This window comes from Pan paniscus, chromosome 19 (genome assembly GCF_029289425.2).
Source record: "Pan paniscus chromosome 19, NHGRI_mPanPan1-v2.0_pri, whole genome shotgun sequence".
In the NCBI taxonomy this organism is placed as follows: domain Eukaryota; kingdom Metazoa; phylum Chordata; class Mammalia; order Primates; family Hominidae; genus Pan; species Pan paniscus.
Genome location: NC_073268.2, coordinates 25,905,492 through 25,957,935, shown reverse-complemented (window position 1 = coordinate 25,957,935; position 52,444 = coordinate 25,905,492). Strand labels below are relative to the sequence as shown.

At 46.4% G+C, this 52,444-nt stretch overlaps 1 protein-coding gene and 1 pseudogene across 1 annotated transcript; both read left to right on the top strand.

Annotated features, from left to right (window-relative positions):
* Nucleotides 1–44,123: 44,123 nt before the first annotated feature.
* LOC129392998 (leucine-rich repeat-containing protein 37B-like) lies at nucleotides 44,124–50,443 on the top strand (annotated as a pseudogene).
* On the top strand, nucleotides 50,351–51,129 carry LOC100973472 (leucine-rich repeat-containing protein 37A3). The gene is given in 2 exon segments (XM_034941978.1): nucleotides 50,351–51,106; nucleotides 51,109–51,129. Coding segments are annotated over 2 exon segments (777 nt in total).
* Nucleotides 51,130–52,444: the final 1,315 nt, after the last annotated feature.

Sequence of the window (52,444 nt, the reverse complement as noted above, 5' to 3'; positions counted from 1 at the left end):
AAACCTCTTTTTAAAAATACATTATCCAGTCTCAGGTAGTTCTTTTTTTTTTTTTTTGAGACGGAGTTTTGCTCTTGTTGCCCAGGCTGGAGTGCAGTGGTGCAATCTCACCTCACTGCAACCTCCGCCTCCTGGGTTCAAGCGATTCTCTTGCCTTAGCCTCGTGAGTAGCTGGAATTATAGGCATGCACCACCATGCCTGGCTAATTTTGTATTTTCAGTAGAGACGGGGTTTCACCATGTTGGTCAGGCTGGTCACGAACTCCTGGCCTCAGGTGATCCATCTGCCTCGGCCTCCCAAAGTGCTGGGATTACAGGCATGAGCCACCTCGCCTGGCCTCAGGTAGTTCTTTATAGCAGTGTGAGAATATGGAGGGTCTTTCATATCGATATATGTAGCTAAAACTTACTCATTGTTCCTGATATATGGCATTCCAATAAATGAATGTACCATGATTTATCCATTCTACTATTGAGGAATGTCTGAGTTGTTTACATTATTTTGTTATTATAAATAATGCTTTAATGTATATATTTTTAAAAGATCTCCTGGTGCAAGTGCAGAAGCATTTATCTGGGGTGTGTAGCTAAAAACAGAATTGCTGGGTCTTAGAAACTGAACATCTTCAACTGACAAACTGTTTATCAACGTGGTTGTAACAATTTATACTCTCATTCCAGTATATATTTCCTGTTGTTCCATACCTTTGCCTAACATTTAGTAGTAAGACTTTATTTTTTGCCAATTTGATAGTTATAAATTGTTCTTTTTTTTTTTTTTTGAGACTGCGTCTTGCTCTGTCGCCCAGGCTGGAGTGCAATGGCGCGATCTCGGCTCACTGCAACCTCTGCCTCCCAGGTTCAAGCAATTCTCCTGCCTCAGCCTCCTGAGTAGCTGGGATTACAGGTGCCCGCCACCACACCCGGCTAATTTTTGTATTTTTAGTAGAGATGGGGTTTCACCATGTTGGCCAGGCTGGTCCCAAACTCCTGACCTCAGGTGAACCACCCACTCAGCCTCCCAAAGTGCTGAGATTACAGGCGTGTGCCACCGCGCCTGTCCCATAGTTGTAAATTGTATCTCATTATTATTATTATTATTTAGAGTTGCTGTCACCGATGTTGGAGTGCAGTGTTACTTTCATAACTCACTGTAACCTTGAACTCCTGGGCTCAAGCGATCCTTCTGCCTCAGCCTCCTGAGGAGCTGGGACTACAGATGCACACTGCCATGGCTGCCTAATTCTTTTTGGTAGAGACAGTGGTCTCCCTACATTACCCAAGCTGGTCTCCAACTCCTGGCCTCAAGCAATCCTCCCACCTCAGCCTCCCAAAGTGTTGGGATTACAGGCATGAGCCACTGTACCTGGCCAATGATTTTTAATTTATATTTCTCTGGTTACTACTTAGGTTGGGCATCTTTTTTGTATGCTTGGTTTGTTAGTCTTTGGATTTCCTTTTTTCTGAAGGATATACCCATGTCTTCCCATTTTCCCATTGTGTTGTCTTTTTATTGATTGTGCTTCTTTCTGTATCCTAGATAATTTTTAGTCTCTTAATGGTATCTTTTCATGAATAGATGTTCTTTAGTATGAATGTAGTAGAATGTCTCAATCTTGGCACTATTGACATTTTGGGCTGGAAAATTCCTTGTTTTTTTTGTGTGTGTGACTGTGTGTGTGTGTGTGCGCGCGTGTGTGTGTGTTGGGGGCTGTCCTGTATATTGTAGGAGGTTTACCAGCATCCCTGGCCTCTGTCCATTAGATACCAATAGCACCCTTCTGCCCAAATTATGATAACCAAAAATGTCTCCAGACATTGCTGAAAGTGCCCTGGAGAGCAACATTGCCTTTCTGCCTCCTGTTTAAGAAATCCTCCACTATTCTGGTGGGGCGTGGTGGCTCACACCTGTAATCCCTGCACGTTGGCAGACTGAGGTGGGCAGATCACTGGAGGTCAGGAGTTCAAGACCAGCCTGGCCAAGGTGAAACCCCGTCTCTACTAAAAATACAAAAATTAGCCGGGCATGGTGGCACATAGCTGTAATCCCAACTACTCAGGAAGCTGAGGTAGGAGAATCGCTTGAACCTGGGAGGTGGAGGATGCAGTGAGCCGAGATTGCATCACTACGCTCCACACTCTAGCCTGGGCGACAGAGCAAGACGATGTCTAAAAAAAAAAAAGAAAAGAAAGAAAGAAAAAGAAATCCTCCACTATTCTGAGGTCATGAAAATATTCTCTTTTATTATCTTCTAAAAGCTTTATGTTATTTTTCACTTTTCATATTTGGATTCCTGATTCACCTGGAACTGAATTTTGTATGTGGTGAAAAGTAGAGTTCGTTTTGTTTTTTTCTGTATAGATCCTCAATGTCCTAGTGCTATTTATTGCACTTATCTATCCACAAGCCCCCCTCTGTTATATATCAAGTGGCGTGGAGGCAGGTGTGTATTTCTGGGCTTTCTATTGTTTTCAGTGCTCTACTTTTCTGACCTTGCTCCAATATCACACTTCCTTAATCATTGTTGACTGTTAAAGAGGCTAGATCTGGAAAGGAAGTCCTTTTTTTTTTGTCTTGGCTATTCCTGGTCTTTTGTACTTTCATTTACATTTTAGAATAAGTTTGTCAAATTCTTCACAAAATCTGTTGGGATTTTGACTGAGATTGCATTGAATCTGTAGATCAATTTAAGGAGAACTGACATTTTTATAAATGTGTATCTTGCATTGCATGAACACAGTGCTCTATTTATTTTAGTATTCTTTAAATCTTTTAATAAAGTTTTATTATTTTTTCCTTAGAGAGCTCTGGCACATCTTTTGTTTGATTTATTACTCTGTACTTCATATATTTGATCCTATTATAAAGTATCTCTCTCTCTTTTTTTTTTTTTTCGAGACGGAGTCTCACTCTTGTCGTCCAGTCTGGAGTGCAATGGTGCGATCTTGGCTCACTGCAACCGCTGCCTGCCAGATTCAAGCGATTCTCCTGCCTCAGCCTCCCGGGCAGCTGGGATTACAAGCGTGTGCCACCATGCCTGGCTAATTTTTGTATTTTTTAGTACAGACGGGGTTTCAACATGTTGGCCAGGCTGGTCTCGAACTCCTGACTTCAGGTGATCCACCTGCCTCGGCCTCCCAAAGTGCTAAGATTACAGGCGTGAGCCACTACGCCCAGCTACTTTACTTTTTAAACTTTTTTTTTAGATTCAGTGTCTCACTGTGTTGACCAGGCTGGTCTTGAACTCCTGGCCTCGAGCAATCCTCCCACCTCAGCCTCCCAAAATGCTAGTATTATAGGCATGAGCCAATGCACCCAGCTATAACTTTTCATTACAAAAAATTGTCAGTGTATATGAAAGGTGAAAGAACAGTACAATCAGCACACAAATACCTAGTTACAACAATTGTTAACATTTTATCATTTTTGCTTTGTCTATCTACCTTTACTTTTTTTTTTTTTAATTTTAGAGACAAAGACTCACTCTGTTGCCCAGGCTGGAGTACAGTGGTGAAATCATAACTCACGGCAGCCTCAAACTCCTGGGTTCAAGGAGTGATCTTCCCACCCCAGCCTCCGGAGTAGCTGGGACTACAGGTGCATGACACTGTGCCTAGCTAATTTTAAAATATTTTGTAGAGACAGGGTTTCACTATTATCCAGGCTGGCTTCAAACTCCTGGCCTGAAGCAATCACTCCCATCTCAGCCTTTCAAAAGGCTGAGGTAACTGATGTCAGCCACCATGCCTGGCATCTGCCTGTTTATCTGTCAATCAATCATCTATCTTTTATATATACACACATACATATATACATTATATATCTATTTGGAGATGGAGTCTTGCCTTGTCACCCAGGTTGGAGTGCAATGGCATGATCTCGGCTCACTGCAACCTCCGCCTCCTGGGTTCAAGCGATTCTCCTGCCTCGGCCTCCTGAGTAGCTGGGATTATGGGCACCTGCCACCACACCCGGCTAATTTTTGTATTTTTAGTACAGACGGGGTTTCACCGTGTTGGCCAGGCTGGTCTCAAACTCCTGACCTCAGGTGATCCACCCACCTCAGCCTCCGAAAGTGCTGGGATTACAGGCATAAGCCACTCAGCTGGCCATATATATATTTAAACCATTTGAAAGTATGTGTGTGTGTGTGTGTGTGTGTTTGAAACCATTTGAAAGTTTATGTATGTGTATATATATATAAACACACTCACATTTTTATTGTCTATTTGATTCTTCCTTTTTATGCTTACTTTTTTCTTCTCTCTTCTTTTTGATCAATTACTTTTCATCACTTCATTTTTTTCTTATTTTTCCCCCTCTACTAGTTTGGAAGCTAAATATTCTATTTCTCATCTTTTAGTGGCTGACCTAAAAATTTATTGTGCATGCTTGACTTACCAAAATCCACAGTAAATCTTTATCCTTTTACCTTCTCCCATACACCACAATGGCCTTAGAACACTTGAACACCAATCGCTCACCTTCTGACTTCTATGCTATGGGCTGTGTATTTTATTCTGTCTTGGTTTATTCCATCAAGGTTTCATTATGCACAGACAGAGGAGGAGCTCAGTCCTTGTGGCAGCTGCTTTCCTAATGAAGACTGGGGCCCTGCTCAGTCCTTCCCACTCCCTCTTGCTGAAGATGTATGTCCCCACCCTTTTCTTGATGAATGTGAGGGCCAGATCTCCCGTGGATATTTGGAACAGCTCCGCGGGCAAGTTGCTGGCTTGTTTCAGGTGAAGCCCACGCTTCTCAGATCACGCCCCACAAGAACCTGGTGTGCTTGGCGCCATGCCTGCCAGGGGGCTGTGCTTTGTCTTGCTCTCCCTCTTGGTCACCTTATGACCCTTGTTGAGGCCCACAGGGAGTACCAAGCCACGGCTGGGCCTACCCTGTGGCCCTGGGGGTCCGGATGGCAGTGGACACCCTCTTGTTAGCTTTTTAGATGTTAGCTGTAGATTTTGTTGTAGTTTTATGTAGTCAGTAGCAGATCAGATAAAATACAGAGTTCACATGTGATTCACTCCTTCCTTTATCTCATTCCTTCCATCTGAGGTTACGTTCCTTCTGCCTGAAGTATTTACTTCAGGCTGAGGTAATTGATGTGAGCCACTGTGCCTGGCATCTGTCTGTTTATCTGTCATTTCCTAAGAATTTCCTAAGAAAAGGGTCTTTGGTAGCAAATGATTTTAGGTTCTATTTGTTTGATATTCCTCCTCCTCCTCTCCTCCTCTTCCTCCTTCTTCTCCCTTGTTCTTTATAGATATTTTCAGTGGGTATAGAGTTCTAGGTTGATGGTAATTTCCTCAGCACATTGAAGGTATTATTCCATCATCATCTTACTTTTATTGTTGCTCTTGAGAAATCAGCTGTCAATCAAATTGTTTCAGGCTGAAGTTTTCTGACTCTTTTGTCTGTTTCTTTTCTTTTCTTTCTTTCTTTTTTTTTTGAGATGGAGTTTCCCTCTTGTTGCCCAGGCTGGAGTGCAATGGCATGAATCTCAGCTCACTGCAACCTCCACCTCCTGGGTTCAAGCAATTCTTCTGCTTCAGCCTCCCAAGTAGCTGGGATTACAGGCGCCTGCCACCACGCTCAGCTAATTTTTTGTATTTTTAGTAGAGATGGGGTTTTGCCATGTTGTCTAGGCTGGTCTCGAACTCCTGACCTCAAGCAATCTACCCGCCTTGGCCTCCCAAAGTGTTGGGATTACAGGTATAAGCCACTGCGCCCAGCCTCTTTTGTCTGTTTCTAAGATGTAGTCTCTGTCTTCAGTGCTCTGCAATTTTATTATAATGTGTTGAAATGTGGATTTCCTTTTATTTCTGTTATGAAGTTACTGAGGTTCTTGAATCTGGGTATCTTATTTTCCATTTATTTTCTTTCTTTCCCTTCCTCTCTCTCTTTCTTTCCCTTCCTCTCTCTCTTTCTCCCTTCTTTCTCCCCTCCCTTCCCCTGCCCTCCCCTTTCTTTTTCTTTTTTTTTGACAAGGCCTTGCTCTGTTACCTAGGCTGTAGTGCAGTGGTGCAATCACAACTCACTGCAACCTCCACCTCCAGGCCTCAAGCAATCCTCCTGCCTCAGCCTCCTGAGTAGCTGGGACTACAGGCATGCACCACGACACCTGGCTAATTTTTGTGTTTTTGCAGACACTAGGTCTCACTATGTTGCCTAGGCTGGTCTCAAACTCCTGGCCTCAAGCAATCCTCCTGCCTTGGCCTCCCAAAGTGCTGGGATTACAGGTGTGAGCCCATAATCCCAGCAGTGAGATTACAGATACAGTACCCGGCTCATTTTCCATTTATTTTTCTCACTGTGCTGTCACCTGCATCATTTCTTTCGCTCTGTTTTCTCTGCTTTTTTTCACCCCTTCTTCCTCTGAACTGCCTTCTCTTTTCAGTTGTGTCTAACCTGCTATTAAATCTGTCCAATGAATTTAAAATTTTTATTACTATATTTTTCATCTCCAGAATTCTATTTTTTTTTTTTTTTAAAAAACTGCTTGGTCATTTGTATATTCTTTTATTATTAATTCCATTTCTCTGTCTTTCTTTCTTTTTCTTTTTCTTTTTTTTTTTTTGAGACAGAGTCTTGCTCTGTCACCCAGGCTGGAGTGTGGTGGCGCCATCTGGGTTCACTGCCACCTCCGCAGTCCCGGGATTAAGCGATTCTCCTGCCTCAGCCTCCCGAGTAGCTGGAACTACAGGCATGCACCACCATGCCCAGCTAATTTTTGTATTTTTAGTAGAGACAGGGTTTCACCATGTTGGCCAGGATGGTCTCCATCTCTTGACTTCGTGATCCGCCCACCTCGGCCTCCCAAAGTGTTGGGATTACAGGTGTGAGCCACCATGCCTGGCCTCATTTTTATTTCTTAAAAGCTCTAAAATAGTAATTTTATGTCATGTTTCTGATAATTTCTATATCTACAGTCTTTGTAGGTCTGATTCTGCTGTCTATATTTCTGCTTCTTTTGCTCATGGTGCCTAGTTTGTTTCGGTTTTGTGATTTTTGATTCTGTGGTTATATTTATCAAAACTATATGTGGGAATTTTTTGAGGCCTGAGATAAAGGTGGGTTGTTCTAGAGAGAATTGCATATGCTTCTTCTAGCACTTCAGGTACTTAGGACCACTTTGTTTTATTTTATTTATTTATTTATTTATTTTTGAGGTGGAGTTTCACTCTTGTTACCCAGGCTGGAGTACAGTGGTGCCATCTTGGCTCACTGCAACCTCCGTTTTTTGGGTTTAAGTGATTCTCCTGCCTCAGCCTCCCGAGTAGCTGGAATTACAGGTGCCTGCCACCAAGCCCAGCTAATTTTTGTATTTTTAGTAGAGATGGGGTTTCATCATGTTGGCCAGGCTGGTCTCAAACTGCCGACCTCAGGTGATCCACTTGCCAGGTGATCCACTTGCCTTGGCCTCCCAAAGTGCTGGGATTATAGGCGTGAGCCACCACACCTGGCCCTTAGGACCACTTTAAATTAAAATCTCTGCTGGAGGCTTTTCAGACGATTCGACCCTGTGAAACTAAACTGCAAATTGTTAGGACTAGCTTTTATATATTTTTCAGGAGTTCTTTTTCACTTTTTTTTTTTTTTTTTTTTTTTGAGATGGAGTCTTGCTCTGTCACCCAGGCTGGAATGCAGTGGCACAATCTTGGCTCACTGCAAGCTCCGCCTCCTGGGTTCACACCATTCTCCTGCCTCAGCCTCCGGAGTAGCTGGGACTACAGGCGCCTGCCACCACGCCTGGCTAATTTTTTGTATTTTTAGTAGAGATGGGGTTTCACTGTGTTAGCCAGGATGGTCTCGATCTCCCAACCTCGTGATCCACCCGCCTCGGCCTCCCAAAATGCTGGGATTACAGGCGTGAGCCACCACACCTGGCCCTTTTTCACTTTTATGTAGTACCAAGAACCAAGGCCATTTTGGCTATAGCCCCTTGTGGTCAGATTTATTTCTAGTTTAGCCTAATAGTAAGGGTATAGCTTTAGGGTCTCACCTGTGTGAGAGAATATGCAATTAGAATCTCCATCTTGGGCAGACCTTGAGTTCTGTCTTCTGTCCCTGGAGCTCCTTAAGGTCTTAAAAACTGAAAGCTACTGGTTTGGCAATTGCTCTGTTTATCTCTCTGGGTATCTGTTGTCACATGGTTTGGCTGAATATTCCTTACTTTCATTCATTTATTTAGAGGAAGATATTTTTAGTATTTGATCCAGAATTTTTAGTTGTTTTCAGCACGAGGATCAGTTAGGGCGCCTGGGTCAATTACACCATCTGAGGGGCACGTCTGGTTCCCCCTCACTTATTTTTCAATAATATCCTTAAAGTTTCTTTAGATAACTCTCAGGTCTATATGTGCATTGGTTCCAAAACCTTTGTACATAGCTTTATATTATTGTTTCCTTTCAATACCATGTCCTTTAAGTATGACACATACACAGTGAATTTTAGCATGTGAAACTGATATATTTGGCTGATGAAGAATTACATAATGTTAGGCAGAGAAAAAGATTTCAAGGGCAGCTGAGGTCTGCAATGTTCATGAAGTTTTGGATTTTTCTTTTTTGTGTGCCTCCTGTTTTCTCTTATGTTTTAAACTTTAATCTTGAAATACTCCTAAATAGCCCTGTTTATTTTCCTTGTTAACATTTCTGGTAAACAGAACAGTTTAATGTTTATCAAAGGAATGTTTTTAAGGACAGCATGATCACATTGGATAGTCTCCATTTTCAGCGAGTCTGGCTTTGAAGCACATAATAGAAACATTTTGAACATCTGATTCTCCACATTTCACCAGAGACTAGGCTTTATTTTCTGTGAATGCACCGATTATGGCAGCAAGAGTCAAGAAAACACAGCGAAGAGGAACTCAACCCTCTCCCCTTCCATTTCTCAGCTTGAAAGGGCTTTTCTTTTTCTCCGTTTTTTCTATTTCCTAAAGCCTTCTCTGACCAGCCTGGGGGAAGCCATCTCCCCTCCCCCTGAAAGCAAACGAGATGGTGCTCTTCTCACTCTCAGTACCATCCTCCCACAGGACCCCCTCAAGCTCTATGTCTTCTCCTACATCACTTTCTCTCTCCTGCCTCTCTGGCCTCTCCTCACCTCCTTTTCTTTTCTATTTTTGCCATTTTAAAAAAATTTTTTGAGACAGTCTTGCTCTGTCGCCCAGGCTGGAGTGCAGTGGTGTGATCTTGGCTTACTGCAACCTCTGCCTCCCGGGTTCAAGCTATTCTTGTGACTCAGCCACCCAAGTAGCTGGGATTACAGGAGCGTGCCACAATGCCCAGCTAATTTTTGTATCTTTATTTTTATTTATTTAATTTGTTTGTTTATTTTGAGATGGAGTCTCGCTCTGTCGCTCAGGCTGGAGTGCAGTGGCACAATCTCAGCTCACTGCAGCCTCTGCCTCCTGGGTTCAAGCGATTCTCCTGCCCCAGCCTCCTGAGTAGCTGGGATTACAGCTGCCACCACGCCCAGCTAATTTGTGTACTTTTAGTAGATATGGGGTTTCACCATGTTGGCCAGGCTGGGCTTGAACTCCTGACCTCAAGTGATCCACCTGCCTCGGCCTCCCAAAATGCTGGGGTTACAGGTGTGAGCCACCACGACCGGCCTATTTTTACAATTTTTTAAAACGTCATTTTGTTTTTAAATAGTTTTAACATTTTTTACTATCTATTGTATATCAACTGGTCATATCACAACCTCCTTTTCACCTACTTCTTTCTTCCTTTTTTTTTTTTTTTGAGACAGGGTCTTGCTCTGTCACTCCAATTGGAGTGCAGTGGTGCAATCACAGTTCACTGCAGCCCCGACCTCCCAGGCTCAAACCATCTTCCAGCCTCAGCCTCCCGAGTAGCTGGGACTACAGGCACATGCCACCACACCTAGCTAATTTTATTTTTTGTAGGATGAGGTTTTGCCATCCTGCCCATGCTGGTCTCGAACTCCTGGGCTCAAGTGATCCTCCTGCCTTGGCCTCCCAAAGTGCTGGGATTATAGGTGTGAACCACCACACCTGGCTTCTTTCACCTTCTTCTTAAATGCCAGTGCTCCTCCAGGCTGTGTGAGAGGCCCTTTTCTCTTCTCCTTCCAAACACTCATCCCCACCGGTGGCTCATGTTGGTGACTTATGTTGATGACTCACAAAGATTATCTCTAGGTCGGCCTCCCCAGGAGCTCCAGACCTCTGTCTCCAAGTGGACACCTCCACCTGGATGTCCCATAGGCTTCTCAACTCAATGTGTCCTGAACTTATTTGCTACCCAACTCCCCATCCTCACTAATATCTGCTTTTCTTCCTGCTTCTGTTCAAGCCAGAACCTGGAAATCATCCTAGACCCTTCCTTTCCCTATTTCCTCATCTCATTCTTCCTCTAAGGCTGACCAGTTCTTTCTTCACAGACAGAGAGTCATTATCTGTTCCATTACAAATGCCACTGCCCCTTCCAGGCCCTCCCCTTTTCTTGCCCAGGCCACTGTATTTGCATCTTAACTAGTCTCCCTGCCTCCCATAACATCCTCCTTGAATCCATCCTCTGCACTACCTCCAGGGGACCTCCAGAGTGAGTGTTCTAGAATGCAAATCTGATATCTTTCCCTTGATCAAAACGCCTCACTGGTTTAAAAGGAAGGAATTAGAATTCTTTAGGGTGGCTGCCATGTTCCTCCCACCCCCATCTTGGCACACTCCTCTCCTGTACCCAGCCACGCCTACCCTGTGTTCCAGCGGAGTGAATTGCTCACAGTTCCCAAAGGCCCCAGGCTCTTGCACACAAACCTCCTTCGCTGGGAGTGGACTTCCTCTTGCCGCCGCCCACTTAGCCGGGTCATTGCGGTTTTTCCTTCCAGGCTCAGCCCAAACATCGCCTCCTCTGGAAAGCCTCCCTTGAATCCCACTCCTCTCCCTTCCCGGGTCTGAAAAAGTGTCCTCCTCTGTGCACATTATGTTTTGGGGCATTTTTGCCAGTAGAAGGAAGCTCAGTCTCCTGGGCTTTGAGTTCCTTGAGGGCAGGAGCCTCTATCGGTCCCTTCTGGGCTCTCAGGCACCTCACACGGTGCTGACACAACAGGTGCTTGACCCCAAGTTCTTCTGTTGATGAGCGAGGTGATCTGGGGTAAATCATTTAACCTCCTTACATTTTAGTAGAGATAAATGTACTCTACCTCCCACCGGATTAAATAAGATAGAGTGTATAAAAATACTTTGGAGATTGCATTTCATTGCTTTTCAAATGTAAGGACTTCTTATTACCATGGATGTGCAACTTCAATTAGTGTGCTTTAGAAAAATGTACTCTGTTCATTTCCCCCTCCTTCTCCGGGGCCTTCTCCGCTCCAGCAAATGCCCTCTGCCTCCTTCCTTTTCCATCTGGCTGTTTTCTTCTTTTCCACCTACAAATCCATTCTCAGCTCACCCATTCTAAAAACAAGTCTTCCTCCCATCACTCCTCCCCCTCGAGCCACAGTCCTTCCTTTCTTCCCCCCATTGCTGCCAAAGCCCTTCAAAGAGTGTTTTACTGGCGGCTTCCGGATCTCACCACCCACTTCTTTCTTAATCGGCACAATCTGGATCCGCCCTCAGCACGTCACAGTCCGTGGATCCTCTGAGAACTCCTGTGACCTCCTATTGCTGCTGGATTGCAGGCTCTTCTCGGGCTTGATCTTGGAAGCATCTGGCCCTGCTGAAACCCTCCTCCTTGGCGATAGGGATCCTGAACTTTCCCCATTTTCCTTTTCTCTCTCCAACAGTTGCTTGTTCTCTTCCCGTAAGTGTTGGCATCCTCGAGACTCTTGCCCTTTGGCCTCTTGTTTTCTCTCCTTCCTGCTTCGTGATCTCACCCACTCCCAGGACTGCCATCAGGCCCTCTTTGTAGATGTCTTCCCAGACTGCCGTTTAGCACTGAGCTCCTTTCTGAGCTGTCGGTCCATGTATCCAGCTGCTGGCTAGACAGCTACATTTGATGGTCCTGCTGGCGCCTGAAACTCAAAATGTCCAAAATGAAAATCATCCACGGCTGGGCACCACGGCTCACGCCTGTAATCCCAGCACTTTGGGAGGCTGAGGCAGGCGGATCACTTGGGGCCAGGAGTTCACGACCAGCCTGGCCAACATGGTGAAACCTCATCTCTACTAAAAATACAAAAAAATTAGCTGGGCGTGGTGATGCATGCCTGTAGTCCCAGCTACTCGGGAGGCTGAGGCACAAGAATTCCTTGAACCCAAGAGGCGGAGGCTGCAGTGAGCCAAGATCATGCCACTGCACTCCAGCCTGGGCAACAGAGTGAGACTCTATCTCAAAAAAAAAAAAAAAAAAAAAAAAGGAAAATCATCCTCATACTGCTTTTCCCACCGACCCACTTCAGTTCCCGTTTGTCTTATTTCTATTAATGGTGCCCTCATTCTCCCGATCGTCTAGATTCCTCACTCTTGCTTTCCTCCCACATCAAGTCACTTGCCAAGTCCTATAGATCCTCTTACAGAAGTATCTGTGGTTTCCCCACCTTCGTGTTTGGAGTGCCCTCCAGAAAGGCCTTCATTACCTCTATCTAAACCATCTCCATAGCCTTACAGGTTTGGCTTTCATAATTTTTTTTCTACTTCCTTCCCTTCCCCCTCCCTCCTCCCTCCTTGTCTCTCTCTCCCTTCCTTTTCTGTCTTTCTCTCTCCTTTTCAATAAATATTTATTGAGCACCTACTATGTGCCAGGCACTGGAAAAATAAAAAGTTAATGCAGTGCAGTCCCATTCCCAAGATTTTGAAAGCCAGCAGAGCACTTATTTCAAGAGCCCCGCATTCCAGTGGGGGCCCTGGAGAAGTAAGCCACAATCACAATAGGGTGTAATTGCACTTAGGGCCTTCCAGCTGGTCTCCTGGCCCCCATTTCTTCCTCCTTCCCAATCCATGGTATTATTAATTTGTGTTAGATTAATATTCCTCAGGTCTTGTGACAATTCCGCCAGTCCCCTTCATTGGCTGTCCATTGCTATGTCTAAGTCCTCAGTACATTTTTATGGGTTTTTAAAAATTTCCCCATCCTGCTTCTCTACATGCGTCTCCAGGGTTCTCCTCTCCTGCTCTCCACCACCCATCGTTTACTGGGAATTCTCTGAAAATGCATTGTTCCTGCCCCTGTGCCTTTCTTCTTATAATTCCCTCCCCCATCACTCTGGCTGTAAAAATTCAAATTATCGCCAGGTGCGGTGGCTCACGCCTGTAATCCTAGCACTTTGGGAGGCCGAGGTAGGCGGATCACTTGAGGTCAGGAGTTTGAGACCAGTCTGACCAACATGGTGAAACCTCATCTCTACTAAAAATACAAAAAGTAGCTGGGCGTTGTGGCGCAAGCCTGTAATCCCGCTACTCGGTAGGCTGAGGCAGGAGAATGGCTTGAACCTGAGGGGCGGAGGTTGCAGTGAGCCAAGACTGCACCACTGCACTCCAGCCTGGGTGACAGTGAGACTCCAACTCAAAAAAAAAAAAAAAAAATCCTAACCATGGGTCTATTTTGAGCCGTGACTCCAGCAGGTATAACTCTCTTCCCTCCAGCAGTGCTTCCAACCCCCTCGTCATTCTCACTGTGGCACAAAACGAATGATTCAACCAGCAAACCATCTGCTAGAGTCACAGAGAGCTGCAGCAACCCCCAGCTTTGTGGGGTTAACAAGCAAACCCCGAGAGCCATCTCCACCAGCAACAAGGGTCCCGTGTTAGGGGCAGACACCCCTGAGCAGTCAGGGGAAACCTTGCACTTATCCAAGAGCACAAATAGGACCAAAGCCCCCCACACGCCATAAGGGCCATCAGCAGCATCATCGCGAGGAGGCACTGCAGAGTAGAACCCATCGTGTGGCCTCTAGAGTCCATAGTACATGGCTGGGTAGAGCAAACTGCTCACAGTTCTGGGGCACATTCTACATCTCACATGCCACCAGCTCCTCCCCTATGCTTTCCTGATTTTCTCATCACACGTTGATGCTACTGCTTTTCCGTATTGCCCCTCATGACATCTGCTGTGGTATTTGGTACCTTTTGCCTAGGAGATCTACTTTTTTTTTTTCTTAGACGGAGTCTCACTCTGTCGCCCAGGCTGGAGTGCAGTGGTGTGATCTCGACTAATTGCAGCCTCCGCCTCCCGGGTTCCAGTGATTCTCCTGCCTCAGTCTCCTGCGTGGCTGGGATTACAGTCGTGCGCCACCATGCCCAGCTAATTTTTGTATTTTTAGTAGAGACGGGGTTTCACCATGTCGGGCAGGCTGGTCTCGAACTCCTGACCTCTGACCTCAGGTGAACTGCCTGCTTCAGCCTCCCAAAATGCTGGGATTACAGGCGTGAGCCAGCGCCCCCGGCCAAGATCCACTTCTTTGTGTACCTTTTTTTTTTTTTAAGAGAGAGAATCTAGATCTGTCACCCAGGCTGGAGTGCAGTGGCATGATCACCGCTCACTGCACTCAACCTCAACCACCCCAGTTCAAGCTCTGCCTCAGCCTCCCTAGTAGCTAGGACTACACGTGCACACCACCATGCCCAGCTAATTTTTAACATTATTTTTGGTAGAGATGAGGGCTCACTATGTTTCCCAGACTGGTCTTGAACTCCTGGGCTCAAGCGAACCTCCTGCCTCAGCCTCCCAAAGTGCTAAGGTTACAGGCTTGAGCCACCGCACCTGGCTCTTTGTGTACTTTTGTCTCATCCACCCTAACTACTAAACTCCCAAGCTTGTTAGGACAGTGATCACAAGCCCTGGAGCATGGGAGAAGGAGATTACTAAGTATCCGTGGACTCCAATGCAGGGAGATTTCTTCCATGGCAGGATAGGGGAGGAACCATAGCCTAGTCTTGGTACTTTCCAGGGTGACTCTCAGGGTGGCTGACACACACACACACACACTCACCCACACTCACACACTCTTTCTCTTGCTCTCTCTTAAGAAATGCTGCTGATTGATAGGTTTAGCCTCTGAAGGGAGTATCTTCTCTTCCGTACTATTCCAGCACAGAATGGAATTTTGAACCAAATGGGAATCTGAACTACAAGAATCTAATCAAAATTTTAAAACCTGAGTGTTAGGTTCTTGGCACATCTGAAAGCACCTAGCTTAATGTCTGAGACATAGGTATGTTCAGAAATGTGAATCTTATCTCACACACACACACACACACACACACACACACCAGGGAACCATGTAACAGGTTCTGAGACAGCACAGCCGGTTACATCTGGTTTCCAGTAGGCATGCCTTTCTTTCTTTCTCTTTCCTTTCCTTTCCTTCCCTTCCCTTCCCTTCCCTTCCCTTCCCTTCCCTTCCCTCCCCTCCCGTCCCCTCCCCTCCCCTCCCCTCCCCTCCCCTCCCCTTTTTCTTGACAGAGTTTTGCCCTTGTTGCCCAGGCTGGAGTGCAATGGCGGGATCTCAGCTCAGTGCAACCTCTGCCTCCCGGGTTCAAGCGATTCTCTTGCCTCAGCCTCCCGAGTAGCTGGAATTACAGGCATGCACCACCACACCTGGCTAATTTTGTATTTTTAGTAGAGATGGGGTTTCTCCATGTTGGTCAGGCTGGTCTGGAACTCCCGACCTCAGGTGATCTGCCCGCCTCAAGTGCTGGGATTATAGGTATGAGCAGGTTTTCTTTATGGATCAATTGATGTTACTTAGGGGTAACATGCAGAAAAGCTTGTTCCACGGGGCAAGGTGGACAGATCCTTGTGATTAAGGGGCTGCCCAATGGGCATTCCTGGACTCAGCAGACAATGACTATGCCCCACCCACCACGTTATGCTAAAATGCCACAAGACATCCGAAGAAATGCTTTCTTCCTTTGGGGGTAATGCAAATATTGCCATTTTTCTGTTTCAAAGAACAACAAGACATTTTCTTGGTAATCTCTCACCTAAAGATATTATTTTGAGGGGGTTAAGAATGTCTTTATCTTTTAGAGACACATGTTGAACTGTTTATGGGTGAAATGACATGATATCTAATTTTCATTAAAAATGACTTAATTGGCCATGCGTGGTGGCTCATGCCTATAATTCCAACACTTTGGGAGGCCGAGGTGGGTGGATCACCTGAGGTCAGGAGTTCGAGACCAGCCTGGCCAACATGGTGAAACCCTGTCTCTACTAAAAAAAAAAATACAAAAAGTAGGCCGGGCATGGTGGCTCATGCCTGTAATCCCAGCACTTTGGGAGGCTGAGGAGGGCAGATCACCTGAGGTCAGGAGTTTGAGACCAGCCTGGCTAACATGGTGAAACCCTGTCTCTACTAAAAATACAAAAATTAGCCGGGCGTGGTGGTGGGCGCTATTCTGGAGGCTGAGGCGGGAGAATCACTTGAACCCAGGAGGAGGAGGTTGCAGTAAGCCGAGATCGCCTCATTGCACTCCAGCCTTGGCAACAAGAGTGAAACTCCATCTCAAAAAAAAAAAAAAAAAAAAAATTAGGGAGAAGGGGGAGATGCAACAAGAGTGGCCCTGTGTTGATGGTTATTGTAACTTGGTGGCAGATATGTGGTGATTCATGGTACTAGTTTGTGGAACTTTTGTGTATATTAGAAATTTGCCATAACAGAAATTTTGTTTTGTTTTTTTAGAGCACAGATTTTAGAGCAGAACAGACCTGGGTTCAAATTCCCTCTGGGTTCAGATTCCCTCTGGGTTCAAATTCCTGCTGTTTTGTCTGGGCAACCTTCCTATTTAAGTCTTCTGAACCCTGTTTCCGCGTTTGGAAAACACTCATAAGAATAATTCTCAGTTCACAAATTTGTTGCAAGTATACAAAGCACTTAAGGCATAGCCTGGAACATGATTGGCAATCAATAATCCTACGATAGCTTTACTTGAGCCTGACCATGCTAGCTATATAAACTGTACAGCTATGGTTTGAATGTCCCCTCCAAAACTCATGTTGAAATTTAATTGCCATTGTGATGGTTCTAAGAAGTAGGATTATTAAGAGGTGATTAGGTCATGAGGACTCCACCCTTATGAATAGGTTAATGTTGTTATTGCAGAAGTGGGTTTGCTATTGAGAGGGCAGGTTGTTATAAAAGCGAATTTGGCCCTCTCTTGCTTGCTCCTTCTCGTGCTCTCTTGCCCTTCTGCCTTTCACTATGGGATGAAGCTGCATAAAGGACCTCACCAGATGCTGGTGCCATGCTCTTGGACTTCCCAGCCTCCAGAACTGTGAGCTAAGTACACATCTATTCCTAATAAATTTTCCAGCATGTGGTATTCAGTTATAGTAGCATAAAACAGATGAAGACAACGACTTTTGGGATCAGCCTGCAATCATGGTTACTGGCAGAAGGCTGGCCTGAGGTACAAGTACAAATTATATACTTCAGACCCTTTACTGAAACTCCTGGAGGGCATTTATTTTATTATTATTACCTTATTTGTTTTTTAGAGACAGGATATCACTCTGTCACCCAGGCTGGAATGCAGTGGCACAATCATGGTTCATTACAGCCTCAACCTTCTGGGCTCAAGTGATCCTCCTGACTTAGCCTCCAAGTAGCTGGGACTTCAAGTGCATCCCACCATGCTCAGCTAATTTTTAGCTTTTGCAGAGACTGGGGGGGTGGGTCTCTCTATGTTGCTCAGGCAGGTCTTGAACTCCTGGCCTCAAGCCATTCTCTCATCTTGGCCTCCTAGTGCTGGTATTATAGCTGTTTTGAGCCACCATGTCTGGCCTCTTTTATTATTTTTCAATGTGGAAAGTAGAGATGAGAGAGGACAGGGGCAATGGTGGGGTTTGTCCCTGGGTTCACAGCTCTGCTGTCACTGTGAGGGAGCTACAGAGGTGGGGAGGGGCAGACCAGGAAAGCAGACCCCTGAAATACAATGTCATTTGCAGATCCAGCCTCTTGTTTTCCACCCTGGACATTCATCCATTACCAGGCAGCCAACACTTCCCAGGCTGTCCTGGGACTCGCGGTTCTGTCTACCTGGGCACAGTTTCAGGCTCCAGCTGGCAAGGCAGCCCCATCACTTTCTGCAGAGGAGCATGTGCTGGAATAGGAGACAGTGAGATCACAGGAATTCATTAGCATCCCATATTCATTTTCTTTTCCTTTCTAGGCCTTCTCCCCAACCCTCTACCCGACACCCGCCTCAGTCATTTTTTTTTTTTTTTCCCTTAGAGTAGCTGGGGGAATCTGTCAAAGCCAGTTCAGGAGCTTGCCTTTTCTGGTATCTTTTCTAAAACTACGGCATTTAGCCCTCACCAGATGGGAACCTATCAGCTCAGCAGGCAGATAATTATTCTTTCAAGGGTGGGAGGCCCTACCATGAATGGAAATTCAGGCATTTCTGCAGCTGAGGCCCCAAAGCCCCATCATAGAAGCAGTGCGCATACAGCAGACAAGCTTTACCTGGGCAAGTCTGCAGGAAGTGCTGGTCAGTGGAGGTGCGAGGAGTGAGATATAGGATGGATTCGTGTTCCCTTCCCCATGAAGCAGTGTGGAACCCACTGGACCCACTCCTGAAGTCTCTCCTTAGGGACCAGTGCAAGCCAGCCCAGTTTTGGTCTGGCTGAAGGGGGTCACCTCCTCTGTGAGGATCCAGAACTCAAGATCAGATATTAGGATGCACAGATTTCTCCTCATTTGATGGAGGAAAATTCTAATAACCAGCTGCCAACAGTGGAGCATGCTGCCAGGAAGGTAATGAGCTCCCTGTTGTTGGAAGTATTCAAGCAGATGCTGGCTGGCCACCTTCCAAGGATATTGCAAAAAGAAGACCTGACATGAATGAGAGTTTGCCTCTTATGTCCTCCAAAGTCTCTTTACCTTTATTGGTTCTCATGGTGTAAAGGGTGAACTTGGAGTCACCATAGGCCCAGGGTTCAAGTCCTGGCTGTACAGCTAGCTGGCTAGATGGCCTTGGGCAAGACACTTAATTTCTTTATGAAATTATATAGGTATATTTTATTTTTCTGATAATGGGTGATAATTATAAAAAAAAAATTATTGGCCAGGTGCAGTGGCTCACACCTGTAATACTAGCACTTTGGGAGGCCAAGGCAGGTGGATCACAAGGTCAGGAGACCAAGACCATCCTGATTAACACGGTGAAACCCTGTCTCTACTAAAAATACAAAAAAATTAGCTGGGCGTGGTGGCGGGCGTCTGTAGTCCCAGCTACTTGGGAGGCTGAGGCAGGAGAATGGCATGAACCTGGGAGGCGGAGTTTGCAGTAAGCCGAGATAGCGCCACTGCACTCCAGCCTGGGCGAAAGAGTGAGACTCCATCTCAAAAAAAAAAAAAATTTATTATGGACACTTTCTATCCTAATATGTACAGTTTTAATGTATCTTTTTTAATTTTTAATTTTTGTGGGTACATTTTTAAATTTTGTGGGTAATTTTCTGGGTACATATATACAGTAGGTGTATATATCGGGTACATGAGATGTTTTGATACAGGTATATAATGTGTAATAATCACATTAGGGTAAATGGGGTATCCATCACCTCAAGCATTTATTCTTTGTGTTACAAATAACCCAGATACACTCTTTTAGTTATTTTATTTTATTTTTTTTGAGACAGGATCTTTCTCTGTCACCCAGGCTAGAGGACAGCTCTCTGCAGCCTTGACCTTGCTCAAGCAATCCTCTTACCTCAGCCTCCAGAGTATCTAGGACCACAGGCGCCTGTCACCATGTCTGGCTAATTTTTCTATTTTTTGTACAGTTGAGGTTTCACCATGACGCCCAGGCTGGTCTTGAACTCCCACGTTCAAGCAATCCTCCTGCCTTGGCCTCCCAAAGTGCTGGGATTACAGGCGTGAGCCACCATGCCCAGCCTTCTTTAATTATTTTAAAATGTACAGTTAAATTATTATTGACTATAAGTCATCCTGTTGTGCTATCAAATAAAGATCTTATTCATTCTTTAACTATTTTTTTGTACCCATTAATTATCTCTGATAGGATAGGAGGCAGGGAAATTCTGGGCAGAAGAGGGCAGGTCCCTGGTGAGGGCCCCGTCCTCAAGCCTGGAACTGCAGTGCAAAGTGAGAACATGCATTCCTGTTTTCCTGCTCAAATGTTGCCTTTATAAAACCACCCATGGCCCACCCTGCCCCCTATCCTGTGGCCATAAACACCTAGGCTCTGCCAGCAGAGAAGAGGAGAAAAGAGGAGAAAAGGAGAAGCAGCGGGATGTCTGAGACTATGAGTTGGATGTTACAAAGAAGGAGCTTGACTTCAGAGGGACAGCTTGACAGCATTGCTTCGGAGACGAGTGCAGTGGGGGATGGCTGGACTCCAGGGGAAGGTTATCTTCCCACTCCATCCCCATTTCAGCTCCCCTTCCCACTGAGAGCCACTTTCATTGGCAATAAAATCCCCCCAACTTACTATCTCCAATTCTTTTGTGTGACCTCATTCCTCCTGGATGCCAGACAAGAACTCAGGTGCGGGTACAAAAGACACTGACCCCCCACTGAGCTGTTAACACTTAAGCTGTCCGTGGATGGCTAAGCTAAAAGAGCGCTGACTGTAACTCTTTCTGGGGCTTCAGGGGTCATGGGCATCTCCCTAGAGGCTACCGCAGGACTGCTCAGAGTTTTGCTTCTCCTGGCACCCAAAAGCGCTCGCCCCGACTGCTGCACTCACTCACCTGTGCTTCCCCTCCTGCAAGGCGGGGAACAAAGCAGGACTGAGTGAGTGGAGTCTGTCCTTGCCAGCACCGGCACCCTAGCGGCCGGCTAGTTCTAGTGCCCGTGCACTCCGGTTCCCACCGGTGAAGGGGTTGGGGACATTTCCTGCTTCATCCTCACTTCCCACCCACCCCTGACTGCCCTTCCCAGCCTCTGGTAACCCTCAGGCTACTTTTTATCTCCATGAGTTCAATTGTTTTAAAATTTTTAGATCCCACAAATAAGTGGGAACATGTAAAGTTTGTCTTTCCTGGCTTATTTCACTTATCCTTTTTAATAGCTATGTGCCTAAGTCCTTTAAACCAGTGGTCCCCAACCTTTTTAGCACCAGGAACTGATTTTATGGAAGACAGTTCTTCCAAGAACTGGATTGCTGTGGATGGCTTTGGGATGAAACTGTTCCACCTTAGATCATCAGGCATTAGATTCTCATAAGGAGTGTGCAACCTGGATCCCTGGCATGCACAGTTCACAATAGGGTTTGTGCTCCTATGAGAATCCAATGCTGCCACTGATCTGACAGGAGGCAGAGCTCAGGCAGTAATGCTCCCTTGGCTGCCACTCACCTCCTGCTGTGTGGCTCGGTTCCTAACAGGCCGTGAACTCGTGCAGGTCTGTGGTCCAGCAGTTGGTGATCTCTGCTTTAAACCATGGCTTCCTCACCTGTAAAATGAAATAATAATGAAATTGTGAAGATTACATAAATATTAAATAATGAAACACACATAACACGCTTAGCGTTTAGTTAAGCATCTAAAACATGTTGATAGGCCGGGTGCGGGGGCTCATGCCTGTAATCCCAGAACTTTGGGAGGCCGAGGCAGGCAAATCAGTTGAGGTTAGGAATTCAAGATCAGCCTGGTCAGCATGGTGAAACCTCACCTCTACTACAAAATACAAAAATTAGCCAGGCCTGGTGGTACATGCCTGTAATCTCAGCTACTCGGGAGGCTGAGGCAGGAGAATTGCTTGAACCTAGAAGGTGGAGGTTGCCGTGAGCCAAGATCGCACCACTGTATTCCAGCCTGGGTGACAGAGTGAGACCCTGTCTCAAAAAAAAAAAAAAAAAAAAAAAGGTGATTGATCGTTATTTGGAAACAGCCCTGACTCCTAGAAATATGAGGTAAGTCTCAGATGTAATTAAAAACTTTCTTGTAGCCACACTAAAACAGTAACAAACAATAAACAAGTGAAATTATTATTATTATTTTTTGAGGCAGAGTCTCGCTCTGTCACCCAGGCTAGAGTGCAGTGGTGCAATCTCGACTCACTGCAACCTCCACCTTCCAGGTTCAAGCGATTCTCCTGCCTGAGCCTTCTGAGTAGCTGGGACTACAGGCATGAGCCACCCCAACTGGCTAATTTCTTGTATTTTTAGTAGATACGGAGTTTCACCATGTTGGCCAGGCTGGTCTTGAACTCCTGACCTCAGGTGATCCGCCTGCCTCAGCCTCCCAAAGTGCTGGGATCACAGGTGTGAGCCACTGTGCCCCACCAAATTAATTTTAATAATTTACTTAACCCAACGTCCTCAAAACATGTAATCAATATAAAAATTATTAACGAGATATGTTTATAATCTTATTTTTGTGCCAAGTTTTAAAACTCTGTTGTGTTTTTTGCACTTACAGCACATCTCAGTTTAGACTGGCCACGTGTTAGGTGCTCAATTGTCACATATAGCTAGCAGCTACCATATTGAACAGTGCAGCACTAAATCGTCCATCTTCGCTCTCCTTTGATTTACTGTAACTCTGACAGTGTAGTCTGTGTGGTGTTATGATATATATTGGTTTTCATCTATGGTTCTGAAACTGCCATTGCAAAATTATAACTGAGACAGTGAAAGCAATCTGACCTAACCAACTCCATCTTGCTTCTAACCTCCAAGCTGTCTTTGTTCATTCCTAGGAGTAGGCCGAACTAAATTTGGGAGGAGCTTAAATTTATAGTTTTACTTTGAAACAAAGATGATAACAGCTCATTCCCCTAAACAAACCCCCTTCTTGCCTGGGGACCAGACTGCCTTTGTAGGACTAACAAATTAGCCGAAAGATTAGAAATTATGGTTTAGGAGCCAGGCAGCTGGAGGCTACAAGATTCTAACCCTCCCCAAATTGCTCCTGGGGACAACATCACTATTGTAAGAAGTAAGATCAGATATTTTGCAGATTCTGCACTTGATGGATCAGCTGGCATCACCCAGATCAATAAACTGGCTCATGTGATCTTGTGGACCCACCCAGGAACTGACTCTGGAAGAGGACAGCTTTAACTCCCTATGATTTCATCTTCGACCCAATGAGTCAGCACTTCCGACTCACTGGCCCCTCCACCCACCAAATTATCCTTGAAAACTCTGATCCCTGAATGCTCGGGGAGACTGATTTGAGAAATAATAAAACTCTGGTCTCCCACACAGCTGGCTCTGTGTGAATTACTGTCTCTATTGCAGTTCCCGTCTTGACTAACGGGCTCGGTCTAGGCAGCAGGCAAGGTGAACTCGTTGGGCTGTTCCTGGCTGATAACTCCCAGAGCCCTTCTTACAGTCTTGTTAGAACATTGGGTGTGTTAGGCCTCAGGGGCAGGCCTCTGACCTTCTCCTGCCCTCCTTTCACCTGAATGTTCCCCTGATTTCATGACTGTGAGTCTGAAGACCACACCCTGGGGGAAGGAATGCTGACATCATGAAGCTTCCATAAAAACCCAAGAGGCCAGGCTTGGTGGCTCACGCCTCTAATCTCAGCATTTTGGGAGACCAAGGCAGGAGGACTGCTTGAGGCCAGGAGTTTGGGACCAGCCTGGGAAAAGTGGCAAAATTCCATTTCTACTAAAAATACAAAAAAGTAACTGGGCCTGGTGGTGCACTCCTGTAGTCCCAGCCACTCAGGAGGCTGAGGTGGGAGGATTGCTTGAGCCTGGGAGGTGGAAGTTGCAGTGAGCCGAGATTGCGTCACTACACTGAAGCCTGGGTGACAGAGCAAGACCTTGTCTTAAAAACAAAACAAAACAAGCCCCAAGAGGACAGGGCCCAGTGAGCTTCTGGATAGCTGAACACTGGAGCTTCCTGGAGGGTGATGGGCCCAGGGAGGGTGTGGAAGCTACGTACCCCTTCCCCCACACCTCACCCTACATGTCTCTTAGATGGGATACTTCCCTCAACCCCCTTCGCGAGTGGGAACTGGAGTGGCTTGTTGCACTCAGCCTGTCACTGGCCACTCCTCATGGGAGGGAAAGTGTGAGTGAATAAGTGTGGGAACCCGAGGGGACAAATGCTGGAACCGGCCATTCGCTCCTCTCTGGCTGCATCAGGTTCTGTGTGGGCCCCGCACAGCATCCAAGCATGTTACAACCAATGCTCTTTCAGTTCTGCTGTCCAGGGCTGGTCGAGTGCCAACTAGCTCAGTGGAGGGTCAGAGTGGGAGCCCCTGCCCTCTCGGCACCCAGATTCCTGTCCAGCATCCAGGAAGAATAAGCTCACATTAACTGTTTGAAATGTGATGAATGGCCAGGCGCAGTGGCTCACGCCTGTAATCCTAGCACTTTGGGAGGCTGAGGTGGGCAGATTGCTTGAGGTTAGGAGTTTGAGACCAGCCTGGCCAACATGGTGAAACCTCGCCTCTACTAAAAATACAAAAATTAGCCAGGTGTGGTGGCGCGTGCCTGTAGTCCTAGCTACTCTGGAGGCTGAGGCACAAGAATCGCTTGAACCCGGGAGGCGGAGGTTGCAGTGAGCCGACGTCGTGCCATTGCACTCCAGCCTGAGAGACAGAGTGAGACTCCGTCTCAAAAAAAAAAAAAAGTGATGAATGCGGAAGACTTTATTGAGTGGTGAGTGACTCTCAGTGGAAAGGGAGGCTGGAAAGGGGATGGGAAGGTGATCTTTCCCTGAAGCCTGGCCATCTCCAGCTGGGCCCCTCTCAGAAGCTGCACCATCTGAAGTTAGCTGCATCTATCCGTAGTCTCCGACGCTCAGTTGCTTCTCTGGTCACAGCTCACATGCTTGTATCCTGACCCTCAGCCACTTGTGTTGCTGTGCCAGCTGAAGTCTTTTATGGGAACAGGATAGGGGCGGGGCAGGCCAAAAAAGGCAACGTGTGGGTGGAAGAATGGGTTCAGCTGTTTTCACCTAGGGCCATGGTTCCAGGCTTAAGGGTGGGGTTTAGTTGGGAGCCCAGCCCTTCTGTATCATCTTCATCTGTATCCTTTGTAATATCCTTCTAATAAACCAGTACATGTAAGTGTCTCCCTGAGTTCTGTGAACTGATCCAGCAAATTAATTGAACCCAAAGAGGGGTCATGGGAAGCCTAACTTGAAGCCTGTTGGCCAGAAGTTCTGGAGGCCTGGACTTGCGACTGGTGTGGGAGTGGGGCAGTCTTGGACACTGAGCCCCCAGCCTGTGGGATCTGACACTATCTCCATGTAGATAGTGTCAGAACAGAATTAGAGGACACCCAGCTGGTGTCCAGTCCTTGTCCACACACATGGTCACAGAAGCCTTCTGTGTTGATTGTTGTGGTGTGAGAGTAGAGGAAAAACATGGTTAGAGAGAGTTTGAGCTGGGAACCGTGGATATTACCTAATCTACATCATGACACCACATCCTGCTTACCCATGGATTAGGTTCATGTGGCTCATTGCTTTCATGTGATTTCTTTTTTTCTTTTCTTTTCTTTTTTTTTTTTTATTTGAGACAGAGTGTCACTCTGTTGCCCAGGCTGGAGTGCACTGGTGTGATCTCGGCTCACTGCAACCTCTGCTACCTGGGTTCAAGTGATTCTTGTGCCTCAGCCTCCCAAGTAGCTGGGATTACAGGGGCCCACAACCATGCCTAGCTAATTTTTGTATTTTTAGTAGAGATGGGGTTTCACCATGTTGGTCCGGCTGGTCTCGAACTCCTGACCTCAGGTGATCCACCCACCTTGGTCTCCCAAAGGGCTGGGATTACAGGCGTGAGCCACTGCGCCAGCCTCTTGTGATTTCATCTTGCCTCACTGACTCCACAGTAAGCACTGTAAGTGCGACTAGTTCTTGTTTTCTGTATTTTCAGAACTGCTTTCCTGGGCCCAGGATAAGTGCCCAAGAAGCGTGTTTGGACTGACATCCTTGGGAATCCAACAATGGTTAAAGATAACCACTTTCTTTCTACCTGCTGATGTGGAGCACATATGAGGCGCTAAGCACCGCCTGCACCAGGCGAGCCATTCGGTAAATGTTAGCTCTTATTGTTCTCTTATTGGTAGTGGGCAGAGTTGAAGTTCTGATGAGATCTTCTCAGAAGGGTTACATTGCAGGGGGGCCTTGGAAAATCATTCAGGGCTCTGAGATTCAGTTTCCTTCATCCCTGAAATGGGATGCGAATTCCCCCCTTGCCAACCTCAAAGAACTAGTAGGATGGTGCAAAAGTAATTGTGGTTTTTGCCATTAAAAGCAATAGCAAAACTGCATTACTTTTGTACCACCATGCCCAGCTCATTTTTTGTATTTATTATTATTTTTTTTTTTCCAAGATGGAATTTCACTCTTGTTGCCCAAGCTGGAGTGCAATGGCGTGATCTCAGCTCACCGCAACCTCTGCCTCCAGGGTTCAAGTGATTCTCCTGCCTCAGCCTCCCGAGTAGCTGGGATTACAGGCACCCGCCAACACACCCGGCTAAATTTTTTTGTATTTTTACTAGAGACGGGGTTTCACCATGTTGGCCAGACTGCTCTCGAACTCCTGACCTCAGGTGATACACCCACCTCAGCCTCCCAAAGTGCTGGGATTTCAGGCGTGAGCTACCATGGCCAGCCTAATTTTTTGTATTTTAATATGATGATCAGATGAGATATTCTGAGAAAGTGTTTAGAAAACTAAGGGGATCCATCAATCTAAAGTATCATTAAACTTGCACTGAGCTCAGCATCATGCTTGGGCTTGGGCAGGGGGAGAGACCGCAGCGGGTGCCGGGACGGCCCCACCTCTGCATGCACTCTGCTTGCCCTGCCTTTAAGACTTGCACGTGTGAAAGTGCCTTGAAAGCTGTAAAGTCCTATCCAAGGGATCCTTTTATGATGAGCAGGGGTGGAGGCGGGAGTGGGAGTATCAGCTATGCCAGACTGACGAGGAGCTTTGTTTTACTAGAGTGTAGGAAATATAACTGGTGCAAGAGACCTGCATTCATCCAGGTTCTTGTAATTGCTGGGTGTCAAATCCACACAGTTCCTTGAAAAGAAGAAACCAAGATGGAAGTAACAGAAACCACAGAGGTGGTTATGTCTTTTAATAATCAGACCCAAGGAGGAGAACTGAGGGAAAGCTTGAAGGAAACCTGCAGGAGCTTGTCTGCTTCTCTAAGGTCTCAAAGGCAGAACTACTTCCTCAAAAGGCCTTTTGGTAAATCACCATAAACAAAGGAAAGCGGAAATTCCTTTAAGCTTTTTGGTGCATGATTCTAATCCACCCTGAGCCATGGTCCCAGGCCTCCTACGCTCCTTGCTCCTCCGATGTTTATATGACAGAAAGTTATTTTCCCCAGAAACTGACAATCTGGATTGCAAAGACCGGGCCAGGAAGGAATTTATTCCAGAAACACTTGCAGTGTCTGGCACTTTGCTCCCCATTTCCTCATTTTGTGTTGTTTGTTTATGCAGTGGAACTGCCTATGAGTCATATATTTGGGTGCTGAGGATGAAGAGTTAATTTGGATGAAGAGTTAATCCAGAGCAAGGTCACAACTCTCTTGAATTCTATGAAGGTTGAGAGGGGCGATGAAGCTTCAGAAGAAAAGTTTGAAGCTCGCAGAGGTTGGCTGAAGGAATGAAGCTGTCTCTGTAACATAAAGGTGTAAGGTGAAGCAGCAAGTGCTGATGGAGAAGCTGCAGCAAGTTGTCGAGAGATCTAGCTCAGATCACTGATGAAGGTGGCTACGCTCAACAACAGATTTTCAATGTGGATGAAACAACCTTCTATTGGAAGAAGATGCCACCTAGGACTTTCATAACTAGAGAGAAGTCGATGCCTGGCTTCAAGGGATAGGCTGACCCTCTTGATAGGGGCAAATGCAGCTGGTGACTTTATGGTCTTTTACCTTTCTAGAAATCCTAGGGCCCTTAATAATCATGCTAAATTTACTCTGCCTGTGTTCTATAAATGGAACAACAAAGCCTGGATGTCAGCAATATTTATAGCATGGCTTAGCAAATATTTTAAGTTTACTGTTGAGACCTACTGCTTAGAAAAAAAGATTCTTTAAAAAATATTACTGCTCATTGACAATGCACTTGGTCATCCAAGAGCTCTGATGGAAATGTACAAGGAGATCAATGTTGTTTTCATGCCTGCTAACACAACATCTGTTCTACAGCCCATGGATCAAGGTGTAATTTCCACTTTCAAATCTTATTATTTCAGAAGTTCATTCTGTAAGGCTATTGCTGACATAGATGGTGATTCCTCTTGGCTGGGCGTGGTGGCTCACGCCTGTAATCCCAGCACTTTGGGAGGCCGAGGCAGGCAGATCACGAGGTCAGGAAATCAAGACCATCCTGGCTAACATGGTGAAACCCCGTCTCTACTAAAAATACAAAAATTAGCTGGGCGTGGTGGTGAGTGCCTGTAATCCCAATTACTTGGGAGGCCGTGGCAGGAGAATTGCTTGAACCCAGGAGGCAGAGGTTGCAGTGAGCTGAGATCACGCCATTGCACTCCAGCCTCGGTGACAGAGCAAGACTCCATCTCAAAAACAACAACAACAATTTAGAAGAAGTTGATTCCAATGCTTATGGATGACTTTGAGGAGTTCAGACTTCAGTGGAGAGTAACTGCAGATGTGGTGGAAATAGCAAGATAACTAGAATTAGAAGTGGAGCCTGAAGATGAAACTGAATTGCTGCCATCTCATGATAACACTTGAATGGATGAGGAGTTGCTCCTTTTTTTTTTTTTTTTTTTTGAGATGAAGTCTGGCTCTTGTGCCCCAGGCTGGAGTGCAGTGGTGTGATCTCGGCTCACTGCAACTTCTGCCTCCCGGGTTCAAGCGGTTCTCCTGCCTCAGCCTCCCGATTAGCTGGGATTACAGGCACTTGCCACCATGCTCAGCTAATTTTTGTATTTTTAGTAGAGATGGGGTTTCACCATGTTGGCCAGGCTGGTCTCGAACTTCTGACCTCAGGTGATCTGCCTTCCTCAGCCTCCCAAAGTGTTGGGATTACAGGCGTGAGCCACCGCGTCAGGCCAGGAGTTGCTTCTTATGGATGAGCAAGGAAAGTGGTTTCTTGAGATGGAATCTACTCCCGGTGAAGAGGCTGTGAACATTGTTGAAATGGCAACAAAGAATTTACCATATTCCATAAGCTTAGTTAATAAGCAGCAGCAGAGTTTGAGAGGATCGACTCCAATTTTGAAAGAAGTTTTACTGGGGGTAAAATGCTATCAAACAGCAGTGCATGGTACAGAGAAATATTTTGTGAAAGGAAGAGTCAATCAATGTGACAAACATAATTGTTGTCTTATTGTAAGAAATTGTTATGACCACCCAACCCTTCAGCAACCACTACCCTAATCAGTCAGCAGGCATGACATTGAGGCAAGACCCTCCACCAGCAAAAAGATCATGACTTGCTAGAGGCTCAGATGATTGTCAGCATTTTTTAGGCAATATTTTAAAGTTAAGGTATTGATAGCGGCAGGAGGCAGACAGATCCTAGGCAGACAGGGGTGGGTCCCCAATGAAAGCTGACCTCCAAACCAGACAGTTTAAAGGCTGAAAGCCAAGCTACAAGTCTTGGATAAATCCATGGACAGATTGAGAACCTCTCTTTCTGTTTGGCATGCTTTCCTCTGATCGATCCCTGCCTTTAACCTATTTTACATATGCCTACTCTTCCCTGTTTTTTTACGCTGTGCCCATCTTTAAGTGGTGCCTTTTTTTTAGCCTTTTTGGCATACTCACAAACCAGTCAGCACACACTCTCCCATTCTGAACCCATAAAAATCCTCTTCAGTCCTGGTTCCACTTCCTGTAACTGAAACAATTACCTGCGAGGTATTATTTAACTTTTGGACTATGATCTATTTCTAACCTGTGACCATTTCACATAGCCATTCAAATATAAAGGTACGGTAAAGATTATGAAACGGGTCGGGTGCAGTGGCTCATGCCTGTATTCCCAGCACTTTGGGAGGCCGAGGTGGGTGGATCATGAGGTCAGGAGTTCGAGACCAGCCTGAGCAACATGGTGAAACCTCGTCTCTACTAAAAATACAAAAATTAGCCAGGCATGGTGGCGCGTGCTGTAATCCCAGCTACTCAGAAGGCTAAGGCAGGAGAATTACTTGAACCTGGGAGGCAGAGGTTGCAGTGAGCTAAGATCGTGCCACTGTACTCCAGCCTGGGCAACAGAGCGAGATTCCGTCTCAAAAAAAAAAAAAATGAAACAGTTACTTGGTATCATTTTGTAAGTAATGAGTTTTTAGTGCTCTTTGGACATTGAGACCATTTCATAAGATTTAGGTTTTGAGAATTTCACAGCATAAAGCCCATCACTGATGCAGCAATGAAGGAAATGTTCTACAACTCAACAGACAGGTGAGAGGAGAAATGTAATTCATATTAGATTTATTTATTTACTGAACTTGGAGCCTGGGGTTACTACTCGACCCCCACTGTTATCTAGTTTAAGTGTTCTTTTCTACTTTAGCACATACACCTAGTTTCTGTGTTTTTTGCCTTTTATAAATACAGAAAAGAGAATAATGTTTTAAAATAAAATCAAGGAAAGGCCTAAGGCACCTGAGAGGGTTTTGTTTTTGTTTTTGTTTTTGTTTTTCAGTGAAATGAAGGGAAATTGTTGCCAGCAAGAACTGTGGCAAGGTTATCCAAGGTGACAAATGTCTGTACCACCCAGCAGCTCCGAGTCCTTCTGAAGCATCCTGGTTGTCCAGAAAGACTCCACCGTGACTCATGATACAGGCCAGTCTTCCCGGTAGCACTCAACATTCGAAAATTAGTCTTCATTTCTCCTTCCCAACATGCATTTCTCCTTCTCTTCAGTTGGAGAAAGTAATTTAATTTTTTTTTTTTTATAGAGTCTCGCTCTGTTGCCCAGGCTGGAGTGCAGTGGCGCAATCTCGGCTCACTGCAAGCTTCGCCTTCTGGGTTCACGCCATTCTCCCGCCTCAGCCTCCTGAGTAGCTGGGACTACAGGTGCCCGCCACCACACCCGGCTAATTTTTTTTTTTTTTGTATTTTTAGTAGAGACGGGGTTTCACCGTGTTAGCCAGGATAGTCTTGATCTCTTGACCTTGTGATCCGCCCGCCTCGGCCTCCCAAAGTGCTGGGATTACAGGTGTGAGCCACCGCGCCTGGCCTTACATCACCAATTCTTTCTTATATGTCTATTCTTTAAGTGTAGTATATGATTATATTCATGAAATTCAAATGATACAAATGAAGTCAAATCTATTTGTATTAGAAATTAATAAGAATTAACAGTAAAGTTAATTCTTTATTGATTTGCACACCTATAGTTGCAGCTACTTGGGAGGCTGAGGCAGGAGAATCGCTTGATCCCGGGATGTGGAGGTTGCAGTGAGCCAGGATGGCACCACTGCACTCCAGCCTGGTGACAGAGCGAGACTCTGTCTCAAAAAAAAAAAAAAAAAGAATTGATGATGTAAGAAATCCACAGGAATGTGTAAATTATTTCAAGAATTAACACTCAGTAGATACTTGCATTCCCAAATAAGCTTATAAATGCAGATGAACCTCTAGTTGTTTTAGTTGCTTGTAAAATTCATAGAGGTACATGTATTTCTTCATTTAACACGGGTTAGTCACTTGGGGAGGGGGATGGGTGGTGGGTTCTTTTTACCTGTTCTTCAGGTCACATACTCAAGCAGGAGCTACTGAATGGGAAGACTGAAACAATTTCTTTTCTTTGCACACTTGGTATTGATAAATGTCAGGTGTATCCAAAATAAAATCTCTGGCAGGTTGTGATATTTATGGGTCTATCTCTTGTGACTGTAGTTTCGTCTCGGCACCAGACATAAGGCAGTTCAATGTCAGGCCATTGCCCTAAACAGCTCCCGATGCCAAGAACTGACAAATTGCTACTTTGGTTTCAATGGATGGTCAAAAGGGATCATCAGGGCAAACCTTGCAGATTTTCTTTCACCAACCCTATTCTCCTTTCAACATTGAAATCCTAGACTTTAGACAGAAATATTGAACTGGGTTGTAGCGAGGAGATATGAGGCCTCCTGCCATTGAGGATAAGTGGATATGTCTGAATTGGCCTGCTACCTAGAATGAATAATCTCAATCACTTGGAGGGTGGTATCCATAATTTTCTCCACTATTTGTGCCACCACACCCGGCTATTTTTAGTAGAGATGGGGTTTCACCATGTTGGCCAGGCTGTTCTTGAACTCCTGGCCTCCACCTGCCTCAGCCTCCCAAAGTGCTGGGATTACAGGCATGGGCCACCATGTCCAGCCAACCAAACCTTTTTCTCTTTTTCTTTCCTTTTCTTTCTTTTCTTTCTTTTTTTTTTTTTTTTTTGAGATGGAGTTTCACTCTTCTTGCTCAGGCGGGAGTGCAGTGGTGTGATCTTGGCTCACTGCGACCTTTGCCTCCCGGGTTACAGCGATTCTCCTGTCTCAGCCTCCTGAGCATCTGGGATTACAGGCATGCACCACCACACCTGGCTAATTTTTGGTATTTTTAGTAGAGACGGGGTTTCACCATGTTGGTCAGGCTGGTCTCGAACTCCTGACCTCAGGTGATCCTGCCGCCTCAGCCTCCCAAAGTGCTGGTATTACAGGCGTGAGCTGCCGCGCGGGCCATAAGTATGATTCTTATACAATAATCAGCGGCTTTGCTGTGAACCTTGGAAGTGGTCATGCTATTGAATGGCATTGTTTGTATTCCCCATTCACTTCTACAGTGGCACAAATGTTATAGGCTGTGCCTAAAGGAAACCTGATGATTAACAAAGAGTCCCTGAACAGAGTTGCTCCTGCTTCACAGCGCTGAAGGCTTAGAGACTGAGAGATCCTAATTAAGTTACCACAGACCTTTATTTGCTTGTAAGAGACGGCCCTGATTGCTCTCAGCTTTCCAACCTGGGCAGCCCTGCTAGTGAAAGTATTACTTCCTTGGTCATCAACTGTCAAGTCTGAGTAACAACCTTTAAGAACCAAACTGAATGTGTGGGTTGTTTACCTCTCCCTCATACGCGAAGGTATCCCTTGCACACCTTCAAAACCTCTTAGAACAAAAGCCTTATGGCTCTAGTTTGCCTGGAAGGAAGTTGTATTGTCTATAGAGTATGTGTGCCAGTTTCTGCCAATAAAATGTTTAAATGTTCTCTTTCTCTGAAACTTTGTTCATTGTATCTGGTGGAATTTTGGTTCTCAGGGAGTAGACACCTGGCCCTTGCTTCTAATGTGAAGTGTCTACCAGCCCAGTGGTCTCTATTCCAGATTTGAACTTACTTTGACCCCCACCTTATTATGTCTTAGAATTTAATCATATTATTATTATTATTTTTGAGATACAGTTTCACTCTGTCACTCAGGCTGGAGTGCAGTGGCGCGATCTTGACTCACTGCGACCTCCGCCTCCCGGGTTCAAGCAATTCTCATGCTTCAGCCTCCCGAGTAGCTGGGATTATAGGCGTGGGCCACCACGCCTGGCAAATTTTTGTATTATTAGGAGAGATAAGGTTTCACCACGTTGACCAGGCTGGTCTTGAACTCCTGACCTCAGGTGATCTGCCTGCCTCGGCCTCGAAAAGTGCTAGGATTACAGGCGTGAACCACCACGCCTGGCCACCATTTAATCATATTATGATTGAACATTTTCGTTTCCACAGTTTTGTATGTCTTATGTTATTATTCCTTAGTTCCTATCTGTAAGATCATAAAGTCCTTTGAACCAAACACAGTTAATATTTTATACATATGTTCAAAACTGAGGGCTGGGTGTGGTGGCTCACGCCTGTAATCCAAGCACTTTGGGAGGCCAAGGCAGGTGGATCACGAGGTCAGGAGATCGAGACCATCCTAGCTAACACTGTGAAACCCCATCTCTACTAAAAATACAAAAAATTAGCCAGGCGTGGTGGCAGGCACCTGTAGTCCCAGCTGAGGCAGGCAGGAGAATGGCGTGAACCCAGGAGACAGAGCTTGCAGTGAGCCGAGATCGCGCCACTGCACTCCAGCCCCAGCCCTGGTGACAGAGCGAGACTCCGTCTCAAAACAAACAAACAAAAAACAAAACAAAACAAAACAAAACAAAAAAACTGAGGTGTGAGCCCGGACATGGGGACTCACACCTGTAATCTCAGCACTTTGGGAGGCCAAGGCAGGAGGATCACTTGAAGCCAGGAGTTTGAGACCAGCCTGGGCAACAAAGCGAGACCATGTCTTAAAAAAAAAAAATTACCCAGGCACAGTGGTGTGTACCTGTAGTCCCAGCTACTCTGGAGGCTCAGGCAGGAGGATCACTTGAGCCCAGGAATTCCAGGCAGCAGTGAGCTATAATAGTGCCACTGAACTCTAGCCTGGGTAACAGAGTGAGCCCCTATAAAAAGAAGGAAGGAAGGAAAGGAAGGAAGGAAGGAAGGAAGGAAGGAAGGAAGGAAGGAAGGAAAACAAGTGTGAGATGAGGAGATGAGGAAACTTTCAGAAAAATGCTCTTATTTTCTGCTTTTAGAAACCAGAAGATGAAATGGTAAGGCATCAGGTGGGAATCAAAGTAAGTTCAAAGATGGAATAGAGACCACTGGGCTAGTAGACACTTCACATTAGAAGGTTGCAGTGAGCCTAGCCCGCGCCACTGCACTCCAGCCTTGGGTGACAGAGCGAGACTCCGTCTCAAAAAAAAAAAAAAAAAAAATGTCTCATCATGGGGTACTACCATTATACGCAGGATTTTTTTTTTTTAGATGGAGTTTCACTCTTGTTGCCCAGGCTGGAGTGCATTGGTGCGATCTCGGCTCACTGCAACCTCAGCCTCCCAGGATCAAGCGATTCTCCTACCTCAGCCTCCCCAGTAGCTGGAATTACAGGCACACACCACCACGCCCGGCTAATTTTTTGCATTTTTAGTAGAGACGGGGTTTCTCCATGTTGGTCAGGCTAGTCTCGAACTCCCGACCTCAGGTGATCTGCCTGCCTCGGCCACCCAAAGTGCTGGGATTATAGGCATGAGCCACCGCGCCCGGCCTGTGCAGGAAGTTTTAGAACGAAAAAGATTCTGAATTGATCCTTGCTAACTTTATTTCAGAAAGTGGTAAAATAGCTGTGAAGTACAGACCCAGTGAAGAGATTGTAGGTGTCAGATGTAAAGAAGAACTACACGGTTTAATTCAAGTATGTGGAGATAAAAACTCACTGGTAACATAACCAGTGTAAACATAATTCAAAACAAGCAGCAGAATTTGGAGGATAATTTGTTTCATTCTCAGGAAAATGTGAAACTCTGAAACTGCTTTTGAGTGCAGGGTATTTCTGGGGCTTTTCCTGAAGTCTTGACCCATGTCTCTGACCCCTTATTTGAAGTTTGGAGAGCAGAACTGAGGACGGTTAGAGTATTACTACAGTTGTGGACACAGGAAAGGGGTTAGTCTCCCCCCACCACCCAGGAGTAAAGAGTGCTCGGCTGCTTGAACACAGACCTTTTAGAATTCCCTTCAAACAGGATCCCAAATCTTTCCTCGCTAAGGGGAGGGGAGGGGTGTTCGGGGGTGGGGTGGGACAGGAAGTGGGGTTTGGATGGGATTGTGGGATAAGATCGCGGAGCGGATCTGGACCCGAGCCTAATAAAGGCGGTGTAAATACAGGTGTCATAAAGGACGGGGCGGGGCGCGCGGTTGTCAGGGGCGCAAGCGTCTCGGGGCTGCCAGAATGGCTCCGGCTCAGGGCGCGGCGCCAGCGCGTGTCATGTCCCAGCTGCGCCTCTGGGTCCCACGGCCCCTCCTCAGGTTGGCAACTACTGTGGCTACTAGTCCAGGAGGCTCAGCCTCTGGAGTGGGTCCAGATAGTGTCAGAACAGAATTAGAGGACACCCAGCTGGTGTCCAGTCCTTGGTGTGTGGAGGCAAACCTCCACACACATGGTCACAGAAGCCTTCTGTGTTGATTGTTGTGGTGTGAGAGTAGAGGAAAAACATGGTTAGAGAGAGTTTGAGCTGGGAACCGTGGATATTACCTAATCTACATCATGACACCACATCCTGCTTACCCATGGATTAGGTTCATGTGGCTCATTGCTTTCATGTGATTTCTTTTTTTCTTTTCTTTTCTTTTTTTTTTTTTATTTGAGACAGAGTGTCACTCTGTTGCCCAGGCTGGAGTGCACTGGTGTGATCTCGGCTCACTGCAACCTCTGCTACCTGGGTTCAAGTGATTCTTGTGCCTCAGCCTCCCAAGTAGCTGGGATTACAGGGGCCCACAACCATGCCTAGCTAATTTTTGTATTTTTAGTAGAGATGGGGTTTCACCATGTTGGTCCGGCTGGTCTCGAACTCCTGACCTCAGGTGATCCACCCACCTTGGTCTCCCAAAGGGCTGGGATTACAGGCGTGAGCCACTGCGCCAGCCTCTTGTGATTTCATCTTGCCTCACTGACTCCACAGTAAGCACTGTAAGTGCGACTAGTTCTTGTTTTCTGTATTTTCAGAACTGCTTTCCTGGGCCCAGGATAAGTGCCCAAGAAGCGTGTTTGGACTGACATCCTTGGGAATCCAACAATGGTTAAAGATAACCACTTTCTTTCTACCTGCTGATGTGGAGCACATATGAGGCGCTAAGCACCGCCTGCACCAGGCGAGCCATTCGGTAAATGTTAGCTCTTATTGTTCTCTTATTGGTAGTGGGCAGAGTTGAAGTTCTGATGAGATCTTCTCAGAAGGGTTACATTGCAGGGGGGCCTTGGAAAATCATTCAGGGCTCTGAGATTCAGTTTCCTTCATCCCTGAAATGGGATGCGAATTCCCCCCTTGCCAACCTCAAAGAACTAGTAGGATGGTGCAAAAGTAATTGTGGTTTTTGCCATTAAAAGCAATAGCAAAACTGCATTACTTTTGTACCACCATGCCCAGCTCATTTTTTGTATTTATTATTATTTTTTTTTTTCCAAGATGGAATTTCACTCTTGTTGCCCAAGCTGGAGTGCAATGGCGTGATCTCAGCTCACCGCAACCTCTGCCTCCAGGGTTCAAGTGATTCTCCTGCCTCAGCCTCCCGAGTAGCTGGGATTACAGGCACCCGCCAACACACCCGGCTAAATTTTTTTGTATTTTTACTAGAGACGGGGTTTCACCATGTTGGCCAGACTGCTCTCGAACTCCTGACCTCAGGTGATACACCCACCTCAGCCTCCCAAAGTGCTGGGATTTCAGGCGTGAGCTACCATGGCCAGCCTAATTTTTTGTATTTTAATATGATGATCAGATGAGATATTCTGAGAAAGTGTTTAGAAAACTAAGGGGATCCATCAATCTAAAGTATCATTAAACTTGCACTGAGCTCAGCATCATGCTTGGGCTTGGGCAGGGGGAGAGACCGCAGTGGGTGCCGGGACGGCCCCACCTCTGCATGCACTCTGCTTGCCCTGCCTTTAAGACTTGCACGTGTGAAAGTGCCTTGAAAGCTGTAAAGTCCTATCCAAGGGATCCTTTTATGATGAGCAGGGGTGGAGGCGGGAGTGGGAGTATCAGCTATGCCAGACTGACGAGGAGCTTTGTTTTACTAGAGTGTAGGAAATATAACTGGTGCAAGAGACCTGCATTCATCCAGGTTCTTGTAATTGCTGGGTGTCAAATCCACACAGTTCCTTGAAAAGAAGAAACCAAGATGGAAGTAACAGAAACCACAGAGGTGGTTATGTCTTTTAATAATCAGACCCAAGGAGGAGAACTGAGGGAAAGCTTGAAGGAAACCTGCAGGAGCTTGTCTGCTTCTCTAAGGTCTCAAAGGCAGAACTACTTCCTCAAAAGGCCTTTTGGTAAATCACCATAAACAAAGGAAAGCGGAAATTCCTTTAAGCTTTTTGGTGCATGATTCTAATCCACCCTGAGCCATGGTCCCAGGCCTCCTACGCTCCTTGCTCCTCCGATGTTTATATGACAGAAAGTTATTTTCCCCAGAAACTGACAATCTGGATTGCAAAGACCGGGCCAGGAAGGAATTTATTCCAGAAACACTTGCAGTGTCTGGCACTTTGCTCCCCATTTCCTCATTTTGTGTTGTTTGTTTATGCAGTGGAACTGCCTATGAGTCATATATTTGGGTGCTGAGGATGAAGAGTTAATTTGGATGAAGAGTTAATCCAGAGCAAGGTCACAACTCTCTTGAATTCTATGAAGGTTGAGAGGGGCGATGAAGCTTCAGAAGAAAAGTTTGAAGCTCGCAGAGGTTGGCTGAAGGAATGAAGCTGTCTCTGTAACATAAAGGTGTAAGGTGAAGCAGCAAGTGCTGATGGAGAAGCTGCAGCAAGTTGTCGAGAGATCTAGCTCAGATCACTGATGAAGGTGGCTACGCTCAACAACAGATTTTCAATGTGGATGAAACAACCTTCTATTGGAAGAAGATGCCACCTAGGACTTTCATAACTAGAGAGAAGTCGATGCCTGGCTTCAAGGGATAGGCTGACCCTCTTGATAGGGGCAAATGCAGCTGGTGACTTTATGGTCTTTTACCTTTCTAGAAATCCTAGGGCCCTTAATAATCATGCTAAATTTACTCTGCCTGTGTTCTATAAATGGAACAACAAAGCCTGGATGTCAGCACATATTTATAGCATGGCTTAGCAAATATTTTAAGTTTACTGTTGAGACCTACTGCTTAGAAAAAAAGATTCTTTAAAAAATATTACTGCTCATTGACAATGCACTTGGTCATCCAAGAGCTCTGATGGAAATGTACAAGGAGATCAATGTTGTTTTCATGCCTGCTAACACAACATCTGTTCTACAGCCCATGGATCAAGGTGTAATTTCCACTTTCAAATCTTATTATTTCAGAAGTTCATTCTGTAAGGCTATTGCTGACATAGATGGTGATTCCTCTTGGCTGGGCGTGGTGGCTCACGCCTGTAATCCCAGCACTTTGGGAGGCCGAGGCAGGCAGATCACGAGGTCAGGAAATCAAGACCATCCTGGCTAACATGGTGAAACCCCGTCTCTACTAAAAATACAAAAATTAGCTGGGCGTGGTGGTGAGTGCCTGTAATCCCAATTACTTGGGAGGCCGTGGCAGGAGAATTGCTTGAACCCAGGAGGCAGAGGTTGCAGTGAGCTGAGATCACGCCATTGCACTCCAGCCTCGGTGACAGAGCAAGACTCCATCTCAAAAACAACAACAACAATTTAGAAGAAGTTGATTCCAATGCTTATGGATGACTTTGAGGAGTTCAGACTTCAGTGGAGAGTAACTGCAGATGTGGTGGAAATAGCAAGATAACTAGAATTAGAAGTGGAGCCTGAAGATGAAACTGAATTGCTGCCATCTCATGATAACACTTGAATGGATGAGGAGTTGCTCCTTTTTTTTTTTTTTTTTTTTGAGATGAAGTCTGGCTCTTGTGCCCCAGGCTGGAGTGCAGTGGTGTGATCTCGGCTCACTGCAACTTCTGCCTCCCGGGTTCAAGCGGTTCTCCTGCCTCAGCCTCCCGATTAGCTGGGATTACAGGCACTTGCCACCATGCTCAGCTAATTTTTGTATTTTTAGTAGAGATGGGGTTTCACCATGTTGGCCAGGCTGGTCTCGAACTTCTGACCTCAGGTGATCTGCCTTCCTCAGCCTCCCAAAGTGTTGGGATTACAGGCGTGAGCCACCGCGTCAGGCCAGGAGTTGCTTCTTATGGATGAGCAAGGAAAGTGGTTTCTTGAGATGGAATCTACTCCCGGTGAAGAGGCTGTGAACATTGTTGAAATGGCAACAAAGAATTTACCATATTCCATAAGCTTAGTTAATAAGCAGCAGCAGAGTTTGAGAGGATCGACTCCAATTTTGAAAGAAGTTTTACTGGGGGTAAAATGCTATCAAACAGCAGTGCATGGTACAGAGAAATATTTTGTGAAAGGAAGAGTCAATCAATGTGACAAACATAATTGTTGTCTTATTGTAAGAAATTGTTATGACCACCCAACCCTTCAGCAACCACTACCCTAATCAGTCAGCAGGCATGACATTGAGGCAAGACCCTCCACCAGCAAAAAGATCATGACTTGCTAGAGGCTCAGATGATTGTCAGCATTTTTTAGGCAATATTTTAAAGTTAAGGTATTGATAGCGGCAGGAGGCAGACAGATCCTAGGCAGACAGGGGTGGGTCCCCAATGAAAGCTGACCTCCAAACCAGACAGTTTAAAGGCTGAAAGCCAAGCTACAAGTCTTGGATAAATCCATGGACAGATTGAGAACCTCTCTTTCTGTTTGGCATGCTTTCCTCTGATCGATCCCTGCCTTTAACCTATTTTACATATGCCTACTCTTCCCTGTTTTTTTACGCTGTGCCCATCTTTAAGTGGTGCCTTTTTTTTAGCCTTTTTGGCATACTCACAAACCAGTCAGCACACACTCTCCCATTCTGAACCCATAAAAATCCTCTTCAGTCCTGGTTCCACTTCCTGTAACTGAAACAATTACCTGCGAGGTATTATTTAACTTTTGGACTATGATCTATTTCTAACCTGTGACCATTTCACATAGCCATTCAAATATAAAGGTACGGTAAAGATTATGAAACGGGTCGGGTGCAGTGGCTCATGCCTGTATTCCCAGCACTTTGGGAGGCCGAGGTGGGTGGATCATGAGGTCAGGAGTTCGAGACCAGCCTGAGCAACATGGTGAAACCTCGTCTCTACTAAAAATACAAAAATTAGCCAGGCATGGTGGCGCGTGCTGTAATCCCAGCTACTCAGAAGGCTAAGGCAGGAGAATTACTTGAACCTGGGAGGCAGAGGTTGCAGTGAGCTAAGATCGTGCCACTGTACTCCAGCCTGGGCAACAGAGCGAGATTCCGTCTCAAAAAAAAAAAAAAATGAAACAGTTACTTGGTATCATTTTGTAAGTAATGAGTTTTTAGTGCTCTTTGGACATTGAGACCATTTCATAAGATTTAGGTTTTGAGAATTTCACAGCATAAAGCCCATCACTGATGCAGCAATGAAGGAAATGTTCTACAACTCAACAGACAGGTGAGAGGAGAAATGTAATTCATATTAGATTTATTTATTTACTGAACTTGGAGCCTGGGGTTACTACTCGACCCCCACTGTTATCTAGTTTAAGTGTTCTTTTCTACTTTAGCACATACACCTAGTTTCTGTGTTTTTTGCCTTTTATAAATACAGAAAAGAGAATAATGTTTTAAAATAAAATCAAGGAAAGGCCTAAGGCACCTGAGAGGGTTTTGTTTTTGTTTTTGTTTTTGTTTTTCAGTGAAATGAAGGGAAATTGTTGCCAGCAAGAACTGTGGCAAGGTTATCCAAGGTGACAAATGTCTGTACCACCCAGCAGCTCCGAGTCCTTCTGAAGCATCCTGGTTGTCCAGAAAGACTCCACCGTGACTCATGATACAGGCCAGTCTTCCCGGTAGCACTCAACATTCGAAAATTAGTCTTCATTTCTCCTTCCCAACATGCATTTCTCCTTCTCTTCAGTTGGAGAAAGTAATTTAATTTTTTTTTTTTTATAGAGTCTCGCTCTGTTGCCCAGGCTGGAGTGCAGTGGCGCAATCTCGGCTCACTGCAAGCTTCGCCTTCTGGGTTCACGCCATTCTCCCGCCTCAGCCTCCTGAGTAGCTGGGACTACAGGTGCCCGCCACCACACCCGGCTAATTTTTTTTTTTTTTGTATTTTTAGTAGAGACGGGGTTTCACCGTGTTAGCCAGGATAGTCTTGATCTCTTGACCTTGTGATCCGCCCGCCTCGGCCTCCCAAAGTGCTGGGATTACAGGTGTGAGCCACCGCGCCTGGCCTTACATCACCAATTCTTTCTTATATGTCTATTCTTTAAGTGTAGTATATGATTATATTCATGAAATTCAAATGATACAAATGAAGTCAAATCTATTTGTATTAGAAATTAATAAGAATTAACAGTAAAGTTAATTCTTTATTGATTTGCACACCTATAGTTGCAGCTACTTGGGAGGCTGAGGCAGGAGAATCGCTTGATCCCGGGATGTGGAGGTTGCAGTGAGCCAGGATGGCACCACTGCACTCCAGCCTGGTGACAGAGCGAGACTCTGTCTCAAAAAAAAAAAAAAAAAGAATTGATGATGTAAGAAATCCACAGGAATGTGTAAATTATTTCAAGAATTAACACTCAGTAGATACTTGCATTCCCAAATAAGCTTATAAATGCAGATGAACCTCTAGTTGTTTTAGTTGCTTGTAAAATTCATAGAGGTACATGTATTTCTTCATTTAACACGGGTTAGTCACTTGGGGAGGGGGATGGGTGGTGGGTTCTTTTTACCTGTTCTTCAGGTCACATACTCAAGCAGGAGCTACTGAATGGGAAGACTGAAACAATTTCTTTTCTTTGCACACTTGGTATTGATAAATGTCAGGTGTATCCAAAATAAAATCTCTGGCAGGTTGTGATATTTATGGGTCTATCTCTTGTGACTGTAGTTTCGTCTCGGCACCAGACATAAGGCAGTTCAATGTCAGGCCATTGCCCTAAACAGCTCCCGATGCCAAGAACTGACAAATTGCTACTTTGGTTTCAATGGATGGTCAAAAGGGATCATCAGGGCAAACCTTGCAGATTTTCTTTCACCAACCCTATTCTCCTTTCAACATTGAAATCCTAGACTTTAGACAGAAATATTGAACTGGGTTGTAGCGAGGAGATATGAGGCCTCCTGCCATTGAGGATAAGTGGATATGTCTGAATTGGCCTGCTACCTAGAATGAATAATCTCAATCACTTGGAGGGTGGTATCCATAATTTTCTCCACTATTTGTGCCACCACACCCGGCTATTTTTAGTAGAGATGGGGTTTCACCATGTTGGCCAGGCTGTTCTTGAACTCCTGGCCTCCACCTGCCTCAGCCTCCCAAAGTGCTGGGATTACAGGCATGGGCCACCATGTCCAGCCAACCAAACCTTTTTCTCTTTTTCTTTCCTTTTCTTTCTTTTCTTTCTTTTTTTTTTTTTTTTGAGATGGAGTTTCACTCTTCTTGCTCAGGCGGGAGTGCAGTGGTGTGATCTTGGCTCACTGCGACCTTTGCCTCCCGGGTTACAGCGATTCTCCTGTCTCAGCCTCCTGAGCATCTGGGATTACAGGCATGCACCACCACACCTGGCTAATTTTTGGTATTTTTAGTAGAGACGGGGTTTCACCATGTTGGTCAGGCTGGTCTCGAACTCCTGACCTCAGGTGATCCTGCCGCCTCAGCCTCCCAAAGTGCTGGTATTACAGGCGTGAGCTGCCGCGCGGGCCATAAGTATGATTCTTATACAATAATCAGCGGCTTTGCTGTGAACCTTGGAAGTGGTCATGCTATTGAATGGCATTGTTTGTATTCCCCATTCACTTCTACAGTGGCACAAATGTTATAGGCTGTGCCTAAAGGAAACCTGATGATTAACAAAGAGTCCCTGAACAGAGTTGCTCCTGCTTCACAGCGCTGAAGGCTTAGAGACTGAGAGATCCTAATTAAGTTACCACAGACCTTTATTTGCTTGTAAGAGACGGCCCTGATTGCTCTCAGCTTTCCAACCTGGGCAGCCCTGCTAGTGAAAGTATTACTTCCTTGGTCATCAACTGTCAAGTCTGAGTAACAACCTTTAAGAACCAAACTGAATGTGTGGGTTGTTTACCTCTCCCTCATACGCGAAGGTATCCCTTGCACACCTTCAAAACCTCTTAGAACAAAAGCCTTATGGCTCTAGTTTGCCTGGAAGGAAGTTGTATTGTCTATAGAGTATGTGTGCCAGTTTCTGCCAATAAAATGTTTAAATGTTCTCTTTCTCTGAAACTTTGTTCATTGTATCTGGTGGAATTTTGGTTCTCAGGGAGTAGACACCTGGCCCTTGCTTCTAATGTGAAGTGTCTACCAGCCCAGTGGTCTCTATTCCAGATTTGAACTTACTTTGACCCCCACCTTATTATGTCTTAGAATTTAATCATATTATTATTATTATTTTTGAGATACAGTTTCACTCTGTCACTCAGGCTGGAGTGCAGTGGCGCGATCTTGACTCACTGCGACCTCCGCCTCCCGGGTTCAAGCAATTCTCATGCTTCAGCCTCCCGAGTAGCTGGGATTATAGGCGTGGGCCACCACGCCTGGCAAATTTTTGTATTATTAGGAGAGATAAGGTTTCACCACGTTGACCAGGCTGGTCTTGAACTCCTGACCTCAGGTGATCTGCCTGCCTCGGCCTCGAAAAGTGCTAGGATTACAGGCGTGAACCACCACGCCTGGCCACCATTTAATCATATTATGATTGAACATTTTCGTTTCCACAGTTTTGTATGTCTTATGTTATTATTCCTTAGTTCCTATCTGTAAGATCATAAAGTCCTTTGAACCAAACACAGTTAATATTTTATACATATGTTCAAAACTGAGGGCTGGGTGTGGTGGCTCACGCCTGTAATCCAAGCACTTTGGGAGGCCGAGGCAGGTGGATCACGAGGTCAGGAGATCGAGACCATCCTAGCTAACACTGTGAAACCCCATCTCTACTAAAAATACAAAAAATTAGCCAGGCGTGGTGGCAGGCACCTGTAGTCCCAGCTGAGGCAGGCAGGAGAATGGCGTGAACCCAGGAGACAGAGCTTGCAGTGAGCCGAGATCGCGCCACTGCACTCCAGCCCCAGCCCTGGTGACAGAGCGAGACTCCGTCTCAAAACAAACAAACAAAAAACAAAACAAAACAAAACAAAACAAAAAAACTGAGGTGTGAGCCCGGACATGGGGACTCACACCTGTAATCTCAGCACTTTGGGAGGCCAAGGCAGGAGGATCACTTGAAGCCAGGAGTTTGAGACCAGCCTGGGCAACAAAGCGAGACCATGTCTTAAAAAAAAAAAATTACCCAGGCACAGTGGTGTGTACCTGTAGTCCCAGCTACTCTGGAGGCTCAGGCAGGAGGATCACTTGAGCCCAGGAATTCCAGGCAGCAGTGAGCTATAATAGTGCCACTGAACTCTAGCCTGGGTAACAGAGTGAGCCCCTATAAAAAGAAGGAAGGAAGGAAAGGAAGGAAGGAAGGAAGGAAGGAAGGAAGGAAGGAAGGAAGGAAGGAAAACAAGTGTGAGATGAGGAGATGAGGAAACTTTCAGAAAAATGCTCTTATTTTCTGCTTTTAGAAACCAGAAGATGAAATGGTAAGGCATCAGGTGGGAATCAAAGTAAGTTCAAAGATGGAATAGAGACCACTGGGCTAGTAGACACTTCACATTAGAAGGTTGCAGTGAGCCTAGCCCGCGCCACTGCACTCCAGCCTTGGGTGACAGAGCGAGACTCCGTCTCAAAAAAAAAAAAAAAAAAAAATGTCTCATCATGGGGTACTACCATTATACGCAGGATTTTTTTTTTTTAGATGGAGTTTCACTCTTGTTGCCCAGGCTGGAGTGCATTGGTGCGATCTCGGCTCACTGCAACCTCAGCCTCCCAGGATCAAGCGATTCTCCTACCTCAGCCTCCCCAGTAGCTGGAATTACAGGCACACACCACCACGCCCGGCTAATTTTTTGCATTTTTAGTAGAGACGGGGTTTCTCCATGTTGGTCAGGCTAGTCTCGAACTCCCGACCTCAGGTGATCTGCCTGCCTCGGCCACCCAAAGTGCTGGGATTATAGGCATGAGCCACCGCGCCCGGCCTGTGCAGGAAGTTTTAGAACGAAAAAGATTCTGAATTGATCCTTGCTAACTTTATTTCAGAAAGTGGTAAAATAGCTGTGAAGTACAGACCCAGTGAAGAGATTGTAGGTGTCAGATGTAAAGAAGAACTACACGGTTTAATTCAAGTATGTGGAGATAAAAACTCACTGGTAACATAACCAGTGTAAACATAATTCAAAACAAGCAGCAGAATTTGGAGGATAATTTGTTTCATTCTCAGGAAAATGTGAAACTCTGAAACTGCTTTTGAGTGCAGGGTATTTCTGGGGCTTTTCCTGAAGTCTTGACCCATGTCTCTGACCCCTTATTTGAAGTTTGGAGAGCAGAACTGAGGACGGTTAGAGTATTACTACAGTTGTGGACACAGGAAAGGGGTTAGTCTCCCCCCACCACCCAGGAGTAAAGAGTGCTCGGCTGCTTGAACACAGACCTTTTAGAATTCCCTTCAAACAGGATCCCAAATCTTTCCTCGCTAAGGGGAGGGGAGGGGTGTTCGGGGGTGGGGTGGGACAGGAAGTGGGGTTTGGATGGGATTGTGGGATAAGATCGCGGAGCGGATCTGGACCCGAGCCTAATAAAGGCGGTGTAAATACAGGTGTCATAAAGGACGGGGCGGGGCGCGCGGTTGTCAGGGGCGCAAGCGTCTCGGGGCTGCCAGAATGGCTCCGGCTCAGGGCGCGGCGCCAGCGCGTGTCATGTCCCAGCTGCGCCTCTGGGTCCCACGGCCCCTCCTCAGGTTGGCAACTACTGTGGCTACTAGTCCAGGAGGCTCAGCCTCTGGAGTGGGTCCAGGACCCGCTCCAGCCGACTTCCGACCCTCTGGGGCCGACTGAGCCCTGGTTTTCCCGCTCCCCCAGTCTCCCACCCGAATCTCCCTTTGCGCTTACCCCCGACCCCCGCCCCCACCGGCAGACCCCGGGGACTTTGATTACCTGGGGTCCTCTGCTTCCTCCCAGATGTCAGCTCCGCCTCAGGAATCGACTGAGACTTTGACCGAGACTTTGGTTCCATTCCTGGACACAGATTCAGCTGGAGAGCTGGCCCCGGGGCCAGAGCAGTTAGCGGCTGCACACCAGGACCTGAATGACAAGCTGACTTGGCAAGAAAGGCTCCCAGAGGGGGTCTCAGTGCTGGACTGGGATCAGAAACAGACCCTTGCTCGGCCTCCTCGCCTCAAAAGTAAGGTTCATACTGCAGATCTAGATCAGGCTGCAGATCATCAGGCAAATTAAATACTTTACTTGTTCCACCTCTAGATAGTCAGAATTCAGGCCGGGCGCGGTGGCTCACATAATCCCAGTACTTTGGGAGGCTGAGGCGGGCGGATCACGAGGTCAGGAGATAGAGACCATCCTGGATAACACGGTGAAACTCCGTCTCTACTAAAAATACAAAAAATTAGCAGGACTTGGTGGCACGCGCCTGCAGTTACTCGGGAGGCTGAGGCAGGAGAATCGCTTGAACCCGGGAGGTGGAGGTTGCAGTGAGCCGAGATCGTGCCACTGCACTCCAGTCTGGGTGACAAAGCGAGATTCCATCTCAAGAAAATAAATAAATAAATAAATATAAAATAAATTAAAAAACAAAATAAAATAAATAAGATAGAATTCAAAAGCAACCAAGTTTACTGTTTTGCCCAAGAACCTGAACAAAGATCTAGCTAAGTATCTGAAGCTTGCTAAGGTTGTTGTGTGGAACTCCACACCTATTTGTATCAAAACCTCAGTGTCAGAAACAAACTTTGCAGGATGAGTATTTAGATTCAAGTATGGATACAGTGTATCCCGGCAGCCTGCCTCCAGAACTCCAGATGAACTCAGATGAGCCTCCAGGGCCCCCTGAGAGAGTTGGACTTTCTCAATTCCATGTAGAGCCTGAAACTCAAAATCCAGAGACCCTTGAAGAGATCTAGTCCTCTTCATTCCAGGAAGAAGCCCCAGAGCAGCTTCCACAGCTCACTGAAGAGGCAGAACCTTCAACCCAGCAGGAGGCCCCAGCTCTGCCTTGAGGGGGTCCCCTCTTCTTCAACAGAGCAGGAGGCCCCAGCACAGCAACTACCTGCCTCTGAAGAGATTGTAGCTCTGCCATTGATACATCATGAGGTAAATGTTCCATTGAAAAGTTGGAGTGAAGCTCAGCACTCACACTTGCGCAGTGTCACAGTCAAACCTGTGGATGTGGAGCTTGCGCTAACTCCAGAGCCAGAAGGAACTTATGTCAAGCCAGGAACAGGCCTCTGCTCAGCCTCCAGAGCGCGCCGAAGAGGTGGGCTCTTCCTCAACCCAATTAGAGGCCCCAGCTCAGACACCAGAGCGCCCTGAGGAGACGAAACCCTCTGCAACCAGCAAGGGACCCCAGCTGAGCCTCCAGGTCCTCTCGTGGAGGCTGAACTTTCCCCCAGTGAGCAGGAGCAGCCAGCTCAGCCTTCTGAGTTTCCTGTGGGGGGTGGGGGGGTTGAACCTTCTGAGACCCAGCAGGAGGCCCCAGCTCAGCCTCCAGAGTCCTCTACAGAGAGTGCAGCTCAAACTCCATCAAAGCATGAGGTGACAGTTCACCCTCCAGGTGAGGATCAAGCTCATTATAACTTGCCCAGCATTACAGCGTTACAGTGAAACCTGCGGATGTGGAGATTACCATAACTTCAGAACCTACCAAGGAGGCAGAATCTTCTCCATCGCAGCAGGAGATCCCAACCCAGCCTCCAGAGGAGGTGGAAGCTTCTGCAACCCAGGAGGAGGCCCCAGCTGAGCCTCCAGGTCCTCCTATGGAGTGTGCACCTTCCCCCAGTGAGCAGGAGCAGCCAGCTCAGCCTTCTGTGTTTCCTGGGAGGTTGAACATTCTGAGGCCCAGCAAGAGGCTCCAACTCAACTTCCAGAGTCTTCTATGGAGAGTGGAGCTCAAACTCCACTGAATCATGAGGTGACCATTCACCCTCCAGGTGAGGATCAAGTTCCTTTTGACTTGTCCAACGTTACAGTTAAACCTGTCGATGTGGAGGTTACCATAACTTCAGAGCCTACCAAGGAGACTGAATCTTCCAAAGCCCAGCAGGAGGCCCCAGCTCAGCCTTCAGAGGAGTGGAACCTTCTGCGAGCCAGGAGGAGGCCCCAACTGAGCCTCCAGGTCCTCCTGTGGAAACTGAACGTTCCCCCGGTGAGCAGGAGCAGCCAGCTCAGCCTTCTATTTCTTCTGGGAAGGCTGAATCTTCTCCAGCCCAGCAGAAGGCCCCAGCTCAGCCTCCAGAACATCAAGAAGTGACAGTTTCACCTCCAGGTCACCGTCAAGCTCAGCATTCAGATTTGCCCAATGTCACTATTAGGCCTCCAGACATGCAGCTCACTATAGCAACAGAGCCTACTGCAGAGGTGGGAAGTTCTCCAATCCACCAGGAGGCTACAGCTCAGATCTCAGGGCCAGGGAATGATGTAGAACCTTCTGCCACCCAGCATGGCGATGCACCTCTGCGTCCAGAGTCATCAGAAGATGCTGGACCTTTAGCAGGTCAACAGGAGACTTCAGTTCAATCTCCAGAACCTGTTAATAATGAGAACCCCTCTCCAACCCAGCAGGAAGCTGCAGCTGAGCATCCACAGACCCCTGAGGAGGCTGAGTCTTCTCCAGCCCAGCAAGAGGCCCAACCTCAGACTCCAGATCCCCCTAAGGAGGTAGAACCTTCTCCAGTCCAGCAAGAGTTCCCAGCTGAGCCACCAGAGCCCCCTAAGGAGGTTGAACCATCTGCAACCCAGCAGCAAGCCTCAGGTCATCCTCCAAAGTCCACTGAAGAGGTCAGTCCTCCACCACAGCAGGAGATACCAGCTCAGCCATCAGAGCCACCTGAGAAGGTCGAACCATCTCCAGTCCTACAGCAGACCCCAACTCAGCTTTTAGAGCCACCTAAAGAGGTAGAATCCTCTCCAGTTCAGCAGGCAGGCCCTGCTCAGTCCTCAGAGGCCCCTGTGGTCATAGAACCCTCTCAGACCCAGCAGATGGCCCCATCTTCACCTCCAGAGCTCCCTCAGGAAGTGGAACCATCTCTTAACTCAGCAGGGGGTTCCAGCTCAGACTCCAGAGCCCCCTATGGAGGCAGAACCTTCTCCAATCCAGCAGGAGGCCACAGTTCAGACTCCAGAGCCCCCTATGGAGGTAGAACCTTCAAGCCAGCAGCTGGTCCCAGCTCAGCATCCAGAGTCACCTAAGGAGGTTGCAGCTCAACCTCCAGTGCATGAGATGACAATTCCAATAGCAGGCCAGGACCAAGCCCAGATTCCAGTATCACCCAGTGTCACATTTCAACCTTTAGACCTGGGACTTACCGTCACTCCAAAATCCACTATGGAGGCTGAGTATTCTACAACCCCAAGGAAGACTACAGCTCCTCCAAAACACCCTGAGGTGATGCTTCCACCTCCTGACCAGGTTCAGGCTCAGCACACAAACCTAACAGGTCATAGTTCAACCTTTGCACCTGGAACTTACCACAACTCCGCAACCATGTTTTTTTCCTCCAACCATGAAGAACTCAACTCAGCTTCCAGAGACATCTACAGAGGTTGCAGCTCAACCTCCAGCTCATTATGAGGTGACAATTCCAACACCAGGTCAGGATCAAGCTCAGCATTCAACACTGCCCAGTGTCACAGTTCAGCCTTTGGGCCTGGGGCTTACCATCACTCCAGAATCCACGACAGAGGTTGAACTTTCTCCAACCATTCAGGAGACCCCAACTTAGCCTCCTAAGGAAGTTGTACCCCAACCTCCAGCATATCAAGAGGTAACAGTTCCAACACCAGGTCAGGATCAAGCTCAGCATCCAATGTCACCCAGCGTTACAGCTCAACCTTTGGACCTGGGACTTACCATCACTCCAGAACCCACTACAGAGGTTGAACATTCTACACCCCTGAAGAAGATTCCTCCCAAGCACCCTAAAGTGACACTTCCACATCCAGACCAGGTTCAGACTCACCATTCAAACCTGACTCAAGTCACAGTTCAACCTTTGGATCTGGAACTTACCTTAACTCCAGAATCCACTATGGAGGTTGAACCTTTTCCAACCATGCAGAAGACCCCAACTCAGCCTCCAGAGCTACGTAAGGAGGTTGTAGCTCAACCTCCTGTGTATTATGAGATGTCCATGCCAACACGAGGCCAGGATCAAGCTCAGCATCCAACATCACCCAGAGTCACAGTTCAACCTTTGGATCTGGGGCTTACCATCACTCCAGAATCCATTACAAAGGTTGAACCGTCTACAGCCCTGATGACTACAGCTCCTCCTCCAGAGCACCTTGAGGTGACACTTCCACCGCCAGACAAGGGTCAGGCTCAGCATTCAAACCTGACTCAAGTCACAGTTCAACCTCTGGACCTGGAGCTTACCATAACTATAGAACCTACTATAGATGTTAAACCGTCTCCAACCACGGAGGAGACCTCAACTCAGTCTCCAGACCTGGGGCTTGCCATCACTCCAGAACCCACTACAGAGATTGGATATTCTACAGCCCTGGAGAAGACTATAGCTCCACGTCCAGACCAGGTTCAGACTCAGCATCGAAACCTGACTGAAGTCACAGGTCCACCTACTGAACTAGAACCTACTCAGGATTCATTGGTGCAGTCTGAAAATTACGCCCAAAATAAGGCTTTAACTGCACCAGAGGAACAGAAGGCCTCCACAAGCACCAACATATGTGATCTCTGTACCTGCGGAGATGAGACGCTGTTGTGTATTGATCTCAGCCCAAAGCAGAGGCTCCGCTGAGTGCCTGTGCCAGAGCCCAACACCTACAATGGCACCTTTACCATCTTGTAAGAATCACCTTTCCTCCATTGTCTTCTGTGTCCTGCCTCACATGGCAGCCTTTTCCTGGAGGCCTTCCTGGGCCTTCTTTATCTCCCCAAGCTATACTGACAACTAACTTTCTGCTTTCACCTCTGCCGGTAATCTCTTCTTTCTCGTCATTCTCCTTTACTATTAGGCCCCTTCTCCAGTCTTTTACTTGTGATTGCTCTTACTTGTTTTCTTATCCATTTTCATTTAGCCCCATCGCATCATTGCTTAACTGCTGCTCTCCTCCCATTTTCGCTTCACCCTCTTCACAGCAGCCTGTCCCTCTCCCCATCTCAGTGATGATGCTCTAAATGGTTAAGAGTTGATTCTAGAGCCAGGCTGCCTGGGTTTGAACCCAGGGCTGTCATTTATTAGCTTGGTGACCCTGAGCAAGTTATTCTGCTCTGTGACTTAATTTCCTCATCTTTAAACTGGGGATTATGCTAGTTACCATTTCATAGGATTGTTGTGAAATTTAGGTGAGTGAATATATGAAACACTTCATCAGTGCCTAGCATATGCAGGAGGGTTGGCTGTGAACATGATTACTCAGTCTTTGAGTTATGTCCAGAACTCATTTTTGTCCCTGGCTTTCTATATGTAGCACTCATTTTGTGTCCAACCCAGAGCCAAGTATGCTACTGTCCCTAGAACATGAAAATGGTAGGAGGGAAGAAAGAGAATAGGCATAAAAAGGGAGGTATATATAATTAAGTACTAAAAGATAATGCAGACCATCGGTGCTAGAATTCACCAAAATCTGTGATCTTGAGATTTGGAGGTCAGAGAAAGCTACATGGATAAGCTAAAACTTTACGTGGGGGTTAAAAAGTAGCTATAATTTGTTAAATAGGGGAAAAAATGGGAGTACAATCTAGGCAAAGGCATGGCTACAGATATGATGAGAATTTAGTAGACCAATCTGGCTGCAAAGAATCAGGCGAGGCAGCGATGAAGAAATGATTATGTAAAACCTTGATTATCAGGTATGGGAGTTTAAAAGTTACACAGTGAGATATGGAAAGCCATTGAAAGTTTCCAACCAAGAGAGATTAAATGATTAAAACAGGG